The sequence below is a fragment of the Talpa occidentalis genome, unplaced genomic scaffold (genome assembly GCF_014898055.3).
Source record: "Talpa occidentalis isolate TD23 unplaced genomic scaffold, MPIMG_talOcc4v2.1 talOcc4.13, whole genome shotgun sequence".
Taxonomy (NCBI): domain Eukaryota; kingdom Metazoa; phylum Chordata; class Mammalia; order Eulipotyphla; family Talpidae; genus Talpa; species Talpa occidentalis.
This window is the reverse complement of record NW_023601322.1, coordinates 32,954,692-33,013,796: the sequence shown is the minus strand read 5'-3', so window position 1 is coordinate 33,013,796 and position 59,105 is coordinate 32,954,692. Positions and strand designations below refer to the sequence as shown.

The 59,105-nt window shown below is 35.8% G+C and overlaps 1 protein-coding gene across 2 annotated transcripts; it reads right to left on the bottom strand.

Annotated features, from left to right (window-relative positions):
- Window positions 1-9,713: 9,713 nt before the first annotated feature.
- On the bottom strand, window positions 9,714-39,786 carry DSC2 (desmocollin 2). Of its 2 annotated transcripts, XM_054694113.1 has the most exons (17): window positions 39,713-39,786; window positions 32,473-32,557; window positions 31,451-31,647; window positions 30,414-30,524; window positions 27,874-28,029; window positions 27,215-27,359; window positions 26,155-26,321; window positions 22,832-22,966; window positions 22,425-22,610; window positions 19,734-19,990; window positions 19,462-19,604; window positions 16,933-17,160; window positions 14,223-14,459; window positions 13,744-13,868; window positions 12,152-12,481; window positions 11,573-11,618; window positions 11,448-11,485 (listed from the first exon to the last, which is right to left on the bottom strand). In XM_054694113.1, exons 1-16 carry the CDS (start codon window positions 39,779-39,781, stop codon window positions 11,583-11,585), a joined length of 2,607 nt encoding a protein of 868 aa, XP_054550088.1. In that variant the 5' UTR covers window positions 39,782-39,786; the 3' UTR covers window positions 11,448-11,485; window positions 11,573-11,582. The 2 variants fall into 2 exon arrangements, with proteins under 2 accessions (XP_037364594.1, XP_054550088.1); XM_037508697.2 differs by lacking the exon at window positions 11,573-11,618 and having other exon boundaries at window positions 9,714-11,485.
- Between the last annotated feature and the right edge of the window lie 19,319 nt (window positions 39,787-59,105).

The following is a 59,105-nucleotide window of genomic DNA, read 5'->3' as shown; positions in this document are numbered from 1 at the left end:
AATAGTAATTTCCACTTGGAAAACTAAACCCCATTGTGTGAGCAATAACTTCTTACAGTAACAAAAGCAGTGTAAGAAAGCCCTGATACAGAGTGTACTTTTAGTCCCACAATTGTGGAATCCTCCCATAATCCTTCACTTCTATTTCCTCCCACTGAGCGAGTTTATAGTTTCTCCTGGACGTTCTCATATTCCCAGGAGCTCATTGTGTGCATCTGTGTGTTCAAAAGGCATTGCTCAAGGTGAAGGTACAGGTGTGAGTGGGCTGGCTTCCAGGTTCTGTGTCATTTAGCCAGTGTCATTCTCTGATTCACCACCCCATCAACCATCTTGTTTCCCAGAAATTTAGAAGAACCATCTTTCAGTGTCATGTTGGGGAAGTGGCCTATCCCTCAGCTCAAATGACTATCAACTAATTCAAGACTAGAGGAATGACTTTTCCTCTCAGTTCTCCAGGGGCAGTAAATTTTTAATTCAACATTTAATTTATTGTTGATTTATTATTATATTGGTTATTAATGAGCTATTCATGAATTTAATTTTCTCAAGATTTATTCATCTTGATTTATCTTTTGTTTACAGCCTCTCCAGTTTTCCACACCCCTCTGCATTTTCTCACCCTAGATGAGAAATGGCTTTACATCAATTGAACAGTACAGATACCATAACAATACCTTGTTCTTTTTCTGCCTTGTTTCAAGCTTCATGCTTGTACTTGCCTTTCAGTGTTTTAATAAACTACACACTTTCCTAATTGATAAACTCTTAATTGTCAATTTGCAGACATTTATATACCCTAATACAAATGTCTTCCCCAAACATTCAAAACAAGCCAACAAACAGAGAAGAAGGTAATATTTCTAGTAGGCATGCAGGAATGTATAAGAAAGGCTATTTTGTTGCCACTTTGTACTAATATTAAAGTGAGAGAAAAAGAAAAATCAGCCAGAACTTGACAGTGTTGGGGAGCAGTAATATTCAGAGCATGGCCTGAGGGTCTCTTTCTCAAGAGTAACCTGGTGAAATATTCAGAAAAGAGATTAAGGATCTTGGTAATAATTTAATTCAGACTATGAATTCCAGGCACCAAAAGAGGCTCTAAGAGTGGGAGAGATTTGGACCCATTCTCAGTTTATCCTGGACAAACCTGGTTAGTTAACGTTTTCTCAAGATGTTTATTTCCAAGCAGGGTCCTGTTTTATTCTCAAAAATGTTCTACCTTGGAAGATAAAATTATGTAATCACTCTACCGGAGAGATGATGGCTATTTTGGGAAGTTTAGACTTTGGTAGTGCAAAGCATCACATGATTATGCTCAAGATCTCCTAGAAAGTTTAGGGTAATATGTTGTTATTCCTTCTTGGGCTTAGCCTCTTAGGCAACTGTGAAGTAGTGAAGTGTTTCCCTGGTCTTTCCTTAAATCCACACAGTATTTTATGGGAGGCAATTCTGTAGGTTTCATTTCCACCTGTGGTTTAGTAATGTCATACATTTCTTACTCTACATAGTAAGCAATTTGAATATTGATTTGTCTTAACATATTGAAAGTTTCATAGACATGTATTAGAATTATAGTTGCTCTTTTCTCTTTGCTGGTTGATGTTAGCAGAATAAATGAGGCTAGACAAGAATTTTTGTTTATTTAAGGCATTGGTGGTAATCTTGTCTCTGTCTGAAGTATGCCTTGAATGTGGGTCATTCTTCCCTGTAGTTCTATTTTTTATCTCAGGGGCTCCAGGATTACATCAGGAGATCTGCTGGGAAAGCCAATTATTCCTTCTTTTTGAGCACAGTCAACTCTATAAGTGTAGAGAGAGCACAATGGACTCAGGTGGAGGATTATGGGTGCCTGGGTGGCGGGTATGGTATGATAACATATATCTGAAGAAGTGGGATTCTATATTTCTAAATTATATACAGTGTTGTATACCAGCCCTACCTTAATTTAAATAAGCTATAAAAAAAGGGAACTTACGAAGTAATCAAGTTTCAGGTGAGTATCTAGACAAATGATACAAATTGAAACATCAGAAAAGTCCTGTCTTTGAGGCTCTTTGTCCTTCCTCTTTTCAAGGCATGTTATCAGGACAAGTTAGGCACTTCCTGCACGTTCAGTGCTAACACCAAACCAATCCACCTACCCTTGCCCGGTCCTTGCTACAGAAGCCCACACACTGCAGACTTTGACCTATATTCTCTGACTTAGAAAGATTGGAAGTCAGTGTTTACTAGTCCTGAATCACCATTTCATTTGTAATTTAAGCAAAATGGAATCACAAAATAATAAGTGAAAGCAACTATTTTTGTAATCTGGCCAAACTGCTCATTTTCTTAAACAAATGTATATTCGAAAAGGAGGTTTGCAATTTATCTAAACACCCAGAGATAAGTCCTAAGAAGACTGAGATAAAACCACATAATTTACACCCCTTTTTCCTTTCCTTTAAAAAAATGTGTTATAAATTAATCTGTTAATCAAAACCAAAATGATTGAAACCAATAGTGTTGTTTTCTTTCTTGCTTAAACCTCAAATATATTGGCAGGGTTTAAATTATTATTATTGGAAGAAATAGCACATCCAATTATAATCATAGAAAACAAAGCCATCTGCAAGTTAAATCCTGTTCTGTTTTCTAGGTAAGTATCCAAATTCTTTCATTATCCTATCCAAGTTTTTTCATTGTGAGTAATCAACGAACCACATAGACAACTTTAGAAATACTTTTATTTTGTGGAAGGGTTTTTAAATTGTACCTATTCTCATAAGAGTCCTACATACTATGCAAAAAAATAATTTAAATTTACTTATATTTACATAAAAACTTCGTGAGCTAATGGAAACAGTCAATTAGAAAGTGACAGCCATTTTTTCTCTTTAAAAAAAATAGCACAGGCTCCCAAACAGACCACAATGTTCCAAAGATTAAAGTGGAAACAAATGGAGTCTCAGCATGGTATTCATAGTGCAAAAATTAACTTTGATTGTGTCTATAACACGAGAAACAAATAACAGTAAAACTAATAATTTAGTTGCTTCACCATCGCACTCATGCAAATATTGTTTGAAACATTTCATTTGGTATTTCCAGTAAATTGATTATTCTTCATCTAGACACAAGAAAATTAACTGATAACAAAACTGTGACACCCTTTGAGTGTTTTCTTGCTCTTTACTTCACTTTGTTAATTTCCCTAGATTTTATAATAATAAAAGTGAATAGAAACTCAGAAATAATAAAGAAAGATTTCTATCATCCAGAGATTGTCATTCAGTATTTTTTAGTATATTTCATAAGACTTAGGTAAATTATGGTTATACTTATCTGGCAAATTATTTTACTTTTTCATTAATCTTACTTCACTAAAAGTCTTCAAAATAAAATAATGCATAGTACTAGAGTATTATCATTCTCACAATAGCAGCAGCTGCCATTTACTGAGTCAAGCACTAAGTTAAGATCTTTATACGCATTATGTCATTATTCCCATTTGGTCCTTATTTTGTATGTAAGAAATCTGAGGTTTCTATGACTTAGCAAGTTTATTTGCTAAAAGAACAAAGCTGCAATTGGTATTCAGGTCTTTGAGACTACAAAGTCAAGGCCCACAATCATTACATTTATTATCCTCATTTATGGTACCTTGTATCACACTTGTGTATTATAAATAATTTCATTGCTTTCCTGTCATGGGGCATTTTAGTTTACTTCCAACTATCACCATATTTAATGCCACTGAGTTAAACAGTCCATGTGTGTGGAATTTGTAAGCATTATCTTATCTCCTTGTGATAAATTCCTTGTACTGATTTGATTGGCAATTCTGTATAATCTCTGCATGTTGAAAACCCTCCTCTAGTACTTACCTTCACTGCTCTCAATTCCAACTTTGTAAACTTCTCATTCCCTATGGGTTCCTCTCATGTCTTTTATTCCTATAAATTTCCCAGTTGGTTCCCTCCCCAAGGGAACTAATTAAGTTATAAAGTTTTGATTCTTCCCCCAGTTCCCTTCCCTGTTCCATGAGCACCTCTGAAACGCTTGGTCTCTATCGTCACCCAAAGAGCATTGCCTGTCGCCCTACCCAACATGGCTTCTACCAACTACACGGTGTTGCTAAACACTGGACATGGTTACTTATTGCGCCTGGTGGTGACCTTCCTAATCTTATTTGTCTCTGGAGACAATCCTGATCTGTTTTGGGAATATGCGCAACATAATTTGTATGCATCTTATTAGCTAGTAGCACTTATGTGGCAAAGTTAGGTGATTTTTTTTTGAGTGTTTACTAAGTGTTCAAGTCCCATGATCGTATTTTAAGATTATGTCCCCAGTTCAACTCTATCTGGTAAGTGGGAACGATGGAGTATAGCTGACATTCTGAAATGACTAATTTACTGAAATTGTGCAATTCTACTTATCAATGTGTTTAAATTCTTTGATACATTTCTAACATTTGATTAATGTACCTTCTATGAAAAAAGGAACTTAAAATGCATGACCATGTATTTTAAATCATGACATCAACCCAATTACTAATCCTTATCAATAGTTGGTTCCATGCAGATCATCTCTGAACCAAATACTTAAATATAATGCAAGCAAATATTTCAGCAAGCACCAATGCCATAGCACAGGAACATTGCTCTCTAGAATAAGAAGTGGTTTTAAAAATAAGATCAATATTCTCTCTTTACACCATTAAATAGCAATACTATACCATTATTTTTTTATGTTCTGTTTTTTAGCATTGTGTTTTTTGCTTTACATGAAGACCCCAGGTTGCATGTTTAATATAAAATGCAACTAAGTAATGTCTATGCTTAATTTAAAAAATGCTGAGCAAAAGTGATTTAAGTTGCTTCTTAGCTATTGGTGGAATAAAGGCCAGGATGAAGGTGGGAGAGAAGCACTCCCTAGGAAGAAAGATCAAAATCTTACCTTTTAAGATTTAAATCCCCAGACTTTAAACCCTCTTCCTTGGGGAAAGGAAAACATACAAATGATTTAAAAATAAAAAATTAAAAACCTGAACCACAGTGTCCTCTTACTTACTCAGCCTTCCCCTCCATTACCTAGATAGATCTTTTCCTTGCAAGTTGATCAGAGACCATTTTATTTTATATGTTCTCTTCCTGAGAAATTTTCTGTTCACAGTACAATATAGCCATCACCTCCTGGATTCACAGCTGAACGTTTCTTTTCCTTTTCTGTGGTCTCAGTGCACACTTGAGCTTCGTGGTGTCCCTCTCAGTGCACACTTGAGCTTCGTGGTGTCCTGTTACAGAAAATGTTCTCCTAGTCTAACTCAAAGGAGGCTCTCAGCTCTGCATCATCTTCCTTTCCTCTGGTTTCTCAGTATATATCTTGAGTGAAGACTTGCTATTCAACCATTCATAAATAATTAGTTTGGCTTTGGGAAAGCCATAAAAACCATTTCTTAAATTCCTAAAACATAAGTAAGCTTAGTTGCCTTTCCTTAGGGGATTAGCAAATAGTTCTTTAGCAAAAGTTATCTCCACTGCAGTGTTGGAACATGTTAGTAATGAGATGATGGTCACAAGTATGACTTTCACAATGGCCAATGTTGAGGGAAAAAATGGTTCTTTAGGCATTAATTGAGTACCAGATATATAGTAGGAATATTGAATGACTAATCTTGTATGTGTTGGATATATAGTGGTGAAGAAGATGGACAACAATCTTAATTGGTTCTTATTTAGTGTGGTTCAGCTATGGAATAAGAGATTCCAAATCTCACTACCTCATTTTCTTATACTATGTTGTGGTTGCAAACATTTGATATACAATGTATTCAATATCTTTATGTTGGAAAAAAGAATTTAGTGTAGAATCTAATCACATCTATGCCAAAGGAGAGTGATATACCATGCTAGAAATCAAATGATTTATAACTTTTTTAAATGTTTCTGTGTGTGTGTGTGTGTGGTGTGTTTCTTTTCTCTTATGTGGGAAGCTTACTGAGGACAAAACGAAAATATTCACATATGTATTACCATAGAACAACGGCCACCCATACATTTTGATGAGTCAAATTGTGTTGCTTGGGTCGTAAACAGAAAACAAGATTACAAATTAAGTTATTTGATTCCTAATACACTGTATATATACACATATACATATATATGTGAAAAGGTATATGCACATATATATATCGGTATCTACACATACCCTTTTAAGTGAAATATTTACAGTGATGTTCTCTAGACACAAAAATGTCTTATGGTGGGAGATGGTATTTGAACTAGATCTTCAAAATGTCATATTTTTTACAAAGGACTAGATCATAAGTGAATAAATATGTTGCAATTGGTGGCCTTATCATAAGCAAGGCAGAAATAGAAAATGTATAGAGTACAGGAAGATGGATATTTGAATGTGACTTTACAATTCAAATTTACCCTCTAAGACCATAAAGGCCATTAGGTAGCAGAATGCCAAGTACCATTATCTGTTCTTTGATGCCTGTAGGAATGGGGGAAGGAGAAAGAGGAGAGAGACACAAATACTGTTGGAGCTGAGTGAGACCAAAGATTTAAACTGGGGAACTGGTGGGCTGAATGTGTGAAAAAGAGATAAAGTCAATAGACGTACGTACATCTAATGTTCACGACTTTTAGCTTTGGAGTAGCAAAAGCACGACTTCACTCACTAGAATACTACAGTTCTTTGCTATACCTGAAATTTTTTGTGGGTATTGAACACTCCCCACATTACCTGGTATCATGTGACATGCATTGACCAGGTATCATGCATTGACTACCCCATACTCACATCTACTCAAAATGGCATTGTGTCTTGTCCTGTACTGACTTTTGTGGGCAGGTAGAGTAATTGATTCATTTCATGAATCTCATTCATCTCATACCAGCACAGTCTATAAGAGGAAGGCCTTAAATGGCAATTCTGGGAAGGCAGTGAATGCTCATATAAAAAATAAATAAATAAAATTGTGTTTAAAATTCTCATAAGATTTGACCTTTTGGGACAACAATGAGGATATGATATGTGAAAAGAGTAATAGAGGATTCTCAGTTTTAAGCCTAGGTAACAAGAAGGAACCCAAAGGAATCTCATGCTTTTACATGATTTTGAAGTACTAGAAGGATAACAGAAGTTTTGCAGAAAAGTCAATAAAAGCTATAGCTCTACATAGATTTATTTTTACCTTTTGGAGCTTTATTTATTTAAGAAGGTGAAAATATGCTGCTTCTGAGAACAAAGAAGGAAAGTCACTTTATTCTCGAAATGCAAATGCCTAAGATACCAACCAAGGCAAAATCTAGGGTCAAAGACTTCAATCTGGAGCCCAGGAAAAGGCTGGAGATGGAGAAACTAAAGAAGAAAATGAAGTTTAAGTGAGATTTTTTTTTTTTTTTTTTTTTTTTTGTATTTATTTATTTATTTTTTTTTTTTAAATATTAAATTTTATTTTTATATTCCCCCATACAATTGCAAACGCCCCATTCTGACCCCAATCCTTCCCCTCCCGTCCCCCACCCCCCAAAAAGTGTCTCTGGTTCATAGTTTTTTGTTGATTTTGATTTTCACTTTCTTATATTCATTTTCCTGGTCCCTTATTTAAGTTTTCTAGATTCCTGCTATGAGTGAGACCATCCGGTATTTTTCTTTTTCTTTTTGGCTTATTTCGCTGAGCATGATCCCTTCCAGTGCCATCCATGTTGCTGCAAATTGCATGTGTTTATCTTTTTTGAATGCTGAGTAATATTCCATGGTATATATGTACCACATCTTCTTGATCCAGTCATCTATTTTTGGGCATTTGGGTTGTTTCCAAAGCTTAGCTATTGTAAACAGTGCTGCTATAAACATAGGAGTGCAGGTGCTCTTTGGAATTGATGTTTCTGTGTCCTTTGGGTAAATACCTAGGAGTGGAATTGCTGGATCATATGGAAGCTCTATGTTTAGTAGGTCCAGAAATCTCCACACAGCTCTCCATAGTGGTTGGACCAGTTTGCACTCCCACCAACAGTGCACAAGAGTTCCTTTTTCTCCACATCCTCGCCAACATTTGTTGTTGCTAGTTTTTTTAATATGTGCCATTCTCACTGGTGTGAGATGGTATTTAAGTGAGATTTTGTGCAACAGATTTTGGAACAAAGAGAAAAATCAGTCTTTAGATGGGGGTAAAAAAAGTTAAAGCAGAAAATGGTTACAGAGAAATCCCAAATACAAAATGTACTAAACTAATAGCAGGTCCCTATTACTGACCTCCTGTTGAAGTGCCTCCCACTTCTTAGAGGAAATCCCTAAGATAATGGCTGAAGAAATTTATCTGCCTTTCACTTAAGTTGCAAGAATTATCACACTTATTTGGGGGCTGTGGCTAACTCCTGAATACCAAGAAAGAGCGACCTGAAAACTATTTTGAATCATGAAATTCCCAAAGGTCATCCCAGGTAAAAACATAGGGAAGACTTTTGGGGGAAACGAATGGAGAGATGTTAGTTGTAAAGCAGAATGGAGACTGAAGCTGTGATTATTTCCAACTCAGGCATTCTCTTCTCATATGATAATAGTAGCAACTAATGTATATTAAGTGCCAACTCTTTTCATGAATTAACTATTTTAACTGACAATAAAAACTATGAATATACTCCTCCAATCCCCTAAACACAGGTTATGTGAGTGAGGAAACTAGACTCAACATTTAAGTGACTTCTCAACCCCCTGAAAGTATGGGTGGAGCTGGGATTTACATCAAGGCACTCTCTCTCTGGAGTCTGGATTTAGGGTCACCATGGTGACGGACAAAAGCCTTAAACTTTCAGGCAAGTGACAGCTTGCTTCTAAGACTGCAATCTCTAGCAAAACAGGTAAGAGAGAAGCTTAGGAAGGGAGGAATCATAAGCATATATTTTTATAGGACTTTAGGACCTGTGCCCATTTAAGATGTGGCTATCCTGCTTTCCATTTTCTTTGAACCAAGAATTTTCATATCATTTCATAGGCAATGCCAGTAAATGCTTCAGCAATCATTGCAATGTAAGCTCTTCAACTTTGATTATAGAAGACCCCATCATTATGAAGACCTCATCGTTATTCTCAATTGACACACATTCTAAAGTCAAACAACCACGACCTTCCTATATCTTATTTTCTGAAGTAATTTTCATCAGGATCAAGGGGGTTTGTACAAGTGATTTAATTAAAATCACAATATAATTAGAACTATCTTTTATGTGGACTACGTTATATGTCTTTTATGCTTAAAAACCATTTTTTATTCAACATCTTAGAGCCATCTTAGGAAAGATGTTCTATTAGTATCCCCCATTTTAAGGGGGAAAAAACAGACACAGAAATTCTGTGATTTAATGAATATCTCATAGCATCAGTCTGTAGAATAGTAAAATTATATAATTGTGATAACAAATGGAACAACATACTCCCCAAATCAAGCTCTAAAATTCTAAAAAATGCAGAACAAGAACCTAAAGAAGAGATTCACTTCTCTAGAAAAATGCAAACTCAAATGTTCATATCAGGCACATGATTTACAAATATCATCCTTCTAAAATTACTTGATTTATCACAACTTGTTAAAAAAATAAATCTGCACATAATGACAAATAACTTTGAGAAATACTATTTTTGACTGAGCAGTAATGAAACTAATAAAAAAACTGTTTATTAAATAATAACCTAATGTTAATCCTTAAAAATAATTGTTTAAAGTCAACCTATGAATTCAAGGTAGGCACACTTGACAACCATAAATGGAGAAATACATTTTAATGTCCATCTGGTTAGCATACATAGCATAGAGCATTCATTGACTGAATTAAGTTGTGAAACATGATCTGGAATTGGGTTTACTATTAAGTTTAATTTCATCTTTTATTATTTCAAATTTTAAAGAATTTGACTCACTTCTACATTTGTTAAAAAACTACAATCTTAAAAAACAGTTACCTATCAAAAAATAACTTCAAAACACAAATAAAGACATAACTAGCCATCTCACCTAGATAGTTATAAATTACTTTTTCCCCAGTGAGTTTCCATAATCCCTGTATTTTGAAGCTTATTTCAAAAACCACCATTATTTTGCATTTATAAACTGCATCCTTGCATTTAAAGACATAATCTTTAAATGTATTCAATGTCTATATCCCAATTTTAATCACACTATTATTCCCTTTGTTAACATAGACTATGGTATCTAATAAAAGCATGACTTATTTCTATAGTTTCCATTGCAAATGTTAAGGTTCTTTGTTGAGACAATAATGAACATCATCCAGACATTTAAAGCAATAAAGTGAACATTATATGGATTTTAAGGAAAGCCAACTATACATACACTTACATAAGACAGAAGAAGAATAACTCAATTTATGGGAGAAAAAAAGAGAGGCAACTAAATATTATCTAAAATATCTAGTTCTAATTTCTATAATCTAAGATAATCTGAAGACATTTAGATTTTCAATCCAAATAGGAATGTTAAGAATGAAGAGGATAGAAATAGAGAGAGGGAGAGGGACATGCAAAGGGGAGGGGAGGAGGGACAAAAGCAGAGAGAGAGGATGAGAGAGATGCTGAAAACAAAAACCTTTCAGGGAAAAATTACATTCTCAAAGCATTTTTTAACCTTAACTTTCACTGATAAAGTAGGTAACAGAGGATATGGAGATTCAGTGCAGGACTTCGTAAAAAATACACACTAGAAAATAAACTCTACCAAATAAACTCTACCAAAATTGTAATATAGTCAGTGCTGGCTGGGACTCTTCCTTTCTATGATGAAGAAAGGTCACGTTATAAGAATAAAACAACATGAAAAAATACATAAACTTTAGAAAGATTAAGAGAACAGATTTCAAGCACCACACAATCAATCAATTAGGTAACTCGAGATAATGTGAACACAAGGTGTCTACAATGTTCTATTAGGTTGTGCTTCAAGTAGTGATTTAAACTTAAATTAATTATATCAATAGTTTATTGCACTATAATTGGCTATTGTCATATTCCCAAATGTAAACAATAATGCAAACTTCGTCTATTTTTTATGTGTCGGTCTTCTCAAGAAGAAGACAAGTGGAAACTATGTAAAACTTAGGAAATTTGGGCATGTATTCTGCCGCTCTCTGTAAATGTGTATTTGGCAAAAGAGACCCCATCAAAAGAAAGGCTACGAAGCCCCAAACATAGCATCTTCTAGACTTTAAAAATCCTGGCTTATAATTAAAATAAAAGTTGGAAAAGCCACCGTTTTTTGTAGCTTATTGGAACACACTCATCTCCTTATGCATGTTTCTGCTAGTGGCCTAAATTTAGGTTCCAAATTATCCAAAAATTCAAGCCCATCTTCTTCCTGCCGTTCACTGCAGCAACCTATGGAACCAGCCTGCGATCCTCTCCCTTCATAGTTATAGGTAAGGACGTAGTCTTGAGCGAGTTGGTGATTGACATCCTGGTTGCAAAGCTTCACCTTCTGTGGAAAGCAAAGATACAACATAGCTTATTCTTACTATTTTAAGCACCAGAACTTACCAACATAAAAATAATGGCTTTGATTTACCTTTCATTGTTTAATTTTTAATCAGAGTGTGTCCTCTAATGGATTCCTACATATAAAAAATGGTACATGATTGGTCTATATCACAAATCACACTATAAATTAATTATTTAGCATGTTTCTAAAAGTCACATATGTGGCAGCAAGTATACAAGTGTTTAAGTAATCATTCTTTTCCCTTTCCAAGTTATGGCTAAAGTGAGATGAAGCCAGTAAACTGAACCCAAATTGATAGGGATTCAGATCTTTCCAGATAGGCAATGTAATTGTGCAGGCTGGAATTGCCTGGTTCCACCCTTTTGGCTTCTAAGACATGACTTGTCAGATGGGAAATATCAATACAAAGTCATGAAAAATATTTAAACATGTCACACATTACAATAAGAATTAAAAACAATTAAAATATGAGAAGTAAACACCTACTTAATATTTGAACATAACTGAATCAAAATTAAGACAAAGCAAGCTTCCAATGAGTAAATTTATAAAAATTGAAAATAAAGATAAGTTCAATAATTTGTAATCATTTAGAAAGTTGAGAAAAAAATCAAATACAGCTTTAAGACACATAGGGAAACTCACTTCACCGAGACGGGGCTGAGTATATGTTTGCCACTCGGAATAAGTGTGTCTGCAGTGGTCCATCTCCACGTGTCCTCCCCTGCAGGGATCCAGGGTCTGCTGTCCAACCCCCCTGCAGGGATCCAAGGTCTGCTGTCCACCTCCCCTGCAGGAATCCAAGGTGTGGTGATGCCCGCCTACGTAGCGGCATTCCAAAGTCTGGTGTCCTCCGACCATTTCAATGCTTTCCTGCCCTCCATTTTTCACTCCTGCTCCCACAGTGCCACAAATTGTGTGAGTAGAGCCACCACCAGCCCCGTGGGTTGCACATGTGAAGCCATTTGTGGAATACTGAAATGAAACGGTTTGCATTGGAGACAATGAGAGAGGAATGAAAAAAAAAAATTAGAAAATGAACAACACCAAGCATTTAGTGCTGTGAATTGTCTGACTAGATGGTAAGCTCTCTGAGGGCAGGAACTAAATGCATTTTGGCAATCATGAGTAACTATGTAACTGTGATACTTATTAAAGTTGAGAAGTCCAATGTAAGAAACAAATTGTGTATCAAGTGGTCTGTATCAAATCAGAAACTTAATTTAAAATTACTAAGCTTTAAAACTTTCTTGGAATATTGAACAATTTTATTTGTTAAATTCTTCTAGCATCTGATATCTCAAAATCAGAATCCGAGTACCATTGCCTCACATATATTTACTCTGCTTGGTTTAAATTCATTCCCTTCACTTGACTAGAGCAGGAATAGAATTAGACTGGTAGTTTTATTCAGTGTCTAAGTAAATAAAGCTAAATAAAAAACAAAAAACAGCAGAAATAGCATTGCATAAAAACTTAAGCTGAAATAATAAATCCTTGCAATATAATAAATAAAAGTAAATCAAGTAGGGAAAATATGAACACCAAGACTTTAACCACTAGTTTTCCATGCTGTAGTTTTAAGGAAAACTAGTTTTTATTTTTTCTAGTTCCTTCTTAGATGCCAACATCCTTTTGTTTTTCTAAATCTTTGCTGCCCTGTTCATCGATTATGCTTTTTATAGGGTATTCACCTGTTCCTCATCTACGCATGGGCCAGAAATCAAAGTTAGGGAAATGAAGTCACTTGTTAGCATTACTATTCCATATATTTGACCTCAGGCTTCTTTCTAACCCATATATGAGCCAGAAAGACTCCATTAAAGTTCTTCCCACACTCATCAAAGCTTGTAGTCATTTTATTGCTGTTGCCAGAAAATATTTAAAACAATTATGCTGATGATCTGTGAATAATTAAATGAAACATTTTTGTAGCACAAAGAGCAGTTTCAATGTATAAAAAGGACTGTATCTAAAGTTAAAACCATGATATATTTGAAATAGAAAATAATAATGACCTGTTGAAGGATTTTTACTATTAAATTACACTATGTGGCCAAATTTTGGCCACATTTTTATGCATCGCCATGGGAACCAATGTCATGTCATCTGTTCCATAGGACTGAAAACATATTGATACATAAGTCACCTGAACTCAGAATTATCTGAAAAAGATATTCATCATTGGATAAGCCAATTTAGTCTTTCTATTTATTTTACAAAGACAAACTACTTACAACTTTGTCATCACCAGGAGCTTCGGTGTTTGACACAATGAGGTTCTGCTGAGCTATATCATCAGGAAATACTTTTGGCTTTTCGGATGCCCTAGTAACCCCACAAACTATGGTAAATAGTACACCTGGAGGATGAGAAAGATTAACTCAGTTTATCACAATGCAATGTGAAGTTATCACCTTAAAATAATTAACACAAAGACAGCCTCCAGAAAAGGTAAACATGATAGTTTGTGTCAAAGTAGTGAAGGGCATAAAATCTGCCCTTGCCAGGGTTGCCACAGACACATGCTCGGTGCTATAATTCTACATTGCTTTTCAGCTTTATGCTGAGACATCACAAGAACTATAGACAAATGAATTTGTGTGAAATTATAAATATAGAACATGCAAATGAACAGCTATGGATAAGTGTTATTTCTAGGAATATCTTAAAAGTTATTCTTAGGGCCATTATTTGAATTCATGAAATGACTTACAAAATAGCAATGCTATGCCCAACAATATGGCAAGGATGGCCCACTTTCCAAGTTTTATTTCTCCATTGCCAGTCCTTGGATCTACTCGGGATATGCAGTCATTTTCCGTAACACAGTCACATAATATAACATTTACAGGAGTGACATGTGACAGGCCATGTCTGTCTGTGACTCTGATAGGTACTGCATATGTTCCAAATGGAAGGTCACTCAGGCAGGAAAGACGTGCTGCTGTATCTGAAAGAAAATTAAACCAAGCATTATAGAATGTCATTGATTTCACCTGAGCATTAAACTATTGGTAGGCTACTTCTCATATTCTGCCTCCATTCACTTTGTTAATGGAATTCATGACTGCTACAAGATAGTAAATGTGAAAGGACTGAGTAGCTCTAATCTAGAAGTATTTGCAAACCTATTGCAAATAGAAGTTTGTCTATGCTGCCTTTATATTGAAGGTATTTTGATATTTGTAATAATTTATCTTCCCATTAACAATAACTCATTTTTATCACATCTTTAATTTTTAATATACAGTGTATATATTTTTATACACATTACATCATGATTAGCATCAGAGTTTAATAGATAGAAATTCTAGATGTTTCCCTTTATTTTCATTTTTGTGCCAAAGCAACAGAAATACTTGTGGTTATCGTCAGATAATAATCCTGACAACATCATTGACCTTCAACATATTATAACCCTAGTCATGATGCCAGAACTTCATCACATGGTCCTACAAGATACTGAGACTAACTTTATATTTTTCAGTTTTCACATACTTTATTTGATCAAGGGTGAAAACATATCTAAGCCAAAATCCAACATAGTCTTGGATTCAGAATCAAAGATATAATTCTACTCTGAATATAAGGCCTGCTTGCCCATGCTCAAGAAAAATCCTTCCTTATTTAACTGATCTGATGTTATGTGCTCTTTTTTTATAGTATCTGAAACTCTTAACTATAAATTTAAATATCTGGGTAAAAAAATCATTGAATTAAATTAATTTTAAAAGAAAACATGGTTAAATTTCTAAGTCTATTATATAAGATAATAATCAGACTTATAAAATAAAATTTATGATTGATACTGTGCCATGGTATACTGCTTTCATTATTGCCTTTACTTTCCCAAAGAATCCCATTTTATACAAGTAATATGATGTCCAAAATGTATAAATAGAATGATCAGATTTACATAACTTAAAATCACTGAGTCTATCTGATTTCAAAGGCTCTTTGGGATACATTCTTCTTAATTTCATGTTTCCGAGGATTTTGACTTATTTCACAGAATAGTAAACCTTTAAAATAACAATTTTTTGATAGAATAGCCCTGCCCATGTTTTATTTTTCTATTTAGGAAAATAGGATTATTTAAAAAGAAATGTAGTAATATCAAATAACTAAAAAGGACAAACGCTAAGAAAATAAGGTCAGCTCTTGCCAAGAAATAATGGTTGATAAACCTTACACACATCTACACACACACCCCAACATTCTGGAATATTTTTTTTTTAATAATGAGAATTTTTCTCAGTTCACAAAGCAGGATTCAGGACACTGTGCCTTAGCTGCCATAACATCTGTAAGTCCCTGCTTTTCTTCCCCTTTCCTTTCTCCCTTTCCCTTCTTTTACAACCTTTGTTTTTTTAATTTGCCATAGTAGGAAATTGGGGTTGAAAACTAATCAAGGGTACTTTAAAGGTAAACTCCATTGTGTTTACTGTGGATCTTGAGTCATGACAGCAGGAGTACAGGGAGACTCAGACTAGTATGTTCAGGAGCACAGAACATGCTGAAAAGCTAAGTGCTGCTGCAGGGAGTGATGTGGCACTGGTATGGAGATAGATCTCTTTCTCTTGCTATTCTTGTCACCATAGATCTCATCCTGGGTAAGCTCATGAGAACAGACTAGGGTTGGGGGAGAATGTCAAGAAAATAACTGACAATAAATCATGAGAATCTAATGTGCTGATAGAAAGAAAGGATGGTATGGTGGACACTATGATGCACACCCAGATCGCTCTGTAATCAATGTCTCTTTAGCTGGCTGCTTAGAGGATTATCAGCACCTTCTGGGATTGGACCTTCCTGCCAAAGGTTACTCCCCTCAGGCAGCCTATTCTATTGACTGAGCAATGGCTGATCCTGGGCAACGATGAAGGTCCATATAACTCAGGCTCCCATTGGATTAGCTGGCTGTTCTTTGGCCTGAGTTGCACCTTGTCTTCTCTTTTTTGCCAACTCATTTCTTATCCTTTCACAGTTATTGACACTAAGCAAACTCTTTATTATACATTCGGCCCAAGAAATTGTCTGCATCCTGGGAAAGAGACTTATGACAAATGGATATTCCTTTATGGCCTAGGAAACCATTTGTATGGGAAAAAATTATGTAGGTGGGAGGTAAATAAGTCAGGAAGTGATTGTATTAGACCTAGTCTGAGCAGGTAGGTGTGTGTGTGTATGTGGGGGGGGGGGTAAGCATGATGAAAATCCATACAACACTTAAAAGAATCCTGGCACAGGATTGATTAGAGATAAGCAGTAAACAGAACTACTTCCTGCCACATCAAAACTGAGAAACTTGCCTTCCTTCATTTGTGGTTCCCATTAAGTAAATTATTCTTCAGGGAAAAAAAAATATATTTTAGACACAATGATGCTGGAAGGGACAAAAAATAATGTTTAGAAATACATACCATTAATTTTTTGCAGTCTCCACATTCTTGAGCCCTCTGAATTAGCAGAACTCTCAAAGTTGAAATCAAAAGGTGGACCATTTATAGGATCATCTGGGTCGAAGGCAACAATCTCCACGGAGGACATGACGGGTTTGCAGATCACCACTGTCTTTTTAGGTATGAATGGGCCATTATCATTCACGTCTTTAAGTATAATTCCCAATGTCCCAGTACATGATCTCCCGACTAGAGAAATAGATGGAAAAATATAATATTTGATGTTTTGAGTAATCATTAGACAATCATACATTGAAAATATTTTTAAATATTTATTAAACATTTGAAACATATATATGACAGTGACAAGAACAGTCACAGGCTATTATCCTTTGGAGATGTTAAAAGGAAAACATAATTTTCATATCCATTGTACAGACCATAACTACCATTTAGATATGTCATTTATTACTAAGTATCTGCAACATGACATGGAAACTTTATAGAGGTGAGTGCTGACTGATTTTTAAAAGGAGAAGAGAAAAGAGTGTCAATGAGGACATTCTTGCATATTCAAAAGCACAAGGAAATTCATGGAGGTGGTAAAGTACAGTGTGTACACTCATCTTCTGATCATAATGAAGGGGAAAAGAAATTGGTGAATGTTGACAGTATACAGAAAAGCCAACCAAGGGTCTCTGAAAGCCATACTAAAGAGCCTGGAGTTTAATATATATATATGGAAAATACATAGGGGTTTGGAGTATGGAAATTTTAAAGTGGCAGATATGTACCTAGAATATTAGAACAAAAATAGAACACAGGAATGTTTGAAAGACGAAAGATTCCAGAAGTGGGAAATCACTTGCAGACTGGTGAATAGTCTAAGGAAATCTATGTAATGAAATTAGACAGTATAGGTTTTCTAAAAAAGGAAAAAGTAAAAACAAACAAAAAAACACATTTTTGTATGATCTCAGTTCATGAAACAGAGCATGTGAAATTATTTACCCACTACTGATATCAAAAGAAATGAGTGGGGAAGGCCACATTGCACATCTATTCTGCAGCACAATGATGATTAACAGAGTCTGTCACCTAACTCCACAAAGAGGAAAATGTAGGATAAAATTATGCCTGAAATCTCTAATTTCAGGCAGTAACTTTAATCTCATCTATCAAGAAACCAGTTGCCAAGTATTGTTAAGAATGTGAAAATAATGGATTTTTCCTATTATTTTTCTTCGTTTCATTTGCCTTTGGCCAAAAAACATGCTTTGACTAAGCGACAAGATAAACTGAAGACATGAAGGACAATCTTTAATTGGTTGGAGTTAAATTAACAATGATTACAACTTTATGAATTCAAATAATGAATAATTTTTCTATAATTTAGAGAATCAGAATATCTAACACATTTTCCAAAAGTACTTCTAAATTCTAATATTGCAAGCTACAGATTAATATTTTACATGTACTAATGCTACATGTCTCTTTTACAGATACAAATATATGTTATGGAAAGATTATGTTTTCTACACCAAATGGCTCTCACTCTCATATTTCTCTCAATTTTATAGGGCTTACGGAACATAATTTTGCATCTTATATAATTTTATAATTCAGTTAGTCTTTCTAATTGTGTAATGTATAATGATTTATTTTTATTCAATGTCCTTAATCAGAAATCTAATCTCCAAGTTTATATAGTTTCCTATGAAAAGAGAGACTTGTTTTCTAGGAACAAACTAAGGGTACTAATCATTTTCCTCTGTAATCAATTTTCCTGCCAAAATTAAGTATTTGGAGACATGACTAGACAAACTGAAGGTAATTTTATTAAAACAATTTTCGCCATTTTCTGTATTTTTTTTTAATTGTTCTTACATCATTGGTCATTTTTGTACAGTAACTGGTTTCTCCCCTCAGGTGTAGTCTTTACAGTTCTCATGCCACATCACCTGTGAACTGTCACCATATTCCCTTGTGTTCTGCCCTCCCCTGTTCTGACCAATTTTTTAACCTCAATAAATCATGACTTAAAACACTTCTATGTCCAAATTATTTTACAATTTCATCTCAAACTGAGGGTTATGTAATGAAGCAGACATAAGAAACCATAGCAAACCTCTCAATTGTGTCTTTCTGGGAGAGAAATAAAAGCTGAGAATATAATTAGTTTAAAAATGGATATTGCTAGGGCCTCCCTGGTGGCGCAAGGGGTTAAGCAATGCCCTATGAAGCTACTGCAGCCTCTGCAGTACGAGTTCAGTCCCCAGCCAGCTAGGGAGGTACACACATGGTGCAGCAGACCTCTCCTGCCTTGCCCACTGCTCCCCTCAGCAGTGTGTTTCAGTCAGTCTACCTATTTTGTTCCCCACTCTGTCTCTGGTGAATCTTCTCACACACACTCCACCCCATCTCTGATCTGTACCCCAGCTCTTGTATGCATAAATAAATAAATCTTTAAAAAAAATGGATATTGCTGATTCAAGAACTGAAGATGTATATAGTGGACATATGTAGCGGTTTAAAAAAAAAAGTTCTTACCTTTGTCTGATGCAAGGATTGTAACATTATAGATACCATTTTTGACAGTCTCTGCCTCTCTATCCAGGCTTCTGAAAACTCTGATTGTCCCTGTGTTTTCATCAACTGTGACCCATCCTTTTGGATCAGTTAATTTCTTGTAACTGTAAATAATGATGAATTAAAAAAGTGAAATGCATCACCAGTCAAGTTATCATACTGGCTTCAAAATAAGTTATAAATTTTAAAAAACATGGCAAATATGGAGTTAAATAAATGAGAATTATACATACCTTATGCCACTGCTACTTTTTGTTTCTGGGTCAAATGCTTTATACCCATTGCTCTGGGTTCCCACGGGTACATTTTCATTAATTCGAATGGTTTGCACTGAAGGACTACACTCAGGGCCCTCATCCATATTTTTTACATTAACAGTAACTGTCACTGTGCTCATGGCTGATCTGGAGGTAGGGTCTTTAAAATACGGAGCTTCATTAACTGCACCTATTTGCAGGGTCAATTGTTGTTTTTCTTCATAATTCAGTGGCTACAAAAACAAGTATGTCGAAAATCAGATCAAGATATTTAATATTTGGCACTGTTAATTAGCATACATAACTAGTTAAATTTGGAATTATGTAAGTGCTACATTGGAAATAGTCATGAGCATATTAACCATACACCCAGAAACACAAGGTTGTTAGGAATCATTCAATTGGTTCCATATTTGACTGGAGCCAGCAACAAACAAAAACTGTTCCTCAACTCCAAATTTAATACAAGTAATATAGATCCTAATAAGATTTCAGAGAATATTTGATGAAAGTCCTTCAAGGTTAACACTTGAATTATTACTTTAGGGGGTTCATACCCTAACTAACAGTTATTTACCACTTTGTTAACTTGGGGACAGTGTATCCTGTCCTTTTGCAATGAATGAAATTATTATTTATATCTACTTTGGGTTACACAATATGAGTTCAACTTTATGAAATGTTTTTAAAAGGGGGGAAAAGAACAGAGAGTTTGTGAACATTACACTTCCTTTTTAAAGTCTTTAATCCCCACTACTTTCTGGGAAAGTGGTTAGAACCAAGTTTAATGAACGTTTTTTATTTTTTCCAATAATTAGTTGTAATAAGAATGGGTGAATTTATTTTCTAAAAGCAGAAATTGGGTCAGGTTTTAGACTTCCCAAAGATAAATGTCCTACTTAGAATACCAAGGATTAGGGCAGAAGCCGGTGAAAGGAAGAGATAAGATTTAAAGGACATTTCTTTGCTATTTTGGAACAGAGATTAAACTTACAAACTGCAGCTAATTTTCATCACTTTATGAAAAAAAAAGAATTTGCCATTTTTGATTCATGCTCCTAATGAATATGTACAAAAGGGACAGTCCATGCACCCATGGCAGAACCATGTTGTAGTAAGAGATGCAGCAGAAATAAGACTGACTTTGTCCAAAATCAAAGAAGCTCAGATGATTTTATGGGCTGATGTTGGCTCCTGAATTGGCAGGGAGTTGTTCTAAGATGCTACAGAATACTATTAGAAAGAGGTTTGAGAAATATTTACATTGTTGAGTGGTTGAGATTCCCATACTGAACCAAGAAGCTAAGGATATACTGTATACTTGATACAGATGAGCAGATCTGTAACAGTGTGCCTATGGGTCTAACTGCTGCAGGAGGCCTTGATGCCCCAGCCAGATAAGACACTGGCAAGCAGCGAAGCCAAAGGGCCTCACACCGTGGGGCTAAAAATTCCTTGTGCCTCACACCGTGAGGTTGAAGATGTAACATTCCTTCACTTTCTGTTCTTGGTCATAAATAAAAAAAAATTTCCCAAAAAGTACATTAGGCACTATATTATATACATCAGTATATTACAAATAAACGACATAAAAAATTAAAAACTAATTATTAAACAATTTGGCCTACTTGACAATGAAAAACAACTTATTAAATATGCCTGACAAACATTACAATACAATAATCATAACAGGTCCTTCTATTTTGTTTTCTCTTGAAGTTTCTTGAAAAAGTTTTTAATATAAAACTATTTGAGTTAAGAAATTTCTAGGTAGAAAAAGTTCTAATAGCTAAACTACAGCTGGTCTCCGGCTAAAGGTCATGTAAATAAAATAGTCCTTTGATGCTTAGGCTTTAGCTGATAGAAATACACTGGCGGTTATTCACTGTTTTAAATAATGGTCTAAATAAAAAAATAAGTAGCTTTAATGTTAGGTTTGGTTTATTATCTGTTAACCTTAAAAGCTGCCGTCTAGCTGAGACCTGTAGGGGCCAGTAGTCTATGAAAAACATAATATACTAATTGTTTATGCTTTACACATAATAATGTATTTTCTTATTATTATTACTAATAATAAATAAATAAAAACCTGCTGAGTCTCTCGGCAGAAAATACTAACACCTCACCGAGTGTCAGTGTCTCCTCATTCTACCTCATCCCCTTCCCCTCAGCCCTTAAGTTTTCAGTTCTTTCGTTTTCGCCTAGGCCGTCTCATCCTTTCAGGAACCCCTGACACGACGTTTTGCTGGAGGCTGGTCCCCGGCATCTAACCCAGAAGACCATCATTTGGGATAATCAGTAAATAAGTGGGAACTCTTGACCCAGCTACAGGAAGAATAGGTTAGGAATGACTGGCACTATTCCATTGGCAGCAAAGTTGTGTTAGTTTCTGAACTATTAAGAGATGTTGGTTGCAAAGGGCATACTGTATCATATTAACTAAACACATATATGATATTTTTTAAGTCCTGTCTTTATAAAAGGCTCCTCAAATAAATGTACCCATCCCATTATATATATATATATACATACATAGCATATATATTTACATTTACCTATATATATGTTTTATATCTACTTTTACCAGAATGACCTTTTCACTAACTTCAGTATATCAATCTATAATATTATAAACTACAAACAACTAATTTACTAATTTATGCTTACCTTAACCACACACAGAACTCCTTCATTAGTGTTGGGATCAGTTACAATTTTAAAATTTCCATTTTCATTACCCTTTAAGATGGTATAATTAGCTCTCCAATTAGCAGTATTAATCAAATCCTTATCCTCAACAGTAACACGTAAAATTTCTATATTAACTGCATTTTCTTCCACTGATGTCACATACTAAAATAATAAAAAGAAGAGTTTAATTAGTAACTTTCATAAAAATACACTGGAAGAAGTAACATGATTCTTCTAGTTTCCAAAGTACTATGTTTACATGATTTGAAATCTTAAATACAAACTACTGTCACGTGATCTAGAATATTTCATATGAAATCATGTACATCTTCAACAGTTAACAGAAGGTTGTATATTTTTCTTTATTAATATCATGTACTTACAGAAGTCTGGGTAAATACTGGCAAGTTGTCATTCACATCGTCAATTTGAATGACGCAACTTGAAGTGGTAAACAAACCAAAATACTGACCATCCATGTCTTGTACTTTTATTTTCAATTTGTAATGATCAATTAACTGAAATTAAAGTAAGAATTTAATAAGTGAAAGCAGCATTATAAAAGAAAAGTTAATTTACACCTTATTTTTTCCTGCATTAACAATTTAAGAGGTACAGTATTAAATTTCACAACTTTCAGTGAAATTTCAGGTAGTGGGTTAAAAGTACTTACATTAGCAATTTTCAATTGATATGTAAAAACAGAGTAGTTTCTAAAATTTAAAGTGCCAATCACAGAATATGGAATTGATTGAATTTAACTTTACTCACAGAAAGAAAAGCTATAACTATAGTAGATTTAAAAATACTGAGTAATTAATTTTGATTAAAAGTTCTTTCTCCTATCCAAAACATCTTTATGCTCTAAAAAAAAAAAAAAAAAAAAAAAAGACATCAGTCTTGTAATGAAACAATAAAATGAAATATCCTCCTGTAAAGTAACAGGGCTTAAATATTTACTTCTTATTTACTAAAAAAGAAAATCATTAAATTAGCATGAAAACAAAGGCTGGGGCTATGTAATTTTTCTCTCCATGTAAAGCAGAATCTGACTCTTCGGGCTTTGCATTCATCAGACATTACAAAAGACTCATCACTAGCTAAAACAATGCAATTCTTCTCATAATGGCTTTATTTGCCAAAAGCAGTTATAGAAGAATTAAAAACAACCCTAATGATAGTGCCTTCTGGACTAATAGAGATGGGTTCTCTTTCCAATTGCAAATTAACAAATATAATCTCAAGCGCTTGGAAATTCTCTTTTCCTTTTTATAAAATGATAATAATACCTTTCAGTATAATTCACCTTTTATCGTAAGACAAAGTACATGAAAAAATATCCCAAATTTCTACCTATGATGTTCACCATTCTTTTACAAAGTTACCTTCTCCCTTTATTCCATCACCTCTTAAACTCTCTTGTTCTCATGTATTACCTCAATAAAACTGAAATTTCCCTCAATCTCTCAGGTTTTTAGCAACATAATTTTCCTAATTTACTCTTCCCTCATAATCAATCACAAATGTAGAGTTGAAAAATATTGACCTTATTTTATTTAAAAAAATTTAAAACCTCATCCTTCTATACTAGAGGAACTATAGTGAACTATGATTTATTAGAAATAATCAACTGGCTGATGAAACAAGGAAATGATGTTTAATAGCTCTCAATATTAACTTGTATCTTCAAATAGAAGATTACTTCTAGAATTGAAAGTATTTCAGGGATTGAAGGCAACAACAACAACAACAAAAACCCCGGAATCTTGTAATCAGCAAGTGGCTGCAGGCCTCCCTGGTAGCATAAGGGGTTAAGACACAACGCATGAAGCTGTCCTCAGGCTCTGCAGCACCAGTTCGATCCCCGGCCAGCCAGGGAGCAACCCACATGGCCCAACAGATCTCTCCTGACTTGCCCGCTGCTCCCCTCAGCAGTGTACTTTGCTCAATCTGCCTGTTCTGTTCCCCACTCTGTCTCTGGTAAATCCTCTCACCCGATCCCCACACCTCTGGCCTATACCCCAGCACTTGTATGCATAAATAAATAAATCTTTAAAAAAAAAAAGTGGCTGGGCCTCCCTGGTGGCACAGTGGGTTGAGCACTGCGCTGTGAAGCTGTCCGCAGCCTCAGCAGTGTGGGTTCAATCCTGGCAGGCCAGAGAGAATCCCACATGGTGTGGCAGACCTCCCCTGTCGCACCCGCTGCTCCCCTCAGCAGTGTACTTCTGTCATCTGCCTGTTCTGCCCCCTGCTCTGTCTCTGGTGAATCCTCTCACCTGGCCTGTACCCCAACTCTTGTATAAAAATAAATAAATCTTAAAAAAAAATACCTCAATCTTAAAAAAAAAGTGGCTGCAGAGCACTTGAATCAAAGCACCCTGAGATTCCTTCACTAGTCAAATGTTTTCATCTGATTTATAGAAGGATCTATACAAGTGTTGCTGATAAAAGAGGATTAGGTTTATAATCTGCTTTTCCTGGGCACATGAACTCCATGAAGAATCTATATAATATGTAGAACTACTAACCTAAGATAGCGGTAGTGGAATTGATAGAATAACTACTAAATGTCAGTGTCTATGATGATTAGTAGCCAATATTTCTATGTAAGACAATTTTGGAGGTAATTTCAACATGCTTTCTGGAAAGTGATTTCATCTAGGGGGCAAGAGGAGACATTATATACAATTTTGGGAATATTAATCCAAGGTGACAGAAAAATTAGTAATAGGAATCATGGGAAACATGAAAAGGAAAGCATGTCTAGAAGAAAAGAGTATTCCATTTTATAAGCACTGCATCTTAGATACCTGTGAAATATTTCAATGGATTTCTATAAATCAATTGAAAATGGTAAACCAGTGATCAGAGATACATAAACTTATTTAACCTATCTAAGGGCAAGAATGTACATGAGATTATTGAGAAAGATGATGTACACAAGGGGGAAAAAGCATTGTTATCTGCAGATTAAAAAATGACTGTATAATTCCAAAAGTTTCACTTTTCATACTTGACATTTCTTGTTTTTAATATTATAAATATGCTTATATTATAAAATCTAATTTTATAAACATACTATTCAAGAGACAATGAACTAGTTTTTCAAAATAAGCACAGGCATGTTTAATGATCTTTCTTAACATATTTAAAATAATATTTTTTCTGAAAAGTTGATTCACAAAATGTTTTTCAAAAGCACATGTACAGGTGATATATGGAGATATACAGGTACTATAAAATAGTCATATGATAACCAAGTTTATTAATTAATATTTATGTTACAGGCCTCCCTGGTGGAGTAGGGGTTAAGTACAGCACTGTGAAGCTATCTGCAGCCTCTGCAGCATGAGTTCAATCCCAAGCTGGCCAGGGAGCTACCCACATGGCGCAGCAGACCTTTCCTGTGTTGCCCTCTACTCCCCTCAGCAGTGTATTTTCAGTCAATTTGCCATTTCTGTTCCCCACTCTGTCTCTGGTGAATGCTCTCACCCCCCCACATCTCTGGCCTGTACCCCAGTTCTTGTATGCATAAATGAATCTTTAAAAAGGTGCATGGTTGCATTGGTGAAGGAAATTCTATGGAGACTATACATGAGGGGGTTGGGGAGGGGGAAGCAAACATTGTTTAAAAATGAACAATGATGTACAAAATACATAAATAAAAAGAAATTTTTTAATTAAAAAATATATACATTTATGTTACCTCTCTGTCTAGCTGGGATGATGACAAGGTGATCACACCTGTAGATGGATGCATAGAAAACAGGGTGGGTGATGCTGGAATCTGCTCAATAATGGTGTATTTTAGACGTGTATGCATCGTGTCAGGTTCATCTCTGTCAGTTGCTTGTACTTGTCCCACGACGGATCCTATGCAGTGAAAACTCCTCTTTAATTTTCAAAATGTTTACATTTTCACTTTATTTCTGTATTCAAAAATGCTTTGAATGACTCCAATAGATATCACAGTAAAAAGTGTTATATGTTCGCAAATTTTGCTTCCTTTCAAGTATCCCAATGTTCTACTTTGAAATTTCGTGACCATATCCATGGTTACTCTATATAATGGATAATTTTATAAGTGTTGTTAATATAGCTCCATAGCCAAGGAATTCTAATTTTCTTTAACATTTTTTCTAGTTGTAAGTCTACAGTTAAATTGATCGTATGAGTCAGTTTTCTCTGAAAATCCTTGCCTTAGTTGGGTCACTCTAGAAGACTCAAATACTACATTCTGACTCACAGATAACATGGTCCTTTTTCACAAGGTTGAGAGAACATCTCTTATTCTCAATGACCTTTATGATTGTGCCTGACATTTTGTCAATCATTTAATCACTGCAGAACATCAAAATATCTCTTAAAGCTAAGACTTCAGTTGTGAAAGACTTTCTCTTTTTGGAGTATATTATCTTTAAAGTATTCACTTAAGAAGGCAAAGTAACATTCATTGAGTAATGCCTATTTTTCAGGTACTGTACTTGGTATTTCACGTGGATTATGTCTCACTTAATCTCTACAACAATCTTTCATGTAAGTATCCCATTTTACAAATAAGGAAGCTGAGACTTGTCAAAATTAGGAAACTTGCCCAAGGATACAGCACACAGCTAGCGAAGGGCAGAGTAAAATTCCATGCAGAGCAGCCTGACTGACAAGTCTGGAGTTCCTGCCAGTGGAATATGCTGCCTCCCAATGGCCACTGTGAAACTCTATTTATAAACTGAAATATTAAGATTCTACATATTAAGGTAGGTACTTACCAACTTTGCAGCTTTCACAAATTGAAAAAGTATACAATGTTTCTGTAAAAATTGGGGGGTTATCATTTTCATCCTCAACTTTGATTAGTAGGGGCAATGGACGTTCTGGAGTATACCCATCAGGAGTTACTGCAAAGGCAGTTATCTATAAAGAAAGCAAAATAAAGACAGAAGCAGAAATAATCTATTAAGAGATGGTTCAGAATTGCTTTGGTTTTAATTTGGAGATTATTCAACAGTGAAGTAGGAGGTTCTTCACTTGGTATTGTTTTTGTTGTTCTTACTGTAACCTAATGCCAAAGACAGGGTCAAATTCATGGTGTACAGTAGCATTTTATGTTTAAAATTATCTAATCCAATTATAGATATTTTCAGTTTCCTCGGTATCTTTTCTGCCAGTGAAATAACTGCTCTTCTCAGTGGTACTCATTTTACTTTTGAAGAAATAGTGAAACTACAATATCAAAAGCCATTTAATCAGATCTACTGTCATTTATTCTGAGAATTATTTGTCCTTCAAGTCAAGTATGTGCTATCGTATATAGCTAGAACCTAGATAGCAAACTTAGAAAACAGAAAAGGGTGAATGAACAAAGGATGAGAAGTAAAATATCCAAGCTTAATAATTATTAATAAAATGCATAAATTTTAGACATTACCTCAAAAGACTCATACTGCTCACGATCTACACGACCAGTACAAAACAGGTTTCCAGTATGTTTCTCTACATAAAATAAGTTTTTAGGTTCTCGGTCAACTCCAGGTCCACTTATGGAATAGTATATAGTGTAGTTTTGTGCTGTATCAGACTGAATCTAAAAAGTAGATATTATATACTTAATAGACAAATTTTTATTTCAGCAAAACTTTTATATATATAATTATGAAATTTGCCATTTTTCTTACAGTATATACTCTCTATCTTTAATTACTATTATGTACAAATAAAAAGCACCAACACTCATGATAAAGGACTGATCACAAAAATCTGCAAAGAGCTGATGAGACTCAGCAACAACAAAGAAAATAATCCAGTCAAAAAATGGGCAGAAGAGCTAAAAAGAAACTTCTCTGAAGAGGAAATGCAAATGGCCAACAGACATATGAAAAAATGTTCAACATCACTTGCAATCAGGGAAATGCAAATCAAAACTACCATGAGATACCATCTCACACCAGTGAGAATGGCACATATTAAAAAAACTAGCAACAACAAATGTTGGCGAGGATGTGGAGAAAAAGGAACTCTTCTGCACTGTTGGTGGGAGTGCAAACTGGTCCAACCACTATGGAGAGCTGTGTGGAGATTTCTGGACCTACTAAACATAGAGCTTCCATATGATCCAGCAATTCCACTCCTAGGTATTTACCCAAAGGACACAGAAACATCAATTCCAAAGAGCACCTGCACCCCTATGTTTATAGCAGCACTGTTTACAATAGCTAAGCTTTGGAAACAACCCAAATGCCCAAAAGTAGATGACTGGATCAAGAAGATGTGGTACATATATACCATGGAATATTACTCAGCATTCAAAAAAGATAAACACATGCAATTTGCAGCAACATGGATGGCGCTGGAAGGGATCATGCTCAGCGAAATAAGCCAAAAAGAAAAAGAAAAATACCGGATGGTCTCACTCATAGCAGGAATCTAGAAAACTTAAATAAGGGACCAGGAAAATGAATATAAGAAAGTGAAAATCAAAATCAACAAAAAACTATGAACCAGAGACACTTTTTGGGGGGTGGGGGGCGGGAGGGGAAGGATTGGGGTCAGAATGGGGCGTTTGCAATTGTATGGGGGAATATAAAAATAAAATTTAAGATTAAAAAAAAAAAAAAGAAAAATAAAACTGAAATAATGCCTAGAAAAAGAAGGGAAAAGGAATAATTTTGATAAAATAAATAGTATTTCCTGGGTGACTTAAAAAAAAAAGCAGCAACAGAATAAAGAAGCTTATAATTAAGAAATTTCAAGGGTAAGCGATGAGGAAAATAATGTAGTAGTGTCTCAGTTTCCAAAATAACTAACTTTAGGGGCTAACTGGTTTCAATATGGAAAAATATTTAAGACTTTCTTTTTTTTTTTTCTCTGGTGAGAGAATTCACCAGAGCCAGAGCAGGGAGCAGAATGGGCAGACTGACTAAGTACACTGCTGAGGGGAGCAGCGGGTGGCAGGAGAGGTCTGCGCTCCATGTGGGACCCTCCCCTGGTGGCCAGGAATTGAACAGGAGCTGCAGAGGCTGCAGGCAGCTTCACAACCCAGCACTCAACTGCTGTGCCACAGGGGAGGCCCTAAGACTTACTTGTCTTAGTAAACAAATCATTCTCAGTATGCAAAATTATTCTTTGTCAAATTTTTAACTATCTGATTTAAAAAAAAAAATAGTATTTGAGAAACTGGGTTTAAAGTGTAGTATCTACAGAACAGAAACTGGGAAACAGCTTTCTTTAATTAGTTCTTGTTATTTGTCAGCATCTTCTTTATTATAGGAATTGAGTGGAAGAAATGAGTGAGAATGAAAGTGGCATGATATCCTGAAAAGTGTGATTTTCTGGTACTTGATTCAAAAAGCAAAATTTTCCCTAGTTGTTTTCATCCTTTTAATAAGATCTTGACTATATATTAGCATGAAAAACACGATTATTTTCTAACAATTTCGTCCTTGTCTTCACTCTGTTCTTCTCTCAGTTGCATTAGATTTATTGATAAGCTATAAGAAACCCAGGTCATAAAGTAAGTGTCAGTGACCACTGATAGTAGAAGTCAAGAACATTTGCTGTGATTCCCACTAAATATTAAAAGAGAAAATATGGGCCCAGTGTGAATTAAACAGTGGACTTGATGGTATGACATTTGTGTCTTTGCCCTTCATCCTTCATTTGGATGTAGTTTTGGAATTTTCTAGATGATGCCCATGCTATGTGATACACTTACTGAGATGAAAATTCATTAAGGAATCATGAGTTTGAGAATACTAAAAGGGTTGAACAGCTTTATAAGTGGTATTTTTATAACTAAAACTGGAAAAAAATATATGCAGTTATAAAAAATATTTATACCCACCCACTGAAACATAAAATACACATTACTTGCATATTAATACTAGTGTTTTAAAAATATTTGCATACCAGTACCCAAATTTAAAAAGAATGGAAACCATAGATTTTCTTTGGAAAGAAAGTAAATTGTACCTGTTGAAGAAAGAATGGGAAGGGACCCAAGGAGTTTTCCAGTATTGAACAAGGAATAGGAGCCCATCTTCTCTTGGCACGTCTTAGCACTTTTTCTTTAGGATGACTTATCTTCAGCACCACAATTGAAAGAAATTAAAAAAAAAATAAAGTTAATGACTATTTTATTATCAAATGTTAGGACTTTGATACAACTTTCTTCTCTCATGAGGATTAAATGGAGAAGTAGTACTTGAAAACCAAAATAAATGTGAACTCTACAAAAGATAAATAAATAGCTGCTCATTGTCACAGTTACCCTCTTAAAAAATAACTTGATGGAAAAATCAAAGAAAGAAAAATGGAAATGGAAATCTGGAAGCAAAATGTTAAAAAAAAAATATTTCCATATAGCCATGCAAAAACATGGGAGGAGAGATATGCAAAGAAAATATCTAGAGTATGTGCCCTTCTAAATTTGGCTTAAGTATCTTCAACTCACCAGCAACTAGGAAGAGTCAGGGGACCAACAGAGAGATCTGTGTCAGAATGAAGAGGGAAACATGGTGACAACTCTCACATTGCTGCAGTGAGTAGTGGCCAGTGTCTGAGTAGAAGTCCTTTCTATCTTGAGTGTCACAATATAATAAGCATGTGTGAGTCCAAACCTCAACCTAAAATAGTCTCAAACTAGGAATACAAATTCTGCTAAGACCTGCAGAGATAGAGCTTCAAAACTTCTTTTTGGTAATCTAATCGGCAGTCAAGACCAAGTATTGGTTCTTGGTGTTTACTCTCAAGCTGTCGTGTTGCAGCAGATCCTAATTTCTCATTTTATGTCCCAAATGAAAGGAATAACAACCTGCAACCTATGTTGCATAACCCTTTTCTGACTGAACAATGGTGAGCTGTGTCTTTTCTTTCTTCTTCAAGTTAAACTATCTCATATACTTTCTGATTCCACTACCAAGAATCATAAAATCTGGACCTTCTATGATAATTGTAGTTACACCTGAAGAAAATATTTCATTATACTTGATTTTCATAGTGCAGTGTACCTCTGTTTGATGCTCTAACAGGACAAGTATTTCCCTCTCTTCTTGGTTCTCGGTGTTGGAAAGCAGTATGTTAAAATCTCTCTTCTCTGAGGCCAGAATAGTTTTTGTTGTATATACTGAACCATCATCAAAGATTTGGAAATCAGGATCACTTGAATGAATTACATTTGCAGATTTAAAGCACTCCTTCAGGTTAACTGTAGAAAATATACATGGCAATCATTTGTAACATAAAGCATAACAATATATAGCTTTAACAGTAAAGTATGCATTTAGAGGGGGAGCCAAAAATTAATAATTACACTGACACTTATCAATTTTCCATTTTTAGAGGGACATATGAAACAGTATTGTTACTTAAGTTATAATTAAACATATACATCACTTCTCATACATTCCTTACATCTTTTAAAGAAGAGATATCTATCCTGAAATAAAGGTATGTTAACTCAAGTGTTTTGGATATTTAAACTGCCAGCAAAAATTTTTACTTATTGACTGAAATTAGCTATAGAGTAGTACAAGAGATCACTTGAAGTTAAACAGAATCTAGATGATTAATATAGGCAGTTATTATAACATTATTGAGCTTTTTATATCTATTGTTAAATAGTTATATTCTGTGTTCTCATTGGTTTGATCTTTTCTTATACATCTGAGTTCTGTGAAAAAAATTGATAAAAATTAATATGTGGGAGAAAATGTCAATAAGGTAAAAAAAATCCAAAAACATCTTACATTCAAGGAATAGTTTTAATATTCTTCTTTTTTTCACAGAAATATATACCATATACTTCATCTAATATAAGTACTAATGATTATTTTATTATTCAAACTAAATCTTTTTATATACTTCATGCAATCATGTTTTTCAGTAAACACTATTTGCTTCATACACCATATATATTACAAACGATGATAGTTTTAACTATTAGATAATACCATTATTCTTCTAAAAACTACATTAATTTTAAAAGATCACCCAAAATTAGGTTTTATTATATATTTGGGAAGATTCTTACCTCTACCAACAAATTTCTCAGCACCTAGCTCAGATGGAATATGTAGTGTCACTCTTTTGCAGGCATCACAGGCAAATGTTAAGATCTAAAATATAAAATCAATATTATGCATAAAAATCCTTCAAATGTATATATAGTTTACAAAAGTTAAAAATTTGTGTATTCATATATCACTTTCATAATTAGAAAAATAAAAAATATATATATACTGAAGTGAAAAAATAAGAAAAAAATTGTATTGAGGGGAAGAATATAGCAGTAAACTAATGAGTCACGACTCACTTTTCACAAAGCATGTGAACTCAAAATTCCTTACCCTCTTGCACATTGTATCCTATTTTGTAAAATATAGTTAATAGAAGATTGAGGAACCAAGGACAAACTTTGTAAGAGAGCAAGCATTAAAAGTGTTCATGGTTAGGAAGAAGGCAGCAAAGGTATGCAAAGAGAAACAAAAGCAAATTTAATGAGCAGCAAATTGTTTGAATTAATTTTCATTTGCCTATGAGCTATAATATCCAAAACAAAATCCCAATGCTTTTAAAAAGCATTAACTCACTGGCATGGAATGATCTGAAGAGTATCAGTTGATGAATGTCACCACACAAACACTTAAATTTTTATTGATGTACCATTGGTTTGCATTGGTTAGTATTTGGGAGATAAAGGCTCTCCCTCTTCAGCTATAGTCACCACAGTACACCCACCACCATCCACTGAAAACACATAGTTCTGAAACATGAACTTTTTGTGAAGGTACACTTCCTCATAAATGAAAACTGAAGTCATTTTAGAAAATATTTCACTTGAATTTCTTAAAATGTGTTAGTGACTTATGATGAACTTATTCCAGTACAATATATATTTGAATATATTGAAATTTAATTTCTTTTCTCTCTAAAATTTTACAGTGGATGTTTCTAAAAGATTTATAACTATTCCCTGTAGTTATCTAAAAGCAAGATAATTATAACTTACGCTATTATTTACAAAGTCAATAAACACAAATTAAAAAAATTAAAATTTGGATTTTTTTTTTACATACACATTAGAGAACTTTTAATTCTGTAATTTAAATTATCGCAAATGATCAGGTAAAGCAGAAATTATATTTAATTCAGAAATAGGGGATGAACACAAATGTAGAAACTATTTATAAATTAAAAGATGAGAAGAATTCTCACTAATTGTGTAATCAAGAGAGAGTAGGAGTAGAATCAGATGACTGAGAATTCCAGCTCCAGGTGATTAAAGTCATATGTCCACTTATTCATTCAACCAATATTAACTGACTGCTTGCTAGGTGCTAGGTAGTCTTTAAATGCTACAGCAGTGAAAAAAGCGAAGCCCTTGACTTCACGAAGATTGTATTATAAGGAGAGATAAATGGATACACACATGGACAAAGGACACAATGCTAAGGCAGAGAGGGATATAAACATTATGACAAAATTACAGCAGGGAGAGTGGATGAAAGAGGGAAGACCTAAAGCTTTGAGGAAATGAGGAAGTAAACAGCTCAGTAACTCAGGAAGGACCTTCTGATGGAGCAAAAACCTGAACAAGGGGCCTGGAAGAGGACTTCTCTTGGTGAACTGGAGGAACAAAAATAAGGTCATAATAGTAGAGTGCAGTGAGGGAAGAGTAAAACCAGATGATAGCAAAGTCCAATCAGGGCACAGCACATAGGCTGTAAAAGGCCACACTAAGGAGTGCAGACTATATTCTGAATGAAAAAAGAGGCTTACAAGCTAAAGAATAGAATGTGGCCAGCACTTACACAGAACCATTCTGGTGACTATGTAAGAACAGACTGTAGCAAAACAAGAATGGAAGCAAGAAGGGAGGTTACAGCAAAGATCTAAGAGAAGGTTAGTGACTTGGACTAAGGTAATGATAGAGAAAGTGAGAAAGAGCAGAATTAAGAAAATAATTTGCATAATTCTATTCTGGACATTCATTCATTCATTCATTCATTTAACAAATAGTCACTGAATCTCTACTATATACCAGACACAAAGTAAAGAACAAGTTCTTTCTGAAATATTCAATTCAATGGCAAGTCATATTTGTAAGTTCAGTAACGTGGGATAAAAGCTATGATAGAGGAGAACAGAGCACTTGCTACTAGGCTCAACTAAGAGGCAGGTGATGTCAACTGAAGAGTGGCTACAAGTTTACCATGTCAAGAGGTGGTGGAGCTTATATATTCCAAACATAGGAAGAACAGATGGAAAGGACCAGAGATGATACAGACCTGAAAATGAAATGTGGAATGACTGATGGACATAATGCAAGAGTGAAGAGATTAACATGGATTTAGAAAAGTGAGTGTGAGACAGATTCTGAACAGCATTAACAATGTCCATGGACTTTAAACCTAAAAACAATGAGAACCCAAAAATTTGTCTTTAGTAGATACATTTATAAGAAGTTTTATATTTGAAGAAGGTAATTCTCACTAGCCTGAAGAACAGATTAGAGAAAAATAATTTTTATTTCTAATAATGGTGGGTAGGTCATACAGACAAATCTCCTTGGCAAAACCAATAACGATGAAAAGGTTTTTTTTTGGTTTTTTTTGTTTGTTTGTTTGTTTGCTTTTGGGGAGGGGTGTTAAGATTTTATTACTGCTCCAATTTGTTTTCCTGTTTACTTGATAGTCAGTGTTGAAGAATCTTTCTTTAAAATATATAGATGGGGCCTCCCCTGGTGGTGCAGCAGTTGAGCACTGGGCTACAAAGCTGCCCATAGCCTCTGCAGCACCAGTTCGATCCCCAGCCACCAGTGAGGGTCCCACATGGTGCGACAGACCTCTCCTGCCTTGCCCACTGCTCCCCTCAGCAATGTATTTCGTCAGTCTGCCTGTTCTGTTCACTGCTCTGGCTCTGGTTAATTCTCTCACCCTCCTGTGCTTCTGACTGTACCCAGTGCTTGTATAAATAAATAAATAAATAAATCTTTAAAAAAATACATAGATAAGTAAACATCTGTAGAATCCATGTAGATAATCAACATTTGTACGTCTTGTTTGCTTTTTTAATGATCCTAAAGCACCTAGCACGTAATTGCTAGGATAAAAAAGGATAAAACTAGAAGAGAGACCAGAAACATCTTCCAAAATGAAAAGATTTTTTTTGTCTCAATAGAGAGAGATTAAGAAATGTTTTGATTAAGTTCTGAGAGAAGAGTCCCCTACATTAATTAAGGATCCCAAATGCAAAGTTCATGTAAGGCACATTCACATTATAGGTTTTGTCTTGGAGTCATTAGTCTAAGAATGCTTTGCATTAGATACCATCATAGATGCTCAAAGACATTTGACTAAATCCAGCAACAATTCATAGATATTTTTAAAAGTCTCAAAAATAGGAACTGAAATGTCCTTCTTCAATATGATTTTTATATTATAATCACAGTATCAATGGGAAGGTGGTAGAGGCAACACCCCTAAATTCAGAAGCAATCTAGATTTTTCAAGGTCATCATTTACTGTAAACATTACACTCAGGTACACGTGGCAAGAGGAAGATATTAGATGACATATGAATTAGAAAGGAAGAGGATAAAAAAATCTCTATTTGCATTTGATATGATTGAAAACCCAAGCAAAATAAACAAGTACATTATTGTAAAACAGTAAGAAAATTTCAGTAAAAAAGCAAAAATAACTATTAAGAAACAGCAATTATTTAGTCTTCACAAACATAAACACATGCACACAAAATTCATCTTTATGCACATAACGTAAAACTTCATACACAGAAATTAATAATATCATGGAAGAGATTATTTTCCAAAGCAATACAAAGTTAGAATGTCAAGGAGTAAACTAACAAGAAACATGTATAGAAAACCTAAACAAAATTTCTGAAAGACTCAAAAGTAGACTTGTACGAAAACAAAGGTGTTTCACTTTTATAGAAAGAAAATTCAAGAACATAAATATATCAATTCTGACTAAATTAAATTATAAATATTATAATTCCAATACAGATTTTAGCAGTGTTTTGGGTGGAATTAGATAAGCTTATCTAAATAGTCAAAAGGAAGAATAAATAAGAAGACCTACACAATTCTCAGCATCCTGTATCACCCTATATTTGGATTGCTGAGCCATTAGACTGAAGAATTGAGTCACTGTATGATCAAAAGGAGCAAAATATATTAAAACATGGATAAGACAAACTTTCATCATACCAAGTTAAAAAGAAAAACAGAAAACAGAATAGACAGAAAAATTGTAAACAAGAAATCAGCCTTAAGAGTTAGTCTTAAGAGATTCTATGAAGTCTCAATAAACAATGCAGGACAGTATATGAATAGACAGAAAGATACGTTTCACGTCCATGTTCATGTTGGATTTTTTCTTCCTGATTTATAAGAGCTCTTTACATATTTGTACACTAGCCTTTTAAAATATGACCTGCAAATATTCTTTTCTACTTTATCAGTTACATTTTTACTTTGCTTTACAGTTACCATATTTTTACTTAGTTTGATTTATTTTTTTTTGACATGGAAAAGTATGTGTATTTTAATATAAATGATTTTCTCAATCATAATAACTTTTGAAATCTGAGCTATTAATGAGCCTCCTGGTTCCAAATTTAAATAAGAATTCACCATGTGTTTTTCTACTCTGTATGCTATCATACAATATATTTCAAACTTTTATCTTTATGGAGTTTTCTGTGGTGTCTTGAATGTGATATGGATTTAACTATATTTTCCCAATGACTGCCTAGATCAATTAGTTTCACTATACATACACATACACACACACATCCTCAATGATATGATATGCCATCAATAATAAAATAGGGTAGAGCTATTAATATTTACCAAAATTATAGTTATTTACATTTTATCAATACTTCTATTTTATTGATTCACCTACCCATGTATGAAATTATATATATGTGTGTGTCTATTTTTTGTAATAGCAAAAATAGCAGACATGACAGAAGATATCTATGAAATATTTGTAAGTGTAGATTTAATTGGACTTAACGAAGGATTAAAGGAGAGTGATGAGGTAGGAAAAACAGCTTTCAGATTTCCTGTCTGCTGGAATAAAGTACATGGTAGTATCATTTATTGAAATGTAAGGCACTAAAAGAAAAGCAACATTGTTTAGGAAGATAATAAATGCTTTGTCACATGTCACAACAGGTAGAGAGATATAAAGACCTATTGTTCAATGAAGACATCCTAAGTAGCAATAAAAAAATTAGCATGTGTATAAAATTACTAGCAATATAAATTTAGCACCTACATAGTATTTTAGGGGCAGAACATGGAATGGGAAGTATGAATTTGAGTGGTTAGGAAGGTCAAAAGAAAAAAGGAGTGATTTATAAGAATAAAGTCACAGTCTACAAGGTGGAATTGTATAAGGAAAGATTTGAATTTAGCAATGAGAATCCCTGATGATCTCAGAGTCTGATTAGCAGTTTAGGCAAAAAACAGAGTACAGTAGTTTAGACAACTTGTGCGGTGATGCAATAATAGGAAGTTGGGAGAGGCTGATTCATGGAATGGTAGATGACTTGGGTGTCTCAGGAGGAAGAAACACATAGGGTATAGCCCAAGTCATTCTTATTTAATATCTTCTGCTCAAATAGTCTTTCTATCTCTTATCACACATAAAACTCACAACCACAACATCCATTCAAGGCAGGCAGGGTTTTGCATTGATAGGCACACAAGCATCAAAACAACTTGAACCTTCCAGTTAGAATTTAGCAGAGTGACACACGCTGACAAAGCCAGCACTAGATTTCTCTACCCAACCTGTGAACTTTTAAGCTCTGAAATTAAGAAATGCCAAGGAATCTTATTCACTTATATCTGTTCTCTTATATAAAGAATCTGAGATGACACAGAAAGTTGTGTATAGGATTGTAGAGAATTGCCATTTATTGCCCACACCTATTATTTCCAGGGGCCTAATCAAGTCCTTTCTTTCTAATGGTATAAAATGAAGCGGCCATTTTATAGGAAATCTAAACAAAATTTATTCTTTTGTCATTTACTACATATCTCTTAACCGTTATTTATTCCATTCTTGGTTTCCTCAATTGTAAAATGTTAACTAACTGCTGAATGCCCCAGGAATTCAGCTAAGGGTTTGACATCGATTGAGTTCCTTAGGAAAGACATTCTAGTAATACTAACAACGACAATTTTTTTTTTTAATTTAAGGAATTTGCTGTAAAATAATAGCAACAGAGAAGGGGAAATTATCCAAATACTTCAACTCCCCAGTTCCATCCCATCGAGAAGGAATCTTCTAGCTGTCTGTCTTCCGGTTTGTCACCTTGTCCTTCAGGGCTTACTAGATTCCCAAAGCCTGAGGTTTAACGTGAAGAACTACAGAGCTGAACCTGCTTTTCACCTCTGGTTTATTTAACTTTTCTGCTTCCGGGGACCCACGAATTCTCCCAAGGGCTGCTCCCTCGCTTTGGATTCCTGTGTTTTCTGGTCCCCCAATGTTATCCCAGTCTTTTCTGCCAGTGGGAGGTGGAGAGGACAGTCCAGCCCCAAATAAGGTCACCTCCTTCCCCTCCCAGCTCTGAGTGGATAGAGTTATGCTATTGTCTTCTGTAAAGTCAGAGGGCTGGAAATTGGGGTTGGGGGGTGGGGGGTGGAGAGGGCAGAAAAATCCCGACACCTTTGAGAACAAGATATTAAAACCTCATTTCCCCAAACATTCCAGAGAAAGCAGAAAGCAAGGTGACAAGCAATGGAAATTATGCCAAGGTTCACCACGCCTCTTCACACACTCACACACACAAAGAACAATTCCCCTAAAAGCTCAAAGTCCCTGGCCTGACCCAGCAGGGGATCTGCCCCTACGACGTTTCTGCAGCAGAAGCAGTCGGACCCCTCCCCAGGAATTTCAGCAGGCGCTGAGGAGCAGCACCTCCCCGCTCGTACCCAGAGGCCACGATTTTAGAAGGGCGTTTGCAACGGTGGCCTCGGTCTCCGTCTACCGGCGCCCATTAAATCTACCAGCTGTGGAGCCACCCTTCTCCCTGGGGGATCGCGGCACCCGGAGCGCGATCCTTTCCGTGCGCCCACCGCGCGCCAACCCACTTCACTCTTTCCACGCATTCAGAAGCCCAGCAACCCCCGCTCTGGCCGCCAACCCCATGCGCCCCTGGTCCCAGAGTTGTCCCCTTAACCCCAGCGGGCCGGACCTGCTCCCAGGGCCGGCGGCCCGGCCGTCACTCACCGCGAGGGTCAGCAGCAGCTGTCGGCCGAGGGCTCCGCTCCAGGAGCGTGTGCGTCGGGCTGCAGCCATGGGAGGACTCGGGGGCGGTCGCCGGCCGAGGCACCCGGAGGCCGGGGCAGGAGCGCTAGTCGGGGCGAAGGGCCGCGACCTGGGCTGGGCCCGGCGCGCGGAGAGTGCGAGGCGAGGAAGCGAGCGCGGGGAGAGTCTCTTTTCTTCCCGGTTTCTCTGAACTGTCTGCCTCTCACCCAAGGGGCTTTTCCTCCGGCCGAGGGTGGGGCCCCAGGCGCGTCCGAAAAACTCTGAGCGGCCCCTCCTTCCTATTTTCTTAAGTGTTCATTTCTTTCGGAACGCTGCAGGTGGGAACTCCCTCTGGCCGCCACCCTTTTACCTGCGCAGGGTGTTTGTCAGTGGCGGACTCCACCTCTGCGCCCCATCTCCCCCCGCCCCGGTGTCCGCCTGGAGGATTAGCAGCTGGCCCTGCCCAGCAGAAGCCCTGACTGTACAAAGACTCATTCCCTGGAGCGAGCGCGCCGCCGCAGGAGGCTCCGCTCCGCCCTGTGCTCTGACCTCTTGGCCCGCGGTGGGCCCTGCCCCGGGGGTCCGGCCTGAGCCGCCTGGACTGCACAGGAGTAGGAGAAATGGACTTCTTGTCACAGTCGCCTCAGGCCCACCAGTTAGGAGACTGACTCTACGGAGTTTGCACATTTCCCACACTCTTTCCTGGAGTGAATTTACTGCAGATATCCAAGGGCGGTTCAGACAGGAATTCCATCTGGGGCACACCTTTCTTTGAGATCTTTGGTTTTTATTTTGTGTGTACCTTTTTCTTGCCCAGTATGTCCATGACACAAGAAAATCACCATAAGCTAAGACTAAGCTAAATAAGTAAATAAAAAGTGAATCCATACTACAGAACTAAAACAAAATCAAGGGTAAATTACCTCAGAAGCCACAGGAAGTTGGCTAAATGGGGGCTACTGATGTTCTCCAAGCCCTCTCCTGTCACAGTTCTAGCCCACCATGACTTTTTTTTATAACTGATTTTCTAAACTGAACTCTTGGACATCTACTGAGAATGTCACTCTTCCTTTCTTAGTCCCCAAAACCAGAGTTTGTGGTGGGAAATGAAAAAGAATGGGATAAAATTTACCTTTGGATTTGAAGTGTGCTTAAATTAGATGATTATTGCAGCACTCAACCTGGAAGATTAAAATATGAAAGCGGTATGCTTTCAGCACTTCAGAAAGCAATGACAGGGCATTCTGACTCATTCTTCTAGCCCTCTTTTCAATTACCGACTTAAACCACGGAAGTCTGACCACAAAGGAGAAATGTACCTGTTCCACTTCACTTGGTTTGTCTCAGAGTTGTTGGTGAAACCTGTTTGAAAACCTAACCATGACATTCACACCATTTCAGTTCTTAAAAACATGTACCATTCTAATAGCATTATGCATGGAGCCAAACTTACTATAATATTGAACACATATTGAACTTTAAAAGTAATTTCAAACAGTACATGCCTTATACTCTATGTATTAGTCCTGTGCTCCATTTTATTAGTGAATGACACATAATGAGCTGTTCTGTGGCCTCCCTCTCCATGCAATTTATCATTGAAACTTTGCTAGTAAAATAAACCTGGATCATCAGTGTGAGACTAGAGTTGACATCTTTTTGTTTCCGTATTTTTTAACCCCCCCAGGTTTTTCCAGCAATGATTTCATGAACACACCTCATCCGACTAATGATGACATCATGACCTCAGCGTGAGACTTTCCAGAGGATAGCTAAGCATGCTAGTTTCAGGTTCTAGAAATCTACTCAGGCTGTCATCATAGCCCATGACAATAGGCCATTCCCTAACGTTTACCAACACTTTAACCTCTAATTCCTTAAGGGTGGCTCATGTTTTTCCTCATTCCTGGAAAGTGTGGAAAGGAAATTTGAAAATAATTTGACTGAACTATTTTCATCTTTCACAATTGTTAACTGAGGCTACTAAAATGGTGGGGTTGTTAACAGAGGAGGACCTATACAAAGAAAACATTGTTAAAAGAAATAGAAGACACACCAAAAAATGGAAAATGCCCTCTGCTCATGGACTGGGAGAATAAACATTATCAAATGGCAATCTTACCCAAAGCAATGTACAGATTCAACACCATCCCAATCAAAATTTCAATAGCATTCTTCAAAGAAATAGAATAAAAAATACTGAAATCCATATGGAACCACAAAAGACTCTGAATATCCAAAGCAATCCTGACAAAAAAGGAGAAAGAATGGCAGCATCTCACTTCCAGACTTCAAACTATACTATAAATTTATAATAATCAAAACATCATGGTACTGGAACAAAAACAAACACACAGGTCATTGGAATAAAATCAAGAACCCACAAATAAACGTACACCTATATGGACAGTTAACCTACGACAAATTAGACAAAAGTATACACTATAGTGAGAAAAACCTCTTCAGGACATAAGCTTCAGAAATATCTCAGTGGATTTTGTCTCTATCAGCAAGGAAAACAATATAAGTAATTGGGACGACATCAAACCAAAAAGTTTACACACAGTAAAAGAAACTGTCACCACAACAAAAAGACACTCTACTGAATGGGAGAAGATATTTGTACACCATACATCTGACATAGGACTGATGTCAAAGATCTAAAAAGAACTCATACAACTCAAAAAAAGAAAACAAATAGCCCAATCTAAAAGTGGGCAAAAGTGCTAAATAGGAACTTCTTCAAAGAAGATCTACAGATGGCCAACAGCCACGTGAAAATATGTTTATCTTCACTTATCATGAGAGAAGTACAAATCAAAAACACAATGAAATACCACCTTATTCCTATGAGAATTTTGAAAAGACCAGAAAAAAAGTACTGGTAAGGGTGCAAAGGAAAAAGAATCCTCTTACATTGTTGGTGGGAATGTAGACTAGCCCAGCCCTTACAGAAAACATTATGGAGGGTTCTCAAAAGATTAAAAATGCATCTGCCATACAAACCAGCAATTCCACTCCTAGGTATCTACTCAAAGAATACAAATACACTAATTTGAAGGGAAACATGGACTCTTATGTTTGCAGGAGCACTATTTACAATTGCAAGGCTTTGGAAACAAACTAAGTCTCCAGTACAGATAAATGCATCAGGAAAGTGCGGTATATATACACACAATGGAATACTGCTGAGCTCAAAACAATAAACTCTTGCCATTTGCAGCAACATGAGTAGAACTGGAGGAGATAATGCTAAGAGAAATGTCAGAAGGAGAAAGACAAATACTAGATACTGTCACTTACATGTAAAATTCAGGGAAATAAAACAGAGGATCAGATAGAGCTAAATTAAGAACTAACCCTACACAGCTTTGGGTAGGTATCTACCCAAAGAACTAAGGGTATCAGATGGGGAGAAAGGGAGAGGCAAGAGCAAGGCGAAGAGAGAGCACAATAGACTAAGGTGGAGAACTATGTATGTCTTGGGGGTGGGGTGATGTGGTAACAACACCTGAGCAGGGAAAGTCTATACTTCTAGTACAGAAACAATGATGTGAACTAATGTTACCTCTATGAAACATTTGTTAAAAATTAAGTGATGTGGGGCCTCCCCGGTGGCGCAGCGGTTGAGCGCTGGGTTGGGAAGGTGCCTGCAGCCTCTGCAGTGCCAGTTAGATCCCCAGCCACTGGGTGAGGGTCCCACTTGGCGCGCAGACCTCTCCTGCCACGCCTGCTGCTCGCCTCAGCAGGGTACTTTGTTACTCTGCCTGTTCTACTCTCCGCTTTGGCTCTGGTGAATTCTCTCACCCTCCCGCGCCTCTGACTATACCCAGTGCTTGTATAAATAAATAAATAAATAGATAGATAGATAGACAAATAAATAAATAAATAAATAAATAAATCTATCTTTAAAAAAAAACTTAAAAATTAAGTGATGTGATTTTTTTTTGTTTCATAATAAAAATATTTGCAAAGAAGAAATAAAATATAATGTATGTCAATGCAATTTATTTAATGTATTTAAATTAGACTATACAGTTGCTGCAACTGATTCCTCTACAATACAATTTTGAAACAACAGGTATATTCAAAGAAACAAAGTGTGGATAGAAGAATCGTTTTTAAAAACTGTTTTTTGTCTATGAGAATAATACTTCTGACTTGACCTGGTTTCCTAGTGTGCCATAGGAAAGTGTGCATGAACCAAAAGTATCAGACAGCTTCCTTTCTGTCTCGGACTGCCCAAGTAAGCTCCCAGGCTTCAGGATTCCCATTTGTTAAGATAATCAAAATAACATTAGGTGCTGTCAATGGTACCTCCACATCTCAAATTAAACTTTGTGGGAGGGATCAGACCAAGGGATGGAAGAGCACAGGGGGCTGTGGTGATGGTGCATGGGTGCATTGGTGAAGGAAATTCTGTGGGGACTATACCTGGGGGTGGGGGGAGCAAACGTTGTTTAAAAATGAACAATCAGGCCTCCCTGGTGGTGCAGGTTGTTGAGCGCCATGCTGTGAATCTGTCCGCAGCCTTTGCAGCTCCGGTTCGATCCTGGCCAGGTGGGTGAGGGTCCCACATAGCGCAGCAGACCTCTCCTGTCGCTCCTGCTGCTCCCCTCAGCAGTGTATTTCATCATCTGCCTGTTCTGTTCCCAGCTCTGCCTCTGGTGAATCCTTTCACCCTCTCGCGCATCTGGCCTGTACCCCAGTTCTTGTATAAATAAATAAATCTTTTTTTAAAAAAAGAACAATGATGTAAAAAAATATAAATAAAAAGAAAATTTAAAATAAATAAAATTTGTGTATTTTCTGTGGGTGATTTTTTTTGAGAAGGGTGGCTAGCTGTGGATGTTTATTTCCAGATAAAAAGTCAGATGATAGAAAGCTAGAACCAGAGTAGTCCTGAAAGGAATAATAAAAATAAAATGCCACCCAAGGCCCATAGGGCCAATGTCTGCAGCCTAGCTTTGTAATTTTTGAATTTCAGAAACTAAATATATTAAAGGAAACAAAAAAACCCACTTAATCACTGTTGTATATGAGAGACGTCTTCTCCCAGGCTGCATGAACTCTGCCTGTCCTGCCCCTACTGAGGGATTCACATGCTTGGAATGATCTTTAGGGTGAATGTGTCTTGACACGTTTTCTGACACAGAATGGAATCCAAAAGAAGGGAAGCAGATCTAAGAGAAAAAAAGACAATATTAACGGACATTGTCTAGTTACTTTATAGATGAAAGGGAAGAAGAAAACATTTATCACAATAAAATGAGCACAATTCAAGTGTTTTCCTCTCAGAGTTGTTGCATGGATAAATAAGATGTTTGAAAGACACTTAGAAGCAACTTGGCATATTCTGAGTGCCCCCCTAATGTTAGTTAATATTGGTGTTCCTCTGGCCTACTCCCACACTGCCCTTATCTTCCCCACTTCCATATCCCTACAGCCTCCTCATATCACATATCCCTGTGACAGCTCCCTATTGCCCATTCTTCTGGCCCTTCTCCTCCCATCCTTGTGTGGGGCTAATCCTCAAAGTTAATTCATTCACTACTTCCAAATCCTTCAATGCCCTCCCTCTCAATAGGACCCCAGACCTTGTCTGATGCAAATAAATTAAATATGCAATATTAAGATGAGAAACCACAATTTATGCTAATTTGTACTCTGAAAATTTGGACCAATTTTAAAAAGAAAAGAATCTTTTTAAGTGTTGTATTGTCCAATAAATAAAATACTTTCATTTTCTCATATTACCTGTGTCTTTGATATTCTTTTTTTCAAAATTGGTCTCAATAAGATGCAGTGGACTAATCAAACTCCATTTCCATTACATTTCAAAGTACATTTTGAATATTTTTGAATAAATAAGGGCTAGCATGTGAAATAAACTCTAAGTATAGTACTACTATTTCACTTAATACACGCTCAATAAAAACAAGCCAATGCATGGATTTCAAGGCAATTGTGATGAACATGACCAGGGATGGTCCACCACGTTCATCCTGCCTTTAATAGAGTCCAGTGGCATGTGCTCCCCCAGGCATGCTAGGGATGAATATATCCTTAAAATTACAAAATTTTCATTTGTTTGCTTTATCGATTAATTCATATCACAAGTATTTCTTAAGTACTTACATGTCTCAGACATTGTTCTTGGCATGGGAAACTAAGGTGTACGAAAAAATGAAGGACACATTCTTAAGGGAAATGTCTAAAGAAATATAAAACAGGGCCTCCCTGGTGGCGCAAGCATTTAAGCACCGCACTATGAAGCAATCCACAGCCTCTGCAGCACAAGTTTGATCCCTGGCCAGCCAGGGAGAATCCTACATGGCACAGCAGACCTCTCCTGTCTCGCCAGCTGCTCCCCTCAGCAGTGTATTTCAGTCAGTCTGCCAGTTTTGCTTCCCACTCTGTCTCTGATGAATCTTCTCACTCCCTGCATCTCTGGCCTGTGCCCCAGCTCTTGTATACATAAATAAATAAATCTTAAAGAAAATATATAAAACAACTGGGAAGAACAATAAACACTCTCCACTTGAGACTTAACATCATGCCAACTCTTTTGCCTTTATCTTTTTTTTTAATTTTTTTTTCCATTTATTTATTTATTTATACAATCACTGGGTACAGTCAGAAGTGCGGGAGGGTGAGAGAGTTCACCAGAGCCAGACAGGGGAACAGAACAGGTAGAGTGACGAAATACACTGCTGAGGGGAGCAGTGGGCGTGGCAGGAGAGGTCTGTGCGCCATGTGGGACCCTCATCCATCAGCCCGGGATCGAACCGGTGCTGCAGGGGCTGCGGGCAGCTTCGCAACCCGGCGCTCAACCGCTGTGCCACCGGGGCGGCCCTCTTTTGCCTTTATCTTAAAGGAAGTACATGAAATATAAACACCATTCTATATGGATGAAAATTACGATATAAAAGTTATTTGTTAAAAATGTTCGTGGGTATGATATTGTAAGATATTGAAGAATTAGGCATAGCAAGACAGCAGTCATTTTAAGAAAAACAGACATTTTAATGGGCACAGCTATGCCCTAGTTTCGTTTCAAGGCAAAAACCGCCAGACTGGGGTAAAAATCACAAGACAAGGGTAAACGAAACTTAACTAGTGCCAAGGAGAGATACCCAATCAGGCCGAACTTGGTCCCTGGTGTGAAAAGTCCCCACATCCTGTCAGCAAAGTACAAAAACAGTTGGTTGCTCTGGGAGGGGGTTCCTCTCTTAACCTGATGAGACTGCTGTGTCAGTACTCCAGGCAGAGTTGGGCTCTAGCTTAAGCTAGCAATAAAGCCTTTTTGCTTTTGCATCTCTGGCTCCGTGTAGTCTTTGGGAACCCTGGACGGAGTTGAGGCGCCAACTCCTAACAATATTACTCTCTTCTTAAATGGACCTAGAGATAATAAATGCAAGGTTTTGTGAGAAAACCCAGTCTAAGGCACACCTGCTCTTGGCTTTTTGACAACCACGGCTGCCACTTTCTATGTCCTTGCCAGCTGTGCGTGCATTCTCACTGGTTGGCTTCTCCTTGCCAGCTGTGCGTGCATTCTCACTGGCTGGCTTCTCCTGCTCACAAACACAGATGTGCTTTGCAGACCTTTGCACTGGGAAGGCTCCTCCTCCCACAGTGCTTTGTACATGTTCTCTCTGCTGCCTGGAACTGTTTGCAGTCCTTCTGGCCTGATTAACTTCCTCTGTTCCTATAAATGTCAGCTTTCATTTTCTTTCCTACCAAATCAAATCCTTTCTGGTCAGGTCAGATCTTCCTCATTAAACTCTTGCCTGTTAGAAACCTTGTCACGGCAACAGTGCTAAATTTGTTGAGAAATCATTTGATTAGTATTAGTTTCTTACCAAAGACTACATTTTCATGACTGCTGTCACCTGTCTCTTTTGAGTCACCCTCTCATCTGCCACACTGTCCACTGCAATTTCTGGCATGTAGCAGATACCTAATATACATTAGTAGCATGAATGAGCAAGTGAATAAAAGAATTATTAACTTCTGAGCATGTTTTGGTGAGGAATTTCTTTGCTTTTCTGTTTTCAGTATTTATTAACCTATTAAAGTAATGTCTTCAGTTAAATTTGGCAGAGTGGGAGTTCCTAATCTTATCTCAAACATGGTGGACCTATGTTAGTGTATTTGTTAATATGTGAGTTGAGAAGTATTGTGTGTGTGGTGTGGGGGGTGGGGTGCATAAGAACACACAAATAAGATAGTGGGTTATAAATCAGAACTCAGAGAGAGACCAGTGCATAAAAAGAAACTTAATAGCTCATAAAAATGGTGACAACACACACTACTAAGAAAAGGAGAAATAATTTAGTGGTGGCCTTAGGAAAGCAAGCTCATTATTAGAGAACAAAACTGACCCCTACTTAACACCATATAAAAAGTGGTTTCCAGATGGGTTAAACGTTCACATGGTGATAAAGTTATAAAGTTAATGGAAGACAATATAGAAAAAATATCCATATGAACCAGGGGCAAAGAAAGATTTTTAAAATAACACTCAAAAACCATATGCCATGCATGAATAAAGAAAAGATGTATTTGATAACATTAACATTTAGAACTCTGTATTATACGAAGGGTTTTATGAATAAAGTTAATAAACACATTATAGTTTAGGAGAAGACACTATTTATGACAAAAACAGAAAAGGGAATAATATCTAAAACATCCCAGACATCAATAAGAATATAACAGGAACCTGAATAAATAAAAAATATGGGCTATGGGCTACAGTATAATTAGGATTTTACAATAGCGGTATCTCAAAGTCTACAAAGTATGTACATAAGATTTACTTATGTATATAAGATTTATAAATAAGATTTACTTATTTATAGAAGAACTGGGGTAAAGGCCAGAGGTGCGAGAGGATGAGAGGATTCACCAGAGACAGAGTGGGGAACAGAACAGGCAGAAGGACTGAAGTTCACTGTTGAGGGGAGCTGCAGGCGAGGCAGGAGAGGTCTGCTGCGCCATGTGGGTTTCTCCCTGAGTGGCTGGGAATCGAACCCGCAATGCAGAGTCTGCAGACAGTTTCACAGCACGGCACTCAACACACTGTACCACTGGGGAGGCCCTACAAAATATATTTTAAGAAACCATAAAAGTTTATATTAAAACCAGAAAATATCTTTTTACATTTGTGGAGCTGATAAAAAATAGGAACCTGATTGTCTCTTGTCAAAGTTACTTCATGACTAAATCTAATTTTTCACCTTCCCAGACGCTACACACGTAAAGTTGAATATGGCTAGAGGTAAGCTGTTCCAAGTTCAGGAGTTTCACTTGAAGGTCATGATCAGTATCTCAAGCAGACTTTAATAATGCCTAGCAGTCTTACCCTATTGTCTAGTCCTTTCATGTCCCCATTTTCCTAGGCAGTATTTTCATAGCTTGTTATTTCTACCCAAATCTCCTAGATGTTCTCCTCTAGCCTCACTTTCCATTATAATTTAACTTTCTATTTCACAGAGAATATAGAAATGACCAAGGAAAACTTCTAGAAGCTTCTCCACACCTACCTGCCTGCATGTAGCTTTACCACATAAATGGCCTTTTCTCCTATGCTATGAAAGTAGTGTCTCTCTTCATGGCTAAAGTCAACCTCTTTACTTAGGCATTCATTCCCATTGCCTCAAGGAAATTGTTCTAGAATTTTTGCTTCTACATCATCAATTTAATGCATATATGAGTCTATATACTAAGCTAAATTAGACTCACCAGAAATCACTGCTTCTCTATATCCTATTTCACCCTCTAGCTATGACATTCTAGTTCTCTTTTCACCTTTACAGGAAAAAAAAAAAAAAAAAAAAATATATATATATATATATATATGGGAATAGCTTATCTATATTTACTGTTTTCAACTTCATTATCCATTATTTCTCAAACCTGTTCTGATCAGGTCTCTCTCTTACCACCTCTCCGCAAAGTGGTCTTACAAAGGTTATAGAGAGGTTCATATTGTTAAGTCTAACGGCCATTTTTCAATTCCATCCTGTCTTAATTACAGAGTCGGCATACCTAGCCTTGAAACACCAGCTTTTCTTGCTTCCTATTTTTCAGTCTCAACTTCACTGTTTGCTTCCTCTTCTACTCCACCGCCTCTTACTCCTGGGGTGCCCCCGGACTCAGGTGCTGGACATTTATTCTGGCTCCTTTTACCCTCATTCCTTTCTATATATCACTGAAGCCTCTGACTTTGTATTCTCTTCCTCCAGATCACAGCCTTCTTCAGATTTTGATAATATGTTTCTTCAGTAAGGTTTTCCTAGAGCAGCTTGGGAAAAGGTTAAAATTTCAACCCTCTGACCACTTTCTCAGGATTTTAACTAAAAGCCTTGTGCATTTTCTCTAACTCTTTCCCCTGATGAGTCTTTGTTTCCTGCACCATGGAACTGTGGAAGCCCCTTCTTTTTGCTAGAGGGTTTTGCATAGTTTACTAGTCTAAGGATTCAACAAATGTCTTGAAGGGAAAATGTGAAATTCCTCCAGTCTCTACTTTTGTAGAGACTTTAGCCCTTCACAACCTCTAAAAGCGTGGCTAATTTCTTTCTCCCCAAGCTGTGGCTACTTGTTTTGGCTAAACCTAGCTCGTGTCCTGGATCTTCAAATGTTTCCTGGGGAAAATGCAAAGTTATCTTACAGAAGATGAACTCAACTTTCTCTGGTGTTTCTTCATTTGAATATTAGCCTCTCTAGTTCTTGTTGATTCTGAAAGTTTCTGATCTCGATAAACAGATTGATTTCATTCAGATATTCTAGTTGGCGTTGGTGGGATTTAATGGACAAAATCAACATACCTAGAGATTAACCCAATCTGATTGTTCCATTAATTACCAGAAAGAAGAATATCCTGTCATTTACAACAGCATGAATGAAACTAGAGGACACTGTGCTAAGTGCAATTAACCAAATGCACGTGAAATCTTAAAAAAAAAAAAAAGTAAGTTAATTTCATAAAAACTTACTATCATAGTAGAACAGCAGTTACCAGGAGCTGAGATTGGGGGTAATATGTGAGTGCTATTATACTTTGAACCAATTCTGAGGGCTAAATGTAGAGTACCATAGCTATATTTAATAATAATGTGTTATGTACTTGAAATTTGCTAAGAGAGTACACCTTAGACATTCGTACCAGATGTACATACAAAAGGTAACTAGGTGAATTGATAGATAGGTTGATTAACTGGATTGTGGTAATTGTTAAAAAAGTACACAAATACCAAATCATGTTGTACACTTTGTGTGTGTGTGTGTATATATATATATATATATATATATATATATATATATAGTGTTAGTTATAATTCAATAAAACTGAAAAAGAAATCCAATTAGTTCTCAGATATTTACTAGGCCAGAGACTGGCTTATTGTTCCTTGTTCATGCCCATCCCAGGGTCAGTCTCATCAGAGTTGCCTTTCTAGGAAATAGTCAGTAAAACAAAAAACCTGTTCAAATATTTCAAGTCTTTTCTAACCTCTTCGGGATATATTCTTAATACACAGCAACCATCTTTAAAATCTTTTCTTCCCATGCCTGAACATCTCAATATTACCTACATTATTTGCTGCTGCTTCCTGAAAATTTAAATGTACCTTGGTTCTAGTGGAACATAATGGAAGATTATTGGGTCATTGTTGGTGAGCATGGTGTAAAGCATACCTTTGTGGAGGTTTAAACCTGTAATCCTGAAAGCAGATACAACAATGTAAACCAACTTTACCTCAATAAACAAAACTTTTAAAGAAATGAATATACCTCTTTGCCACTTCTCAGTTTCTTATTTCTCAACAATAATCACATAAAATAAAACAAACCACTTCTTCTGAGGTATGGAGAAGAAAGGAAAGAGTTATAAAAGATGCTTTGACTAATCATACAAAAAAAGAAAGTATTCATATCACTAGATAAACTAAATATAAAGTGTTCCTTGCCCTAAATGAACCTCAGTATGTAGGGATGATTACATGGAAGTTAAATGATAAAGAGTATGCCCTTTCTTTCCAACTGTGAGACAAGAAGTGTTACCTGGAATTCCCACAAATACTTCAACTTCAAAATGTCCCAAACTGAAGCCATTAATTTTCCATGACAAAACTGCTTGCATTTCTTCATTGTAATTAATGATTTCATGATCCTCCCACATAATCAAGAAAGAAGCCAGGGAGTCATCCTAGACACCCTCTCTTTGCATTACCCTTGTATCTCATCTGTCTTGGGGTTCACCGCTATTCTGATCCCTCTTGTCTCATCTGAGCCACCTGCTTTTGTCCTATAGCTGTGTGTCTCCAACCCATCCTCCACAATGGTGGTTTTCAAACTGTTTTTTGAACTCTAGAAGTTCTTGTTTTCTGGATTTTTTGGTTTGTTTGATTTGTTGGCTATTTTGCTTTTTGGCTTGGGAGTCCTAACTTCTACATCAGCTAGAATGCCTTCTTCCATCTGGTTCAGGGAGCCTTCTCTAACTGCCCCAGGTAGGGGACGGCTCTTCAAGTCTCCTGTGTACATGCGGTATCTATATTTGCTTCTGTTATTACAAGCGACAATGTTGTATGTAGCTATTTACTTTATAAGTCTGTCTCCTCTGGAATCGATTAATGTTCTATTTTTTAGTATGTTCAGATAATTGTAGAATTTCAGATTTGATATATGCTTGATCTAGGAGTGGATTATGTTGTTAACATAGATAGGGACAACAGGAAAGTGGTAATTTTTGAAGGTGTTAAATAATTTACTTTCGAAGCTACTGCCATTGAGCTTTTTGTGAGTTGTAAGGCTAGAAATAATTAGTAACTAATATGGATGTGGAATTCAAAAGAGACTCCAATATAAAGATACAATCTTATTATATGTATAGAGATAGTTAGGATAACTCAAAGAGATTGGATAATTAGGATAACTCCAACCTATTTAACCCATTGTTTCTGGTGTGGACAGGATTGTTCTGGTATGAGGAAGACCAAGTTGTGTCTCTCTTCTTTTTTTTTTTAAAGATTTATTTTATTATGCACACAAGAACTGGGGTATAGGCCAGTGGTGCAGGGGGGTGAGAGGATTCAGCAGAGACAGATTGAGAAACAGAACAGGCAGATTAACTGAAACATACTGCTGAGGGGAGCATCAGGCAAGTCAGGATAGGTCTGCTGCGCCATGTGGCAGCTCCCTTGGCTGGTGATTGAACTCGTGCTGCAGTGACTGCTGATAGCGTCATAGGTTGTCTCCAACCCCTTGTGCCACCAGGGAGGTCTGTGTCTTTCTTCTTCCAACAGAAATTTATATTATAGAAGGATGTGAGTATGCAAAATACTTAACACAGTTCGATAGAAGGCATGTTTTTCTTTTAGAATTAAGAAGCTAGGGGCATTTCTTCAAATTCCATTTTATTACAGATAAGAGAAGGCCATTCAGGGATATTGCTTAAGGGCAATCATTGATCAGAACCCACGCTCTGGGAAAACCTACCAGTCTGGTCTTGAGTTAACTGACCTTTCTCGGCCTCTATTTTCTTATTAGCAAATGGGAATGATAATAATAACACCTAATGGTGGAAATATTTTATTAATATTTTAAATAAGATTTTTGTGAAAGCATCTATAATTCTTGCACATAGTAATTGCGTAGCAAATTTCCCCATATTCCAGGCACTATTCTAAGCACAAAGATCCTTGCCTTCATAGAGTTTACAATGTTATTTGGGGTGGGAAGAGAAAGCAATAAACAATGAACATTATAAAAAAAGTCAAATGGCAACATAATTTTTCTTATATTGAAAATTCACATAGTGCATATATTCACAGAATTCAGTTCCCACAGGAGCCAGAATAATAACTGAGGTAAAAAAAAGTCAGGTTGGAGGAAAAGAGCAGACTTTTTTTTTTTTTTTTATTCTGCTTTTGGGAAAAATAATAGTACAGAAAATATGTTTCTTTTCCCTTGAATCATCTACCTTTGGAGCCCAATACTACAGTGTTATGATAAATGACAATTGACAAACTTCTTATCTGAGACAAGAATGGCAAGCTGCAGAGAGCCTGGTTCTGGCAGAGGGCATTGGGAAAACCACTTTCATTTCCAGCCAATTGGTAGCCTTTGAGACTATGACCTTAGTGTAACCAGAGTCATCACTTTTTCAAGAGAAGTTACAAATTTATATTTTGGGTAAAATGCCCTTGTTTTTTATGTAGCAATTTATTAAAAAATTGTTTTCATCTTTAAAGTTCTCTCCACCAAAAAGTTGCAGTCACATTGACCTGACAGAATAGAATAGTCAAGTTTTAATTTATGAAACAAACTGAGGTTTCATTTATGTGACTTTTAAAATACTTTCTTACCCTGTAATATTTCATAAAACTTGGCAAGTGGAGTTATATCTATATAGTTCCTTTATGATTATATAAGGAATAAATATTTTGCTAATTGATCAGGGCAAGGTGACATTGGTTAAGAATAAGAGAGTATTCCCCCTGCATATTTGCTCCCAGAATACTTCACATCATTATTAAACATCTTCCCTTAGTTATAGGTCCTGATTTTACAGAGCTTATGTGCTCAGCTGAAAAAATCTTATTTCTCACTCTTTCTTGCAGATAGGGATGGAATCCACCAATCCACCATCAGTCAATCCACCAATTCTCCAAGGTTACGTAGGCAAAATTTGCCAGAAACATTACTGGAAATGATCCCTAAAAAAGAAAGCCTTCCCTTTGCCTCTTTTTCCTATTATAGAGGCAGCTGTGATGGTTGCATTAGCAATCCTGTGATGGTTGAGCAAAAAAGAAAAAAGAAAAATCTCCTGGAACACTCCTGACATCAAGAAGCCTGCACTCAAGTCTAAGATTCTGAAATTTACAAGTTCTTATTTGTTTATGTCACTTTTTTTTTCCATTACCAGGAAGCCTAGTGCAAGTTCTAGCCAATTGCTTAGATCATTTTAAAAATATCTTTTTATATAGTCTCTGATGTAGATCAGCAGAATTCAAACTTAGGTGTTTAGCATATGGAATTTCCATTTGTCATACAGTGAAAAGTTGTCTTCTTTGTTGCATGCTGAAAGCTCTGCCACTTTCTGCTTGTTAACCTCACCTTTATTCATTTTGAAGTTTATTCAGGTAGGCATAAAAAAGTTTTGTATTGTGGTGGCGGTCATTGGATTAATTAAAACAAAAAGTACATTTTATTTACTTTTACTTACCTTTATATTAAGTGAAAAATAAGAACTCCCTCACACTAATCAAATGCAACCAAATAGCAATTTTCTTCAACATAAAGAAATACAGCAAATTGATTACACAATTCATAGAAAGAGACGATGAAATGGTGGAAATAATATGCTAAATCTTAAAATGTGTCTCTTTTAGTCAAGATATATGCCGGGGCCTCCCTGGTGACAGAAGGGGTTAAGGTGCAACTATGAAGCTGTCCACAGCCATTGCAGCATGAGTTTGATCCCCAGTCAGCCAGGGAGCTACCCACATGGCACAGCAGACCTCTCCTGTCTTGCCCAATACTCCCCTTAGCAGTATATTTCAGCCAATCCACCTGTTCTGTTTCCCACTCTGTCTCTGATGAATCCTCTCACCCCTACCCGGCACCTCTGGCCTGTACCCCAGTTCTTGTATACATAAATAAATAAATAAATAAATCTTTTAAAAAATTTTGAAAAGCTATATGCATTAATTTTTTATTTAATGCATCAATTATATATTAAATGCCATGAATATATACTAAAAAAATTGCCCACAACAGAAAAATATTATAAGCACAGGTGTAAGAGAAAATACAATGATGAGTAAAACATCATCCAAAGAATATCATAGTTTGATAAAACCAATGAATAATACCCTATTTACAGCTGAAAGGACTGAAATAAATGGCTTCATAAATATCAACAGCAGATTCATGGGAGAATTCATGTTACCTTACTCCTAGATCCATGGCTTTCTGCAAAGCCAGAAGGTTTTAGAGGATGGAAAAGTGACTAAGAAAGGTACATCTATTTTGATTTCCAGGAACTAATTAATTCTTCACTTTGCTTTCAGGTCATTTAAGAGAACATTGAAATAGCCTCATGACTAACCATTTTTGAAATCTTAGACAACAGGAAATGATTTTCCAAGTAAGATTAAGCTTATTGAATCATGATTTAGGTAAGTCAATTATTTCCATCCAATCCCTTTTCTATCCCTATATCAGATTAGACTCAGATTCAGGTACATTTAAGGGGAAAAAATCCCTAAAATATCACTGCTTAACCATAAAAAAGTTTATTGAATAAGTGTAGAGTCAGGCAATGCAGGGCGGGTTTGGAGACTCCACAAAGTCATTGGACATTCAGTCTCCTAAGTCTTTTTCACCATGTTGAGTGGATCTGGGGAGGGGGGGCAGCAAATTAACATTTCTAACAAGTTTCCTGGTGATGAGGATGCTGCTGTTCCAGGCATCACACTTCAGGAGCCACTGAATTTGAATTTCAAGAGGAATCAAAGAGGTGAGATATATCTGGGTGTAAAGCACAATATCCCACCTGTTGAGTAAATAGTCTGTAGCACAAAATGTCTGTGAACTTGAATTTTATATAAATGAACTGTTTAAATGTTATCCACCCCTGATTTCTACATTTTCAATATATTTTAGGAGCGACAAAGCCAAAATAAAGAAAGTCTTCACTTTGAATTAGAGGATTCCTTTTAGTTTTTTTTTTTTTTAATTATACCTGAAAGAAAAGAATTCTACATGAAGTTTTGACATGATGTCTAGGTTAATTTTAAATTTCAGGTATATCAAAGAAAGTCTTTAAGTCTCTTTTTAATATTAATAATGTTACATTATATCTTTTAATGTTCTCCATATACAGGTAAATAAGAGCACTCCAAAGTCACAGGTATTATTGCTTACTGGCAACTAAATTTTAACAATTTTGAAATCCTGTCTAGTCTTGGACCAAATACAGAGAAATTCCACTCTTAATTATTTTTTTCTAGCTCTAAATTGATTTTGTCAAAGGACATTTTATACCTACCAATCAAAAATTTACTGTAAGTGTAGATATTTTTAATTGAGTCATCTTCATAAAATATATATTATAAATATACTTCAAATATTGTCTTTATAATGTTTATGGTACATTAGTCTATTTATGTACTTGAAAGTAGTTCAACAGAGATAAAAATTTGAGGCCAAGTGTGGTTTTATTTTTTTTTATGCAACATTGTTTTTTCAAATAGATTTATAAATTTTTGTCTGCTTAATTTTATCGGGCTTACAAAATATATAGGGTTTATACATTCTTAATAATATTTTCTTTTATTATATCTCGATTTTCTTCTCCCTCCCTAAGTAGAAAGACAAACACAGTGCCTGGCTAAATGCAATGTTCTTTCACATATGGCAAAAAAAATAAAATAAAAGATGAGTATATATACTGCAATATACATTGTTTGTTTGTCTCATTATTCTAACTGAATCCAGGATTTTCAACAAGCATAGGATTTTTATAACTAGACACCACATAGTTTTTTTCTATGACAATAAAAATTGTCATCTCCAAAAATTCCATTGAGAATATTTTCCAAATATCATAGCATACTCCATTTTCTAAAAGTAAATGTATGCATACATAACACATTTTCTAAAATATTTTTAGTGAATTCAGAAGGAATTAAAAGCTCAGTAAAGGAAGTGCTAACAAAGCTTGAAAATAATATCAATTTTTATCTGTTTTGGTAATTCCACATAATTTTTCATGAAATAGTTAAAGATCTGAATCAAGATAGATAAAATTTAATTATATGTTTCCCTCACTATAGATATAATTATAGGAAAGCAATTCATATGATTAATTTATATATGATTAATAAATTTATAATTAACATAAAATAATCCATAATATGCAATATTTTGTAAACAAACTAAATTTGTAAACAGTCCAGTGGAATTTCATAAATAGCACCCATCCTACAACTAACACATTTTTCTAAAATTTAATTTTAAGTATAAACAGCAACTAACTGAATTTCCTAAATAAATCAAAAGATGGTCACAGTTCCACTGTGAGATAAATCTTAATGATATTTGGAAAACATTTTAAATACCCAAAGTTTTTTAACATAATCATTTCCCACACATTCAAATAATTCTGGAATATCTTTGGAGTATCTTCTTTTTCTGACAGATAAATCTATGGGCTTTAATTTTACTCTATGTTGTAATATAAATTTTCCCATTCATACTTAAACAAATATAAGAAATATGAAGACATAAAAAAACACAAATAAGTTAATGTTTGCCTAAAGATTTTTAATTGCTCAGGAAACATTTCTGTATCTACATTCAAGAATACAACAGTATATTATGATATTTTCCCAAATATGTGATGTTATATTTTAAAATTTCAAAACTGGCATTTTTGTCAGAGTAATGTATACATCAGACAACAGAAATTGATTGCATTATCCTCCCAAATTATTTTACTCACAATAGTTATAAAATTTATATGTTGTGAACAACTTATAAAATAAAATCTTACTTTTTAAAACAACTTTTTCATCTGCTCTAATATATAATTTCAGTTAAGAGACAACTATAATTAGAAAACATAACTGATATAAGATTAATTACAAAATTTAAAAACATTAACTATTCATTTTTTTAATACTCAACTACCTTATAGATCTTAAAAAAATAAGTTTCTGATTTTTGTAGATACTCCACCCTCATGTAGAACATAACTCCCACTCTTCAAGTGTAGCTGCACTTAGTGACTTTCTTCCAAGGAGTACAGTATGGCCAGGAGGAGACAGTGACATTACAGAGCAGACACCTGCCAAACACAGCCAGCCAGGTGATCAAGGTCCACATCAGGAGTGATAAGTTATGTTGATATTATGGGCCCTTGATTTGATGTAATAAAAATGGAACTTTGCCTCTGTGGACTTCCTCCTGAAAACAGTCTAATTATGAGGAGCATGCTAGACAAATCACAATTGGGAGACATTCTACAACATACCTAAGCAAAACTGTCCAGGTCATGGAAAACAGGAAAAATTTGAGAAGCTATTACAGTCAAGAGAAACACAAGATGACATGACTAAATGTAATGTAAACTGAGTGAGATTCTGGAACAGAAAAAGGACATTAGGGGAAAAATGGAGGAAATCTGAATAAAGTTTGCACTTTAGTATATCAATATTGGCTTATTTGTTGTGACCAAATGTATCACAGTTGTGTAAGTTGTTAATAGGGGAAACTGGAAGTGGGATATATGGGAACTCTGTATTATCTTTGCAGTAATTCTATAAATCTAAAACTTCTAGAATAAAAAGTTTTATAAAAAGTAAAA

Excerpts from the sequence above, each read along its gene's own strand:
- DSC2 (XM_037508697.2), bottom strand. The coding sequence starts at position 39,781 with ATGGCTGCAGCCCGACGCACACGCTCCTGGAGCGGAGCCCTCGGCCGA. Across the intron at positions 32,558-39,712 it reads AGCTGCTGCTGACCCTCGCG|ATCTTAACATTTGCCTGTGA; the intron begins GTGAGTGACGGC and ends TTTATATTTTAG. Across the intron at positions 26,322-27,214 it reads TTGTGAAAGCTGCAAAGTTG|GATCCGTCGTGGGACAAGTA; the intron begins GTAAGTACCTAC and ends TTCACTGCATAG.